Consider the following 72089-nt stretch of genomic DNA (forward strand, 5'->3'; position numbering starts at 1 on the left):
AAATAAATTTTTTTTAGTTGAACGGAAACGAAGCCCGATACAAAATAAATAAAATTACAAACTAAATAGACGGAATATGAAGGTCCCAACAATATTTCCAAATAAAAGTGCTCCCAACTAATTATTATGTTCATCGTTAATTTTATGAGGATTAAATTCCAACTAATTATATCCGAATTGGGACCAAATATTACATGTGATACAATATCAAGTTAGACGAAAAAAAGGAGAAAAAAAAAAGGTTGTGCAGGCGAACTTTTGAGATGATTAATGGAGATTAGTACTGTTTCATCTTTTATTTTTTATTCATCAACTTATTATAAGAAATGACTAAAATAGGCTGCGTACTTCAATGGGAAAGAAGATCAAATACTTTTACATCGGCAAAAATGAGCAAGAAGTGCAGCAGCTTTCAAGTTTCTCTTTTGTCGGCAGTCGTTATGGGCATATAATAAAGTAAACTGTAGACTGAAGTGGGCTTTGCCTTCTGGAAAGATGCATTGCTGGCAGTAGCAGAGTTTTGGCCCCTTTTGGCCTGTTCAGCTGTGATTTAACGTCGTTTAACTTCATTTTAAATTCTTTCTCAATTTAATGATACGAACATTATTTTTTATAATTTTTAATTTAATAATAAATTCTTTTATATATTTTTATATATTATTATAATTAATTTTTTAATATTAAATTCTCCAAATAATTTATTATTTTTCATTCAGTTCAACAATATAATCATCACTTTTTTATTTTATTTTTCAATTATAATAATAAAATTTTTCAATTATTTTTATCCTCATGTGAAATCGAACTAAATCAAATCAAATTAAATTAAATTCTACTACGTTATCAAATGTAACATTTATATTTCCATTTTCTTTTTCTAGTTTGGAAAAAAGATGCTTTTTATAGTCCAACTTTTACCCTTTTTGCAATTTTTGCCCTTTGTACCATCAATCTTTCACGTTTTTACCTTAATTTAGCCATCTATTTTTCCGTTAAAAAACAAGCTTCGAGGAGGGGAACAGTGGGACCTTGCCAATGTGACCTCCCCATATCGAGGTTGACAGCTACCACCGGGAGTGCCAAAGAATCGATTTGAGGGTGGTGGCTATCAAGGGGCCACTGTCCCTCTCGTATCAAGATCCACTAGGATCCAGATTTAGGAGGGGTGGTGGACTCGTCAACGGCTAGCAGTCCTCCAGTTGAAGTCTTCGTTGACCCATATTGGGGGTGTGGTGGTTGCTAGTGAGGCTCCCACCATTCCCTTCCCACCTCCTCCTCTCATTTTTTTTTCTTTTCAAATCCTTTAATTTGGGTAGTGGTGGGGCCCTATTGTGACCACCATCGCCTCATTGGGGTAGCGGAGAACTAGGGAGATCGTTAGTGAACCTAATTAGGAAAGGGACATGGCCGCCATAAAGGCCCCCTATCGTCCCCTCCCTTTTCCCTGTTCTAATGTTCCCATTTCCACTTTTTCTAAAAAAATTTATAACCTTTTAGGGTGTGTTTGTTTTCCCAACAATGTTCAACTCAACTCCACTTATCTTCAACTCAACTACACTTATCTTCAATTCAACATCACAATCATTACTTTTTTTATTTTTAAATTTTTTTAACCATTCAATTCAATTTTTAATATTAAATTCTCTCAACTATTCATTACTTTTTCACAATTCAACAACACAATCATTAGTTAATCATTATTTTCTCTCAATTATTTATTACTTTTTCACACTTTTTCTCATAATTCAACAATACAATCATTACAAACCAATTAAAACCAAAACTCAACTCAACTCAACTCTCTAAAAATTGGAAGATTATTTGTTTTTAAAAATATAGTTTTTAGCGAAAATGTTGAGAACGAGAACAATAGAAAAATAAAAGCGCCAAGTTGAGGGCCAAAAAGACATTTTCTCTTATATTTTTTTTATAATGCTCTCTTTTGAGTAAATTATCAGTTTCTTCCACGAAATTTGACTCAACCATCAACATCATCCCTGAAATTTCGAAGCCATTAAAATCGTCCCTACAAATTGGTTTCATCCATCAATTTAGTTCATCAATCCATTAGCTCTTAAATAAGACTTAACAGCATTCAAAAAGTTTAATTAAAAAAAAGTTTCTATAGAAGGAACAGGAGATCTGTAGTTAGGATCTAACGCAAGGTCGTCGAAGGGACTAAGGCCCTTAGCCGACCTCCCTCGAGGACAGGCGGCTATCTGTGATGAGGGCCCCTCGCCGGCTACCTTTCCCGTGGGTGAGGTCAATGAAAAGTGTGGATGACTCTAAGGCCTTGTTCGGTTTTTAAGTTATATATAGTGAAATTCAATGTGACGAAACTATTTTTTCACTTATGTTAATTTAGGTTGGTGTTCTTATACTTGAAATTCAAGCAATGAAAGTCCGAATTAATTTCACCATTTTTTCAAGTTTATTTTAAGGATTGAGAGTTCATTAATGACTAAAAGACGGATTCCCGATAGGAACCCGTTAACTTAGTGAGAAGGGTTTGAAAATTTTTATTCAACTGTTTAAGGGGTTTGGGAGTATTTGGAGATTAACTGCTTCAAATGGGTTTGAATATGGGAAGGAGCCTGCCATTCCAAACATGTCCCATAATCATCCCTAACTCAGCAGGCAATTGATGGAAAGACATAATTAAGAGAAAACTATCAAATTAATACACCATGTTATCCATAACCCTTAATTTGGTACATGAAAATTTTTTTCCATCAATTTTATACACAACATGCGATTTTGTTTATCAAAATGCCCAAAATGACGTAGTTTTCAATCTATATTTTTTTAAAACAAATATCAGTATGATGTCATTTCGAGCATTTTGATAGATGGAATCGAACGATGTGAATGAAATTGATGAAAACTTTTTTTCATGTACCAAATTGAGGGTTGCGGACAACATGTAATATCAATTTGATAGTTTTCTCCAGAATTAATGCACAAAATCAATCTTTATAGACAATTTTGATGGTTCTGAAACTTTAGGGATGAAGTCGATGGCTAACTCAAACTTTGGGAATGGAAATGATAGTCCAATCCTCTATATTGCGTACTTATTTCTCTTTATGCAGTGATGACAAATTGATAGGACCTTATCTATATCTATATCTATATCTATACATCTATATAAAATATAAAGCAGAGCCATTAAATTTTTCTCAAAATGCTCGATTGCTTAATCAAATTTTCTAAGTATATTAAATTTTTAAAATAAAATTAGAAATTTAAAAATATATAAATATAGATTTGTGGAATTTTTTGGAGGTTTCTTTTAAAAAAAATTCCAATTTTGTTTGTAATTTTTTTTAAAAAATATATAAATATATTGTGGCACCGATTGTTGTTTTCTTAATTTTTTGAGCATTTTTAGTAAATGAACTTTTAGTTTTTTATTTTTAAATTTTTTAAAAACATATACATATAAATCTATGGGACTGATTGTTATTTTCCTAGGTTTTCTTAAAATTTTATAGAAAAAAATTTCTTAATGTTTTTTAAAACATAGGAATATAGATTTATAGCACAGGTAATTATTTTTTATTTTTTGAATATGTTAAAATAATGAATATTTTATAAAAGGGACATTGAGCCCTATATTTCAGCAAAATACCAACTTCCCCCGCTTGACGTATTTGATTAACAGGGATGTTAAGAGACTAACGTTCTACTCTTTCTAACCATCTATGGTCACACTAAGGTAATAATAATTCAATATATACCAAAAAAATGATTCAATGGACAAATTTAAAAAATATATACAAATTGTTCCATCTGAAATGGGTAGCAGACCAATCTTCGGCACATGTGCGTGGCAAGGTTAGAGAGCTTACATGTACAGCGCTAGGGTGCAATCTCAAGAAACGACGAAAAACTACCAGCCGTCCTCACCGGCTTATAGCTTGGCACCACGACCTTTGGGGTTCGTAGGTTTAAGTGGCAGTTGAGTTTCGGTTTGATTGTAAACTAAATGTGGTTGTATGCTTGTTGGAGGTGTTCAGACCATGAAGTGGTCGTGAGGGTTAGACTATCGAAGTTCTCCCAACGTGCATGCGATATATGCTTGAAATACGAGGGAAATGAGTGGCCAAGTAGCTGGCGTCAGATGTTGCAGCTTAGCTGCTAGAAGAAGCGGAAGGTATGGATTGCTCAGCTGAAGCAGTTGACAGGTAGAAGCTTAGCCCGGAAGTTGATATGAGTGTAAGTAAAGGAATCAGCCCTAAAGCTGAAATCGAAGTGCAAACTAATCCTACTTGGAAGCGAGGGATGGTAGAAGGAAATTAAGGAAGCCGAGGACTCTGGTAGCAATTATAAAGTCCGGGTAGGTAAGGTATGCAGATGCGGGTGCATATAATGTGGAGATGCCCGTAATGTAGATGTGAAAGGGTGTGCGAGCGGAAATGATAGTGCTGAAAAGGTAGTGCTGTGTACTGAAGATGTAGGTAATGTAAAGATAAGAGGCATTCAGCCGGTTTGCGTGTTTTGCGGAGAGCGTTACAATGTATGGCCTCATCTTCTCTTATAGGGCCAAACATAGGAGACCCCAAGCAGAGCAAGTTTCAGCCTTATTAGAACAAAATAAAGACAATAAGCAACAATCTAAGAGTTGCCCAACATAATAGTTAAAACTATGAAACTATATCTTACTAGGTAAAGGATAAGGAAATTGCTCTAAACGACTAATTCTCTTGCCAAACCTTAAAGCAAATCCCGAGAATGGAATATCTAACCAAGGAAACGTCCTTGACTGCAGATTCAAGGCACAAGTTGTGCCTTCTTGCTTCACACGCACATATCAGCACAATTTCTTTGTGTGAGCATCTTCCCTTGTGTGTCTGGCTATTCTCATGTTTGATTTGTTTCGTCAAGGAAATACTCACCAGCAGCAATGTAAAAATGCTTGCAATCCCACATGTATGTCCAGGTTCGTGTATTAATCTCGTCTTGGCAAGAACCGGGGTCCTTTCCTTATGAGAGCTGTTTAGCTAAATTTCTCAACTAATTCGAATATTTTAGCCCAGCTAGAAGTTATTATAATCTCTTTCTCGAATAACCAACCCACCAACGGCTGTTCGGATAGAGTAATGCCACGAATTCTCAAGTTGAGTCATCAAGTGCTCGATCATGAGCCGCCTCTTTACACAGGCCCCTTTTTGCGTCGAACCTGTCATGTCGTGGACCTCTAATTCAACCCAAATTCAACAAATTAAGCTCGATCTTAAGTCAAATACCTCTCGGACTCCGTAATTACTGTTATGTACGAAAAATGGGCGTAAACAATATCCCCCACATGTCTAGTTGCGTGAGAAAGGAGTCGAACATGACTTGACATGTGATTATGAGTTTTTTTGCACCGACTCTTGAAATGAGGTGAGGATGAACCCCTAGTTGTAGGATGTAAGACTCATGACTTAAATAGCCATTATATCCTTTCCCTTTAATGAGCTATCTATCCAGGAGCTAGAGTGGGAGAAAATCACACCCACTAATGATACCCTTGATGATTTCAACCAACTTCTTTCAATGTCTGAAGCAATAGTTGAGGAAGTACTACTTGAGGTTCTCGCTGATTGGGAGCCAGTTGAGGTTCCAACTGGTATTCCAACTGATTGGGAGCCAGTTGCTGTGAAGAAGCAACATCCTTGATGACCTCGACCCTTTCCTTAGTTGCTTTCTTCTAGAGGTCTATACGTGAGGGTAGTGCGGAAGCAGATTTTGTCGTGGAGCGGAAGAAGACTGGCTAGCTGTATACGTTTTTAGGATACAACGGCAATCTAGTACAACGTAACCAATCAGCCGTTGCATCAAAAAATTTCCCAAGAATATCTATTGCTTTATACAAAAGCAAATTCCATATCATAAACATTTTTCAGTCAAAATAGAGGTTTATGAGTTTAGTACAATAAAATAAAAATTATAATTTTTAGTAAAGTAACACGAATAATCCCACCACGAATATCGAACTTGCAATATCTTGATCGATAGGCAAGAATGTGTGCTAATGCGCTACTATCCTCTTTGAGAAATCATGAACCATTTGGTTTGCAGAGAAGAGGTGCAAATATTTATGCGGAATTTCCCGTTGGAAGTTTTACTTTCTTTGCCTACCACATGACCGAGCCTCACCCTGATGCTAATCATTTTGGCTTAATGTACTTTTCTCAGCTGCTGATTAAATTATATATATCACAAACGGGGGGCACGTTTCTGTAAATTATCGGAGTTATTATTAGCCTTCAGTATGTAATTTATTTTTCATTTGCCTAGCAAGGGTTATATAAAAAATTAGGTCAGCCTGTCAATGAAGAATCATATTGCGGAACTCCAATAACCATTCTTAATTTTCTTTTTTTTTAAAAAAAATTCTTTTTTGATAGCAACTGAAGTGATTCTCTGGACAGAGAAGTCTCTAGCTCAGTCAGGAGTCTCTAGGGAAGATTTGAATTACATAAATGCCCATGCTACGTCCTCTCCTCTGGGAGATCTTAAGGAGTACCAAACTCTCATCCACTGTTTCGGCTATAACAGTGAGGTACTTTGTTACTTTCAATTTCCATATTGTGCCTTTTATTTCCGTTTCTCTGCCTTCTTTACTATCACTCCTGGTACTTGACAAGGTTGTCTGAAATTGCAGTTAAAGAGCGAGTGAACTCTACCAAATCGATGATTGGTCACCCCTTGGAGCGGCTGGCGGTGTACAAGTTGTTTTAGTAATTCAGGTGATTGAAAATTTTCGTACTTTAAATTGTTACCTATTCTGGCAGAATTCTGCAGCTTTTATGGTGCAAGCTGCTTGCCTTTTTATTTATGAGAAAGACCCCATTTAGAATGCGGAAGGTCGAACCCTATAACCAAAGTTACGTGGCACCCACACCTCATAAAATTGTAAATTTTTAGCTCGGCTGACCACGACATCGTTTAGGACTACTCCAGGGCCTTTAACTTAGTTTTTCCTATGCATGATTGGACGATAGGTCACTGCATATGCCTCAAGAACTGGATGGGTCCCTTGAGAGAGACTAGCAAAAACAAGAAGTAACAGGTCATGAAGTAGGACAAAGAAATGTGATGAAACTTTAATATATGATATATGTGGGTTTAGTAAGTGGTAGAAAGAGCAGAGGCAAAACTTGGTGGCTGATATGGTTTGGTGAAGAAGCCCAAATTATACCCCATTCATTGTTGTGGAGTGTGCATGCACCGTGTCTAAGAACATCATCAAGGCTGTGTCTTTTTTGATGCCTCATTCTGTTTCACTATGCTTTTTTGAATTAATGAAACATCGTCGGTATTTGTGCAAGCGATAAGGACCGGGTGGATTCATCCGAAGAAAACCCAGATGGAAGTGTGGTATGCTGCCCCCAGTCACCGTACAAATTTTCTTAAAAACATGGATAGGAAAAGGGGTAAAATGGCATATTAATTGTACATTACCTATACGATTTAACCATGGCCCATTGATCATCAGGATGCAACAGTGCTGGCGGTCCCGAAGAAGGAGAGATTGAAGGTTAAGGTCGGTTTTCTAATTCATTCGGGTTTTGTGGGGACAACTCGTCTATAGTCTTTCCTCCCTACAATTAGGACATTTGTAATGGAACTCTCCTTGCTCTTCTGAAGCCGAAGGTACGTTGCTTACTCCTTATCTGCTCTAGCTGCTGGAAATAGGAAAGAAGACTTGGAAGAAAGCATTTGCAATCAAACTGCCAAACAAAGTATCTAAAAGAAATTTAAAGAGAAGAAAAGGATTAAAATTCAAGTATGGGCCACTGACCTGAAATTTTATCTAAAATAATATAATACAGTGCGTGGATCTTTTTGTTAGAAAACTTACAATCCTAAATCCCAACGATCTCTCATGCAAAATCGTCAAATCAAGTTAGTAATTGGAAACGTATCTGAATCTTTTGCGTTAATCAAGAGTCGGGTAGGTGGTCTTCCAAGTCAATATGTTCGACTACCCCAAGCCTCGAACCTTATGGCCAAGAGTTTCTCAAGTCTCAAGTGATGGGTGCAAGAGTTAATATATAACTACAACTTGGGACCATAACACCTCAATTGCATTTAAGCTCCTGAGGTTAGTGTAATCATAAATTACCTTTTGATATCTGCATAATAGTTCCCATACTCTACCGAGATGTCATTAAGGTCCATAACTTAAAATTTGAGTAGATCACTTTATCAGGCCAACAAATAAGATAACACATAATACATAACCAATCAACATAGATGTTGGACCATATTGTTGAATAAAATCCAACACTTTTATCTTCCTTAGGATGAGGATATGTTCCGTCTTGACTTTGGGGCGAATAGAAAATGTTTTCTAGCACATATTTTCCTCGTAGCTATGACCGAAAACTCTGTAAACACCACATTGAAAATAATGATTGGAGAAATCAGTGTGTTTGGTTTTAGAGTTGAGTTGAGTTGAGTTTTGATTTTAATTGGTTTGTAATGATTGTGATGTTGAATTATAAGAAAAAGTGTGAAAAAGTAATGAATAGTTGAAAAAAAAGTAATGATTTATATTGTTGAATTGTAGAAAAAGTAATGAATAATCGATAGAATTTATTATTAAAAATTGAATTGAATTGTTAAAAAAATTAAAGAACAATGAAAAAAGTAATAATTGTGTTGTTGACTTTTGTTGTGTAGCGAATAAAGTTAAAGTTAGAGTTAAAATCTTAAAATCAGATTGTGAAATCAAACAGGTCATTAGATGTCCTTTGTTCTCAAGAATTGCAGCTTCTGAAAGTTGTAGAAGAGAAAGAAATGGCAGGAAATTAACTTTAGACAAGCTGCGAGCAAACTTTTCCTTTGGGGAACAATTGGTAAAGCCTTCTCTAGTTGTGGGGGGATTTGTTTCTTCTGCTCTCAAGGTCATCCATGGAGAGTTCTATCACATGCAAAGTTGAGGTGGTTTCCGACAAACTAATTGGAACCTGGTTACATTTCTGCACTTTGAGAGAACTGCAACACGTTATACGAATGAATTTTGTGTTGGGAAGTATATTCGAACTGTGATTAAATTTAATACTCATGGCGTTACAGAAGATACTCCCCGCTAGTATTGTTGTAAGAGCCCAATATTTTTCCTCTTTTTTGCCCTCATTAAGATAGTTGTGTAACTTTCAAGCTTTTAATCGAGCCGCGGAACAAAACAAAACAAACTCGGTACTGCCATTGTTCGCCTTGGTTCATTTTTTTTTTTCGTTTTTTGTCTTGTGGGTTGCAATTGTAAATCTAGATGACTGGTTTAGATTTGGTTGGCTATCAAATTGTAATGTATATTTTGACAACCCCAGCAAATTGGGCAATATTTCCGTGCCTTTCGTTCTGCTTTGATGATGGAGGCACAAGTCCTAATATAACGAAAGAGAAATGCTAAATAACTAATAAATAGACACTGATAGGCTCACTAAATATGAATCTACGACCTCTAGATCAACGGGCGAGGAGTGTGTCACTGCGCTATATCCTCTTTTTGATTGCATGGCTATTTAATGATCGATATTCATCCGCAATTTTGTTTCCGTCCTGCTTTAGGCTGATCATCATCATACAGGTTGGTTGAAAAGAATTAGATTATTTATGGAAAGGATGAGTCTCGCAAGTTTAATGTGAGTACGTTGCCGAGCGTCGACATTTCGATGTTGAAGTTAATGGTAAAGCAATTAACATCAATCCGCGCAAGGAATTAAATCACCGTCGCGGCTCTCATGAAGGTCGCTGAAGTGCTTGTCGCGGTAGTGGATGTCGCGGTATTATGCAACAGAACCGCAACCGTCGCCGACTAATTTTTCCGGACGGGTAGAGAAAAAAACTCTAATTCATACAGAAAATAAAACTCTAATGCATGGAGAACATACTATAAATGACCAATGAGATTAGATAGCAAATAAAAATAGTAAGCGCAACCTATATAAATTATTATATAATGGCTCAAGTTAAAATAATAATAATAATAATAATAATAATAATAATATATTAAATCATTTTTACCTTAAAATTATTAATAACACATTAGAAAAATGGGCTTTGACCCAAGTAAGCCCACAACCCATTTATTATATTATATTATATTATATTATATACTGTTGCCCCTTCTTCTTCTTAGCCGCGGCTGGGGCTGGGCGAGTCCTGAGACAGAGAGAGACAGAGTGACTTCGGCCATTAATCAGCAAAATTTACTTCAAGGCTGTCTCTTTCTTTTCCCCTTCCCCTTCCTCCCTGTAAAACCCTCAAATCGGCGTTAACGGCCGCTAATAGCAGTGCTACAGCAGAGAAAAAATAACTCGCCGCGATATTGGCCTGTAACGGTAAATGAAAGTCAACATCACTTGCAGTGTGTGGGCTCCGCCTCGTCACATATCAGCCGGGCAGTGACCAAAGGAAAAATGGGATCGGTCCCTTTAAGCAGGGACCAGTCCCATTTTGAGTGATTGCCCCAAGAGAGGAATTCGAAATGAGACATCCCAAGTGGCGGGCCCTGCCCGAAGTGGGGACTCCCATGGGCCTGGGCGCCCCTGAGAGCGTCTTGAATCTGTGTTTCTATCAAAAGTTAAAAGAGGGCGTTGCGAAGGAGGGAAATATGAAAACTTGTATTCTCGTCAAGTAGGATAACATTACATACTTCTCCTGTTCTATTAAAAAAAATCAAAAAAAGGAAAGATGATATAGTATAGTGTTGCACGCTCTCGAATGATAATCAAGAAATTTCATGTTCGATTATCGTGATATGACTATATGTGTCTCTTAACTATTATAATTTATGTTATATTATACTAAATCTATCAACCTTCTTCGTAAGGGAAAAAAAAAAAAAGAGTCCAAAACCAGTGTGCCACTAGCAACAGCCAAAATATATTCGGTTTTTTGAAAGCGGAGTTTATGGTGGCTGGCCTGGTGCTTGATATCAAAATGTTTAAATTGTTGAACAGCACTTTTCTTCGAGTTTTTTTAAATTTTTTTATAGATATAATTTTTTAGTTTTCATTTTGTCAAAAGATTCAAATAAAACATTTTTTTTTAATTTTTTTAAGGTTTGGTTAGTCACGGAAATATTTGACAATGAATTTTTGAGTTTTTTTATTTAATAATTTTTAATAAAAATCTAATTCTTTAATTTTTTAAATAGTTTATGATAAGATTCACCTAGAACAAAATCTTTGATTTTCTTATGAGGAATTATTAATTATGGAATCATTTTAGAAAAAATACACGTTTTTTATTATTATTTCACGAGGTATAATACAAACTGATTCAATTTGACTATACTGTGACCAACTTATTGAGAACTCCATTCTTTTTACTTAGACCTCCAATTAAGATATTCAGCATCTACGAAAAATTGGTATGAAGTACCGTACTCTAGGGAAAAAAAAAGTTCGATAAGAAAATAAATGACATAAAAAAAGTTTTGATCGAAACGGTTTTTATCTCAGGGTAGAAATTTTGAATAATAATATTTATTAAGCTGTTCAATGAAATTGAGTGTTGTAATGTGACTTTCTTACGGCTGACTAACCACTGGTACAAGAGGAATCATTTTACCGGCAAATGGAGGTTTCGACAAGTGATCAGATCGAAGTGTAGTTGAACTTGTAAGAAATAATTTACCAGTAATAAGTAACAAAATTGAACGACAATTCGAATAACAAGTTGTATGCTATAAAATTAAATGAATATCACTAGTATAAGAATTTAGAAAATCAAACCGACACAAGGACGAAGCAAGAAGATTGGAAGACGCGAGAAAGCCGAGTCCAGTGTATCATACAAACCCCTTGAAACAGATTCGTCCCCTCAGTGCATGCTTGAGGTCACGTGGGCGTCTGTTTCCTAAGATAAAAAGGCGTTCAGTGCAGCTAGCAGCACGAGCTATCCGCACCCCAGCGAACCAGAAAATGAAGCTGAACACTCTCACTTAACTATTCAATTCTCTTATTTTTGTTTTTCTTGTCTTCAGGAAATGAGGGGAATGTCCAATTTATAGACAATCGAAGATGGTGTCCTTTCAATTCGCACCCGTTCAATTCATAACAATTGATGGTGCCTTTTCCCAAACTCCACGAACCACCATTCAATACATTCATTTCATAAATTTCTCATTCACGAACCACTATCCAGTACATTTATTTCATTAATTTCTCATTCACGAACCACCATTAATTTCATTATTTTTCCAACAATCCTTTACATGAATGAGAATTGTTTGTATTTTCGCTTACTGGGAGTGTTCAATAGTTGACCCCTGTATATGATAGGTAGGTGTCACCACCCTTGAACCCTCCCTTGAGAAATACATGTACTTTACTAGCTGTCCAGTAGACATGATGTCCTTGAACTGTCCTGCTATTTTGTGTAAAGATGACACACACCTCACATAGGAATTAACTAACTTCATTTCGGTTCTCATTGTTGTGTCCATTTTGGCCATGGAACACCATCCTGGTTCTGCGAGAGTTTCTGAAGAATTAAGTCCATAGAAATTCTCCTCTGAAGCGGCCCCACTTCTCTCTCACATAGGTGATTTCACATATCACTAAAGCAATTTAGATTGCTAGCCTTATCCGTTTATCACTGTTTCATCGAGGAATGGTCTAGGGATTTTCTCCCCTACAATGCTTTAATTCGGTTCTATAACTTGGTTGTCCCATTGAACCTAGATCTTGGGATCTCCAGTCAACTAGGTTGGGTGTTTGCTATAAAATCTTTCCTTTAATGAACTTCAGACCCATCCCCTTTGACAACTTCTCAAACTGCTCTTTATTTAACCCTTTGGTTAGCGGATCCGCTATATTATCCTTTGACCGCACGTAGTCAATATAGATAATTCCAGTTGAGATCAATTGTCTAATGGTATTATGTCTACGACGCATATGTCTAGACTTACCATTATACATATTACTCTGTACCCTTCCAATTGCCGTTTGATTGTCACAGTAGATACAAATTGGTGGCACAAGTTTTTCCCATTTAGGAATGTCTTCTAGAAAATGGCGCAACCATTCAACTTCTTCTCCATATTTATCCAGAACAATAAACTCAGATTCCATTGTGGACCTAGCCATAACAATTTGTTTCAAGGACTTCCATGAAACTGCTGCACCTACTAGTTTGAACACATATCTACTAGTGGATTTTGAATTCGTTATATCAGATATCTAGTTTGCATCACTGTACCCCTCTAAGATAGCTAGATATCTAGTATAGTGCAGCCCGTAATCTCGAGTGTATCTAAGGTATCTGAGTACTCTGACAATTGCCTTCCAATGGTCCCTACTCGGATTACTCGTATATCTGCTGAGTTTACTAACTGAGTATGCAATATCCGTCCTAGTACAACTCATCAGATACATTAGACTTCTAATGACCCGCAAGTATTCTAATTGAGAAATACTCGCTCCGCTATTCTTTGATAGATAAAGATTATTGTCTATTGGAGTCTTCGAAATTCCAGAATAATTTTTGGTAAATTTTTTCAGAATTTTATCTATGTAGTGTGACTGACTCAAAATTAGTCCATCTGATGTTCTCATGATTTTAATTCCTAAAATCACATCAGCGAGTCCTATATCTTTCATGTCAAATCTCGAATTCAGCATATTCTTTGTAGATTTGATCATTCTGTCATCACTCCCAACAATGAGTATGTCATCCACGTAGAGACATAAAATGACATAACCATTTTCTGTCTCCTTAATGTATACACATTTATCACACTCATTGATCTTAAATCCTTTGGAAATCATTGTATTATCGAATTTTTCGCGCCACTGTTTTGGTGCTTGTTTCAACCCATGCAATGATTTGATCAATTTACAGACTTTCCTTTCTTTTCCTGGAGCCATGAACCCCTCGGGTCGGTCCATATAGATTTCTTCATCTAAATCTCCATTTAGGAAGGTTGTCTTCACATCCATTTGATGAACTTCCAAATTATGTAGTGCCGCAATTACAAGTATCATCCTAATGAAATTTATTCTCGTCACAGGAGAATAAGTATCAAAATAGTTCAAGCCTTCCTTTTGTCTATATCCCTTAATTACAAGCCTGGCCTTGTACTTAACAATGGATCCATCTGCTTTCATTTTCCTCTTAAAGATCCATTTGGATCCTAGGATGCAGTCACTTCGTGTATAATTCCGTGTTGTGCACAAAATTCCCTGAAAGCCTTTACGTATTCGCCTCCTCTATCACTCCTCAATCTCTTGATTTTCTTGTTGAGTTGATTCTCAACTTCATTTTTATAGAGAATAAATTTCTCTATAGCCTCATCTTTGCTTTTCAACAAATATACATAACAGTATTTTGTACTATCATCGATAAAGGTAATAAAATAATTATTACCACCTCTTGTTGTTGCAACCTTTAAATCGCATACATCACTATGAATTAGATCAAGTGGCTCGGTGTTCCTTTCAATCGTTTGAAAGGGTGACCTTGTTAATTTTGCCTCAACACAAATTTTACATTTGTGCTATGAATCAATTTGGAATGTAGGTATGTGATTCAAGTTAATTATTCTACGCAAAATATTATAATTAACATGACCTAGTCTTCCATGCTACAAATTAGGAGACTCAGTCAAATACGCAGAAGAACCAAAATTCTTATTGATTATGATCATTACATTAAGCTTAAAAAGCCCATCACACACATATCCCTTTCCCACGTACATTCCAGACTTGGACAAAATAACTTTATCTGACTAAAAAAGCATTATGAACCCATGCTTGTTCAGCAATGACCCGGAGACTAAATTCTTCCGAATCTCAGGTACATACAATACGTTGTTCAGAGTCAGCTCATTTCCTGAGGTCATCTTCAAGATTACCTTGCCTTGACCTTCAATAGCAGAATGGGCAGAGTTTTCCATATAGATCCTCTCCCCAGTGACCGGTTCGAGCATAGTGAACATGTCTCTATTTGAGCACACATGTCTAGTGGCACCGATATTGAGCCACCATTCCTTCGGGTTGGACCCAATGAGGTTCACCTATGAAACCACAGCAGATAGGTTGATGCCTGCCACATCTCGAGCCATCTCATTAATCATGTTTGCTTCATGGTCCTTTTTCCTCTTTGGGAGCTTACAATCAGCAGATCTGTGACATTTCTTGTCACAGTTGAAGCATTTCCCTTGAAACTTAGGCTTGGAGATTCTTCCATTCGTACCCAAATTCTTCTTGCCTTTTTTGTTCTTGGAGCTTTGCCTTTGCTCCATGACATTTACCTTAGCAGCAGCAGGAAGGATGAGATTCTCTCCGAAGTTCTTATTGTCCTCTTCAATTCGAAGCTTGACAACAAGATCCTCCATTGTCATCTCCTTTCGCTTATGCTTCAGATAATTCTTGAAATCCTTCCAACCAAGAGGCAACTTTTCAATGACAACAGCCACTTGGAAGGATTCACTTAGAGCCATCCCCTCAGCCTGAATCTCATGCATGAGCACTTGAAATTCCTGCACTTGACTCATTACGGTCCTCGAATCCACCATTTTAAAATCGAGGAACCGTCCGACGAGAAATTTCTTCGCACCGACATCCTCTGATTTATATTTACGGTCCAAGGATTCTCATAGCTCTTTTGCCGTCTTAAACCCCTGATAGACACTATACAGGGAATCATGAAGACTGTTCATGATATAATTCCGGCAAAGATAGTCGGAGTGCTTCCAAGCGTCAACCGCACTGAGAGCCTGCACATTTGACTCCCCTACAGATAGGGTTGGAGCATTTTCAATCAAGAACCTTGCAAGGTTCAGAGTTGTGAGGTAGAATAACATCTTTTGCTGCCACCTCTTGAAGTTCAACCCATTGAACTTCTCGGGCTTCTCGACATGATTCACAAGAACCATCGAGGGAGCAGCCACGTTTTGGCTAACCAAATGGTTAGGAAACATAGGAGCAGGGTCGGAGCCAGGAGTCTGGCTTCCGTTGGTCGTATCCCCTTCGTTTCCCGACACCATTCGAATCGTTCAAAATAGTAAAGTTCTGTTTCAAGATTGTAAGAAAATAAATTTACCCATAATAAGTAACAAAATTGAACAACAATTCGAATAGCAAGTTGTATGCTATAAAATTAAATGAATATCTCTAGTATAAGAACTTAGAAAATCAAACCGACACAAGGACGAAGCAGGAAGATTGGAAGACGCGAGAAAGCCGAGTCCAGTGTATCATACAAACCCCTTGAAACAGATTTGTCCCCTCAGTGCGTGCTTGAGGTCACGTGGGCGTCTGTTTCCTAAAATAAAAAAGGCGTTCAGTGCAGCTAGCAGCACGAGCTATCCGCACCCCAGCGAACCAGAAAATGAAGCTGAACACTCTCACTTAACTATTCAATTCTCTTATTTTTGTTTTTCTTGTCTTCAGGAAATGAGGGGAATGTCCAATTTATAGACAATCGAAGATGGTATCCTCTCAATTCGCACCCGTTCAATTCATAACAATTGATGGTGCATTTTCCCAAATTCCATGAACCACCATTTAATACATTCATTTCATAAATTTCTCATTCACGAACCACCATTCAATACATTTATTTCATAAATTTCTCATTCACGAACACCATCCAGTACATTCATTTCATTAATTTCTCATTCACGAACCACCATTAATTTCATTGTTTTTCCAACATAACTTTTTCATGGAAAGGCCAAGTTGAACTTCTGGGGGGAGGGGATGGGCTTTATAGCCGAGCTTTAGGGCTGGATACGGCAAGATTGATCAAATGCCTCCTCAATATCTTCCCTGCCGGAGATTTCGGGATGTTATTGACAAAAGCCACTTGCCTTATCTTCTTATACGGAGCAAGCTGCAAAGAGAAGTACGGCTTACAGTTTGTGGCCCAAGCACGTGAATTCAAGATACATGGCACAGAAAGGCTAAATGATAAGTTGCTCAATACAAAAGCAATACAAATGCAGCTGCACCATGCCCCCAGCAAATCTAGCAATGTACCTGTTTGGCGATGAAATCAATGACTTGAGACTCGGTAATGTTGCTTCTAGGTTTTCTTACCACGAATGCCATCGGGATCTGCCCTGCTTCCTCATCAGGATATCTGCTTCCACATGATTACAATGGCGGAGAAGTCTTCAGTTAGATCAATAAGAATGCCTAAATGTGTAAATGAGCAATCTTTACAGCATTGCAATGAAGAATGGCTGGATCAGATTAATGGCGATGTGAGAACAGGTGTTTTACTCGCGGAATAACGGCAGCATCTGCTATTTTAGGATTCGATTGCAGTACATGCTCCAGTTCAGCGGGGGGTACCTCGACGTACGGTAAGAGTCATGACAAGAACAAGGAAAAACTCGAAAAATAGGAGACTGAGAAATTAGTTGGCATATTTATACGTAGAGAGAGATCCATATTGAAGTAATTACCTGTCATGCCTTATATTTTATCAATTCTTTTAACCTATCGACACTGAAGAACTGATGCAAACCCCGTCGAACCCGTCGTGGAACCCAGTAACAATAATATGGAATCAAATTCGGATCGTCCAAGATAGAGATTTCGAAGGGTGGAATATTGACCCCGTAGCTACGTAGAGCTAGAAACCAATATTATACGAAGTTTAAGAACTACAAGTAATTGACTTGCAACCCTTGAAGTATAAGTTCAACAAGAATAATTTAGAGAATATCTCTCACACAAGATAGAAAATGGCAGAAAGTTGTGAAAAAAATAACCTAAGGAAGAGCTTATAAGACAACTAAGGAAAGCACAAGTTCCTAGCATATTTTAGAAGGCATATTCCAATCAGATTTGGTGGCCATCTTCTAGAAGGCATATTCCAACCAGATTCTAACCAGATTCGGTGGCCATCTTCTAGAAGGTATATCTCAACCAGATTTGAGGTAGTTGTGGTCATCTTTTAATGCCCCGATGTGTACTGATGAGGTCCAGCACTCTTGATGACCAAAATCAGCCCCGAGTCGACTTGTTCATCTCTCGAACTGCGTGCCTCTTCCCAAATATGCGTCCATAAATTCTGCAAGGCTTGCTCCAATTTCTTAGCACGTGCTTTGGTGACCGGTCCGGTAGAAATATGCAACTTGTCCTTATGCTCGGAGTCCGGCTCAACCCTATCTTTCCCCCTTCTTCAAAAGGATTCGTCTTCGAATCTGCGCCCACATCAAAGGGAGAAAGATTAGAAACATTAAATGTAGAACTCACTTGATACTCTCCCGGCAAATCGAGCTTGTATGCATTGTCATTAATCTTTTCTAAGACTTGGAATGGTCCATCTCCTCGTGGATTCAACTTTGATTTCCTCTAGCTTGGAAACCTCTCATTCTTGAAATGAACCCAAACCCAATCTCCCGGTTCGAAAGTGGCATCCTTTCTTCCCTTGTTGGCTCGAGTGGTAGCTTGCTCGTTCTTGTGCAAGATGTGGTTCCTTGCTTCTTCATGGATTTTTTTCACCAATTCTGCCTTTTGCTTTCCATCAAGGCTAACAATCTCACCAATAGGCAATGGAGTTAAATCCAATGGGGTTAGTGGAGTAAAGCCATAAACAACCTCAAAGGGAGAAAACTTAGTAGAAGAATGCATGGCCCGATTATATGCAAACTCAATGAATGGAATGCAATCTTCCCAACTTTTCAAGTTCCTTTTAATAACAGCTCGCAGTAAAGTACCTAAGGTTCGATTTACAACCTCTATCTACCCATCAGTTTGTGGGTGGCAAGTGGTAGAAAACAATAGCTTTGTTCCCAATTTACTCCACAAAACACGCCAAAAGTGACTTAGGAACTTAACATCACGATCACTTACAATGGTTCAGGGAATGCCATGCAAACACACTATTTCCCTAAAGAAAAGGTCTGCCACATGAGTAGCATCATCCGTCTTCTTACAAGGAATAAAATGAGCCATCTTTGAAAAATGATCCACTACTACAAAGATAAAATCCTTACCATTCTTAGTCATAGGCAAACCCAAAACAAAATCCATTGATACATCAGTCCATGGATGACTAGGAACGGGCAAAGGCATGTAAAGTCCATGAGGTTGAATCTTAGACTTAGCTTTCTTACATGTGACACACCTAAGACAGATCCTTTCAACGTCTTGCTTCATATGTGGCCAAAAGAAATGCTCTCTCAAAACATCTAAGGTCTTAGCCACACCAAAATGCCCCATTATACCTCCCCCATGAGCTTCCCTAACAAGCAACTCTCGCATGGAACTTTGAGGAATACATAGCTTGTTCTCACGAAACAAATACCCCTCATGCTTATAAAACTTGTCAAATGCCCCCTTTTTACATTCAGAAAAGACTTCCTTAAAATCATGATCGTGCAAGTATAACTCTTTGATATATTCAAATCTCAAAAGCTTGGCATCAAGAGTTGATATAAGAGTATACCTGCGGGATAAGGCATCAGCCACTACATTTTCCTTACCTTTCTTGTATTGGATTACATAGGGAAACATCTCGATGAACTTGATCCAACGTGTGTGCCTTCGGTTCAGCTTGCTTTGACCCTTTAAATGCTTCAAGGACTCATGGTCGGTGTGAATGATGAACTCCTTGGACCACAAGTAATGCTGTCATGTCTCCAAAGCCCTCACCAAAGCATAGAGCTCCTTGTCGTATGTGGAGTAGTTCAACGCAGCCCCGTTGAGCTTCTCACTGAAGTAAGCAATAGGCCTCTTCTCTTGCATAAGGACGGCTCCTATACCAATACCGGAAGCATCACATTCGATTTCAAAAGGTTTAGAAAAGTCCGGTAAAATCAGTAAATGAGCAGAACTTAGCTTTTCTTTCAAGGTATCGAATGCCTTCTCTTACTCCTTGCCCCATCTAAAGCCAACTTCCTTCTTGATGATCTCGGTCAAAGGAGCAGCTATGGTGCTAAAATTGCGCACAAACCTTCGATAGAATCCAGCAAGGCCATGGAAGCTTCAGACCTCAGCAATGGTAGTGGGTGTAGGCCATTCCCGGATTGCTTTCACCTTCTCTTCATCCATTTCCACACCCCTGAAACTTACAACTAAACCAAGAAAAACAACACTTTCCAAGAAAAATTCACACTTCTTAATGTTAGCATACAACTTCTCATGCCTCAGCACCTCAAGAACACATCTCAAATGATCCATATGATCATGCTCAGTCTTGCTATAAGTCAGAATATCATCAAAGTAAACAACAACAAATTTTTCAATGTAAGCACGCAAAACATGATTCATAAGGCGCATAAATGTGCTGGGTGCATTAGTCAATCCAAATGGCATCACTAACCACTCATACAATCCACTCTTGGTTTTAAATGCTGTTTTCAACTCATCTCCTTCTTTCATGCGAATTTGATGGTACCCACTCTTCAAATCAATCTTAGAAAATATAGTGGAACCATGCAATTCATCAAGCATATCATTCAATCGAGGAATAGGATAGCGATACTTTACCGTTATCTTATTCACAGCTCGACAATCCACACACATCCTCCATGTGCCATCTTTCTTGGGAACAAGCAATACGGGCACAGAGCACGGACTCATGCTTTCTCGAACATAGCCCTTGGTCAGCAGCTCATTAACTTGCTTTTGGAGTTCCTTTGCTTCTTCGGGACCACCGATATGCTGGCCGGTTTGGAATGAGTGCTCCTGGGATGAAATCAATTTGATGTTCGATCCCACGGATTGGTGGCAATCCCGGTGGCATCCCCTCAAGAAACACATCGTCAAACTCCTGCAAAAGAGAAACCACAACACTAGGCAAAGATGAGTTAAAATTAGTAGATAAGTAGGCCTCTTTGTACAAGAACAATATCATTGGCCTTTCATCCTTACTAACACTCTCTAATTCTCTTTCTTTTGTGAAGAAACTCATTTTCTTCTCCTCTTTTCTTTTCATGGCTAAACTCTCACATTTTTCTTTCTTTTCACTCTCTTTCTCACTTTTCTCTCGAATTTCTTTCTTCTCACTTTTACTCTCTTTTTCTTTTGGTTCAGCCACTCTCTTACTTTCTTTTGAACTTTCAGCACTGGACTTCTTGATTTGGAGTTGCTCTTCGAACACTTGATGTGGTGGCAGCGGGGCAAGTGTCATGCTTCGACTATCCTTGATGAAGCTATATCGATTATTGTACCCGTCATGTGTAGTCCTTCGATCAAATTGCCATGGCCTCCCGAGTAACAAATGGCTGGCTATCATAGGAACTACATCAAACAAAACTTCATCATGGTACTTCCCAATAGAAAATGAGATTAACACTTGTTTTGTCACCTTCAATTCACCACTCTCATTCAGCCACTGAAGCCTATATGGCCTCGGATGTTTTTGAGTGCTCAAACCAAGCTTCTCCACCATCAGCTTGCTTGCCACATTCACAGTGCTTCCTCCATCAATAATCAGTCCACATACTCGATCCTTCACGTGGCATCGAGTGTAGAAAATGTTCTCTCTTTGTAGCTCATCACCATCTTCTTTGGCTTGTAGATGTAGAGCTCTCAAAACAACAAGAGTTTAACCCGATACAGCATGCTCCACATCATCGGCATCTTCAAGTGATGGTATAGAGTCCGCGTCACTCTCATGCTCATCCGCACTTTCAATCTCCCCATTATCTAACATAATCATGGCTCTTTTGTTCGGGCATTGAGAAGCATAATGATCAGAATCCAAACAACGAAAGCACTTTATATCACAGTTTCTTTGAGGTTGGGAAGAAGAGTTACCCCTCTCCATAGATTCAGATGATGGCTTGACTGCGGGCTTGTCTCCCTTGGCCTTCTCCTCTTGCTTCGAACCAGCCCATTTAGGTCCAGCCCCTTCAAACTTGGAAGTCCACTTCGAATTCGAATTAAAGGATTCGAATCTGGATGACGATCGTCCCCCCTTCTTGAGTTGCCTCTCAACCTTCATAGCCATGTGTACCAATTTTTCAAGCTCCACATAATGGTGTAGCTCCACAATATTGGCAATCTCCCGATTAAGTTCACTAATGAACCGAGCCATGGTTGCCTCTCGGTCCTCCTCAACATTGGCGCGAATCATGGCAATCTCCATCTCCTTGTGGTACTCCTCCACGGTCTTAGACCCTTGCTTAAGATTTTGCAGCTTCAAGTGTAAATCCCGGTAGTAATGGGATGGGACAAACCTCCTCCGCATGACAGCTTTCATGTCCTCCCAATTGTCAATAGGTCGCTCCCCATTTCGGCATCTACTCACCGTTAATTGATCCCGCCAAACTATGGCATAGTCGGTGAATGCCATAGCTGCAAGCTTCACCTTCTTCTCCTCGGAATAATTGTGACAATAAAAAACCAGCTCAACCTTCCTTTCCCATTCGGTGTAAACATCGGGATCGCTCTTGCCTTGGAACGGAGGAATGGTCAGCTTGATGGACCCCATATTACGATCAACGGTGTCTCTTTCTTGGCGCCTCCCACGTCCGCGCCATGGCCTCTCAGCCCTTGCTCCTCGAGCTCGTCTCATTGTGGCAATGGAAGACCCATCATCCTCATCATCATAGGATCCCTCCTCGTGGTCATCAAATGGATCAATAGTAGGTGCCGGCTATCGGTTATTGTTCCTCCTTGGTTGCTGATTGGGAGCTTATCGCAACTAGTCAATCCGCTCATCATGTCTCTCCAATCGGTCATTGATCGTATTGAGCACCATGTTCATTCGCTCAAATTGTTGTTGCATAGCCCGAATGATTGTGCTCTGATCATGCCCTCCACTGCTTTGTTCAAGTCCCCCGCTATTTTCTTATGACATGTTGAAATCTGCAAAGAAATCTTAGAGTAAAAGGACCTCACAATCACACCTTCACGTGTTTACTCTCAAATCGATGTCACACAAACTCTCGTATTTCACTCGATACAATGGCTTTTACCCTTTGATGATCTCACTCGCTCTTGCCTTTTTCCTCTCGTAGATTTCTCCACAAAGTTCTGGAGAAACTAAGCAATCTAATTACAAGTCCTTGAGGAAATTACTTGTTCGCTCAAGCCACTTATAATATCAGTTCCAAGTAGCAAAGAAGCAAAGAGATATGGATGGACAAGATGTATGTGAAAGGAATGAGCCCGGACGAATCAAAGATGGAATGGACACAAATACGATCGGCGAAAAACCGAATTGGAGCAACTATGACAGATCAACTTAAGACCAGTGTAATCAGTGAAACAATCAATCACTCTAACTCACCACAGACCAATTACAACACAAAGACAGCAAATTGTTCAATAAATTCTTCGTCCACTTCATATCCTTTTCTCTCTTTTTTTTTCTTTTTTTACTTTGATCCTTTTTCTCTTTTTTTTTTCTAATTCTTTTTTTTGGACGATTTTTTTTTGAATAGCTATGAACAGATCAGTCAAGACTAAATGGAAAGGATAGAAATGGAAGATAGATCTAAAAATTCCAGAATGATGAACAAGGAAAGAACAAGGATAGATGAAACCTCAATTTGGAGCCTAAGCTCTGATACCAACATGATGCAAACCCCGTCGAACTCGTCGCGAAACCCAGCAATAATAATATGGAATCAAATTCGGATCGTCCAAGATAGAGATTTCGAAGGGTGGAACATTGACCCCGTAGCTATGTAGAGCTAGAAACCAATATTATACGAAGCTTAAGAACTACAAGTAATCGACTTGCAACCCTTGAAGCATAAGTTTAACAAGAACAATTTGGAGAATATCTCTCACACAAGATAGAAAATGGCAGAAAGTTGTGAAAAAAAATAACTTAAGGAAGAGCTTATAAGACAACTAAGGAAAGCACAAGTTCCTAGCATATTCTAGAAGGCATATTCCAATCAGATTTGGTAGCTATCTTCTAGAAGGCAGATCTTTGGTGGTTATCTTCTAGAAGGCATATCCCAACCAGATTTGAGGTAGTTGTGGTCATCTTTTAATGCCCCAATGTGTACTGATGAGGTCCAGCACTCTTGATGACCAAAATCAGCCCCGAGTCGACTTGTTCGTCTCTCGAACTGCGTGCCTCTTCCCGAATATGCGTCTATAAGTTCTGCAAGGCTTGCTCCAATTTCTTGGCACGTGCTCTGGTGACCGGTCCGGTAGAAATATGCAACTTGTCCTCATGCTCGGAGTCCGGCTCAACCCTATCAAGAACCCTTCAGAGTCAAAGTAACAAAGATCACCGGTTTTAAGCCAGCATCTGAATCGATGGTTTCGGCGGTTGCCTTGTCATCTCCTAGGTAACCTTCATAAGCAATACAACCAAATAATCAGCGATGTACATTGATGAAGAGCTGCCGAATATCATGTGTTCTGAAGCATCAACATAGCTAGACCTGAAACATTATATTGTTGGCTCTAGCATGAGCTGAATATTCCGAAGGAAAATATATCCTAACATGTATGCCGGAGAAAGTCCCATTCATATGAATCAATCTCTTGTCAATCACATTTATCTGTCCTCATCTTTGCATATGCTCAATACTCAAAATCATGAAGAGGGAAGATCAATGACTCCACATATACTAATTCAGGATTCAGGAAAGCAACGTACCGACAGCCCGATCCGGCACTTGGAAATGAAATGAGTTTTGAAATTGCCAACTCTTTAGAAGTTCCATAAATACAGAATTAACTGGGAAGATGAATTCGATGGTGAGAAAAGCAAGTATGTATATGCAAGTATAATTGCATCTCAAGCAAAGATGCGCCTGTTCTCAAAGGTTGTCTGCCAAGTGAAGCATCGATTCAAGAATATAGTGAGATCGGCGCAATATATAAAAGGAACCACGGACAGGAGAAGCCCATATATATGAAGAAAAATGTACTTTTGCTCACTTGATGTGTCGGGGCTACTTTTGCCGGCAAAAATTCTGACACTCTGCAAGATGATAGAGACATTCTACATGGCGCGAATCTAAAGAAAACGATTGAGCTCTTATACATAACATGGAGCATTGTATCGATGCATTTCGCTATGCAACTTTCATGACACAAGGCCCTCGAAGCCAAAGTTCTCCCTTCCAACCCGGGTCAGAGCGTCTCCCCTTACAGAGTCAACTATCTTTGCTTCCATATTCTCAGAGAGGCGGCCCACCGAACCGTAGCCTACTCTCGTAAGGACCCATGTTCTACTCCCTGCTAAGCTCTCGGTCATGGCATATCCCTACGATGCATCAAAAGAGCAAAAGCTTACAAGCCTGCTCCGGCAGGATTTACATACATGCCTCGGAGAGCTCAAGCACGATCCGATTTGATTTATGCATCATCAATACCAACTGCTGAACATGGTTATCGCAAGTTATATACTATGTCCCGTATACGCAATTGAAATTGGATCCCTGATCTAACCCCTTTCTTTTTCTTTTGTATTTGGATTTCTCCTTCTTTTCCGTTCTTGCTCCCGATACCCAGGTTCAAATACCCATGGATTCGCTGCTTGCTTACTGGCCTCATATAAGTCTCAAAACACTAGTTTTCTTGAAGCCTCTTGCTCAAATCTCTCATCACAAGGTGCTATTCGATAATGTCTATCTAAGATATCCCCTACTAAACCGAGCGAGCAAGGATTTGATTCTTTTTATGAACTCGATGTCGATAAATTTGCGAATTTGGAAATTCCTTTTAGACAATTGAATCAGTAGATTCCAGTCCTATTTTTTTTTTTCATAGTGAGACACCTAGTTCTCACTGTTCATGTATTATGATATGAATATACCACACCAATTCGTTTTGGATTATTTTCGAGTGGTTTTCAAGCTCTTATTTTTGCAACCTTAGCCGCGGCTAATATAGACGAATCCATGGAAGACCATCATTGACGAGTTTTCCAAATGGTCGGTCATTTTTTAGCTAAGGCCAAGATAATCTATGCGTGACTCAAGATAATCGACTCAGGGAATATAAAAGTACGATATATATGATCCACAGTAATAGGAAAAAAGATTACGGTATTCCCCATGAATAGGATCAAACCTTATTGCATGGTATTTACATGAGATTCCTCTTTCTTAAACAAGTCCCGAGATGGCTTAGTTGATCAATCATTTATGTTTCATCTTTCGTTTCTTTAAAAACAAAGAAAAAATAAAATCAAATAGTCTTCTTCACAATATACATACTGATTAGGAATGCGGTACAAATAATTTTGTCCTTCACAATAAAAACAGGGGGAGGTTTTTAAAAAATAAGATAAATCTTTTGTTTTATAACTTCTATTCAAGCAGTTTATGTACTTGGGGACGATTTGACTAACCCTGCTCCTGCCACAACATTTGCACATTTAGATGCTACTACCATACTATCAAGAGGATTGGCTGCAAAAGGGATCTATCCAGCAGTCGATCCTTTATATTTCGCTCAATACATTAAGAAGAATCTAGCTTAATTCAATCGAATTCTCAGTAATCTCATTTGGTGGATTAGGATTTACCTTCTCTTAATTTCTTTTACCCTGAAAAGGTATGCTAGATATGGTTACCCAGCGATTCGGCCATGTTTGATGGATTAAGAATAATTAGGATTCCGAGGAGTCGATTTGATGGCTAATTAATTTGGGTGATTGCATTCGTTCTTGTTGATTGATTTCATTCTCGTAGGGTATAAAGTTTGATGAGACTGACATAGACGAGTTTTTGTTGACCCACTGATTCTGCCTAATCCAGAAGGTGGTTAAGGAGAGGAAACTCCTAGTGAGATTGCTCAATTTGATCATGGTTTCGGTAAGTCTCAATTGGCAGTTCCATGTTAAGTTTGGTTAATCCACGTGGCACGTTCAGGTATATTGTCAATATCCAGTGTAATCTTAATATGTTTACGGTATTTATGGGGTTGAAATTTTATTGGATCGTTATCAATTATGCCCTCATACTATGAATAATAAATCAAATATCGAAATATTTTACAAAATGATTGTAGTTAATGGTTCGCCAAAAAAACTCTCACGTGAACCATCTGCCCACAAGATTATTCATCAATTATGCCATAATTTATCCTTTTGCGCACATAGACCAATAAACTAAACTTTACACATTAGACCCTCCTAGAATGTGATTATACAATGTATCTATAATATTATTATATATAGTAAAATGAACTAAGTTTAGCATTAAATGAGGTAATATTTAATGGGGTTAAAATAATCAATCCATATGTAAATATACATTTAAATTAACTACAAATATAATTAATGCCCATAGTAAATATTATCATTATTTTTAAGATAATCTATATATCATAATCGATCATGTAAAATCATCTAATATATTGCAATATTGGAATTAGAAAATATATATAATGTATACGAGTTGAAATTATTAGCTGGAAATAATTATTGAACCATCTAAAAATTAGTTTCATATAATAAAAAATCATTATTGTTTGAAATTCTTGAAATTAATAGTGTAAAACTTGTATAGTTCTTGATAAGCAATTTTTATTTAAAACATGAATAAAGAGCAATTTCTATTCAAAGTATGAATATATACCATAACTTTAAGAAAACAAATGGGTGCAATTGTAAAGGACAAACACTATAAGAAATAATTAGTTTATTATATATAACTTTTTTAAAAATTATTTTTAAAAAATTATCATAAATCGCTAATTTATGGACTTAAGTCAGGTAAAATATAAAAAAAAATAAAAACGTATCACAAGCCAGTGAATCTTTAAACTTACAATATAAAAAATATTAACATTGAAAATAAGAATATCTACGGTAAGAAAAAAAGGGGCCAAACAAATTTATAAATTGATCTTCTATGATAATCTTTGTAATTAATTGATGAGTGAATATAAGAAATATTGGAAAGATAATTAGTTGCAAGATTACTTTTAGGAATTGAATTAATTATCACTTCACATTTTGAATTTAAGAAAAATTTATCTTTTTTTGGGCAAAAAAAAAATGAACTACGTTTAGCATATAATATTTAAAAAATTATCGTAAATCGCTACTTTATGAACTTAAGGTCATGTAGAAAAATAAAAAGGTATCATAAGCATGGTTTTCAGAATCATGATTCGAATCATAAAATCAATTATTATAGAGAATTTTTTGTATATGAAAATTAATATGCTATCATAAAATTAAAAGTTTATATGATAAAAAAATCAATTCTCTATTAGTAAAACTTTTTCGCATGAGAAAATCAACATGTTATTAATAAAATAGTAGCAATTATAAGAAACGAATCTCATCTAATAACTAAAATTATGAAGAGGAAGTTCATAATTACAGTGACCATCTTTGTTACAAACTAATTTGGTTTCTTTTAATGATTAATTTATATGGATATGAACAAAAAATAATAAGCTTAGTTGCTTAAGTTTATACTTGCTTATATATTTTGATCTGTTTTATAGAAAGATAGTGTGTAACCAAATTAATCGTAAAATGATATTGTTGGGGAAGCGTGTCATTTTGAGGAATTTAGACCAATAAGAGAGAAGAAATAACACTAGGATATATGTGGTAAAAAGGCGAGGGAAATATCCATGGAAAAAGTAGGAGATTCCACTAGATTGATAAAACCGGAGATTACAATCTCGAAATCACACTCGTATTTCCCAGTATCCGTTACAAAATCCAACCCGAGAAGAATCTTACAATCCTCTCAATTCTCACTACTTTTACTCTACAAATCCCAGAGACTCCAAGAGAGTAATCCCAAGAATTACCAAAAAGATTACCTGTGATTCCCGCCGTACGAACCCGAATGTGGACTCTTGTCGAGGCCCGCATGCGCGCTTTTGGATCACTCAGCTTGGGAGTGTCCACCTTTCAGGGGATGTGTGACGGACACGCGTGAAAAGGAGTCGCCACTTATCATTTTACGACCTGAAGGTCGAGGGCCAATAAGTTATCCGGGTCTAGGAGTAATGGTACACCTAGTTTTGCTAAGGCATTGGTCTGTACGAAACCGGAAAGTCCATGTTCGGGGGTTCACGTTACGTGCAGGCCTATATCCCGCATGCCCTTTCGGTACTTTGGTTTGCTAAGCTTGCAATTTTATTTCATTTATCGCGTGAATTAAGCTACGCTCGACTTACATGTTTTGACACCGGAAATTTGGTGAACTAAACGATGTCGATTAGGAAGTCGAGAGAGAAGTAGGACTGACGTGGTCGAGCTCAATCTTTCAAACTGTTATCTGTTTTTGGTGGAACGTTACATGATGGTGCAAACTCTTTTGAAGTTATAACTTAATAGTATAAAATGTTTTATAGAAGTTACATAATGGTGCAACATGTTTCTTTAAGTAACTTAAGGGTTCACAGTGAGATCAAATTAGACATAAACTGTGACAGCTGAGGACAGAAGAGAGTGAGAAAGGGAAAGAGAATAGGTAGAAGAGGAGACTGAGCTCGTGAACTCGAGATGTAGGGGAGGTGGGGCAATGACGAGATGCATGCTTGAGCTCGGGTTGGTTCCAGACCATAGGGAAGCCCAGGAACCTGCAGAGGCAAAGGAGCGGAAACTCACGGCAGTGCTCTGGTCTTGAGCTTGGGTTCCAGGTGGAGAGAGTTGAGATAGAGGAGGTCGGGGCAATAGATCTAATCTCGTGCGAGGGCCAGCAAGTACAAGAGATAGGAATTAAGAGGTATCGGTGCGGTGATGGGGTGGCGATGAATTGCTCGCCGGCAGGAGCCGGTTCGATAGTGGTAGCTGGGACGAAGGTAACGCCATTGCCTTCTCTTCTCCTTCCTCGATCTTTCTTCCTCATTCCTCACGGGCTGTAGGTATGGAGAGAAAAGAGAGAGTGGTGGAGAGATCTGGGTGGGGAAAGGAGAGTAAGAGACGAGAGAGTGAGAGAGAGAAGAGAGAGAGTGGACAGACATATGAGAGAGAGTATTTTTTTAATTGAGAGAGAAAGAGAGAGAGAACAGTGATCCGTAATAAGCCACGTCATTATCGAACTAACGACGTCAAGCAAGAGATGACAGAATGCACTGCATCGAAACGATTTTGAAACTTAATGTACCAACAAGTTACTAGAAAAACTTTTTGGACTAACGTGTAACCTTTATGAAACTTTTTGGACAATTTGTGCAATTAACCCTTTTTACAAATAAATGAAAAGCTGCGACTTCAATTTTATGAAGAAATGGCAAAAGCTAGTTAAAAGTTCCGGCCGTTCGATATTATATAGATTTTTTGGTGAACAATGCAAAATTTTGAAATTCTGATAGTTGTATTTACTTGATTGCCTTTTATTTTTCCTTTCTTTTCACTTTTGACCGAGTTTTTCAATATTGGTATTCTTTTTAACCAATTTTGAAAAACAAAATAAAAGTTGAAAAAAAAAGTTACATTAATTTGAGACAGGGGGCGATGGTTAGGCTGCCAACGACCTCGTAATGGGGCGATGGTGTCCAAGAGCTGAGCCCTCACCGTCTCTAATCATCCAACTCTCTCTAATTAAGGTCACGGTGATAGAGGCGATCTCGTAGTTCTTGGTCTGTGAAGATAAGTTGTTACGTGGCCCATTTTATTTTCCCATTGAGGCCGAACCTAAACCTGTGCTCGAGAGATAGTTGTCTATACACTGATAAGGGATGTATGGATTCTCAAGAAGAGAGGAGCCGTGGTGGTCCCCCTCAAACCGTCCAAATCCCAAGAGTGAATAGAAAGTTGGATCTACATTGGATCTCACCCGAATCGCCCCATCTATCCTCTTGAGGAGATGTTTGGTTTCAAACCCGATTCGAACAAGAGAAGTACGCCATGCTAATGTGCATTGGATGATCCACATCTCCTGGGTCAGGCGCTGATAAGCATATTGAACTATCCATGTGGATGAGAGCCCTCATGACCTAGGCACAACGACGCACTTATCAAGGGCGTGCTCTACCACTGAGCTAATAGCCAGTCGTGCGGGCCTCTCTCTACCTTTCTCTCTCTCTCGCCCATCTTTGTTGAACAATAGCATCAATTTGCAATTACTGAAAACTATAGGGCCACCGCGACAAATTTTAGAAAGTAGCTGAGTGCATAAGTAAAAAAATAAGTGGTTTTCAATTACTTAAACATTAAATAAAAAATGATACGGGATTGGTGAGGAATATAATAGATAGGGATATGAATAAGTAGAGAATTAGATTGCGACAATGCAAATTTTTTGTTAGAGAGAAATGCGAAAAATCAAGATTGTTTTAATTGGATGATTGAATTAATAAAGAAAGGATTAAAAAGAATAAGAGAAAGACGAAAATGCCCCCCAAGAAAAAAAAAAGAGGCGTTGTGCAAAAACCACCCAGTAGGTTGGTCTTAGATAGACCATCTCCGGCGAACCCTAACCTCCTGAGCTCTCCATGGCTTGCAATCCAGCAATTGCTCTGTGAGTCGTCGAGGTACCGAGGCCACATCTAATTTTGCTAGTTTGAGGACAACCAATGAACATTCTGACTTGGTTCTGATGTAGGCGGAAGTTCAATGGCGACGACCCAGGGGGGTGTGAGGAAACAATGGCGAAGGGGTCGGCGGCAAGCGAGAGGGACAACGGAGGAGTGACAATGGTTTGTAAGTTTGATAAATAGTTGGGGGTACACTTGAGTAAATGCTATGGTGGCATTTGGTAATGAAGTGGAGTTTAACTTCACTACATTTCAAATATTAATATATATATTTAAGTGAGGTTGTAATGATGATTAGAAAAAAATATGTATGATAAATTATTATTAAATATGAAAAAAAGATAAAAAAAAAACATAATGATTATGCTGTTGAATTGATGGAAAAATAGAGTGGAGTAGGGTCAGAGAATTTATTATTAAATAATAGATTGTAATAGTGATTAGGAATAATATGTGTGAAAATTTATTATTAAATAGGAGAAAAAAATAAAATAGTAATAATTATATTATTGAATTTGAAAAAAAAATGGAATGAACTGGAGTTTTAATGGAGTTAAAACTCCAGCTTCAAATCCTTTTACATGCAGTTAATGCCGGTTATGTACAATGGGTTACTATTATTCAGTCCCCAGTATGATATCAATCAGGTTCATAATTCAAAAAAAAAAAAAAAAGCAATCATGTATGAAACAAATCCGTAATGGTAATCATCCTATTATGGCGACTCAAACACAAGTAATTTTGTGACCTACTCTATTACGTCAAGTCAACTTTTTGTATTTAGCATACAAAATTAATCATATTGAGTGCTAAAAATTTAATTGAACCACTTATTTTTGTAATCATGCACCTACATATATGTTGTAGATATAATTCTCCATGGCCAGTTGTATAACCAGTCTCAATTCCCCAACGGTCATGTAGTACCAAGCTGAACCAAGCAGCTGCGGCTAGTTCCAATCAAACGCACTCTTCCGTCGCATTTCATAACTAAACCAATATAAAATAGTTTACATTGTATAACTTAATCCTTAGGAACTCACCACCCAACCCAAGACGAAAGGTAAATAAATCATTTCGAAATAAATTCTTTCGTTCCTCTAAATCCCTCCCCCAACTTAAGAATTGCACGTCCATACCATCTCCAGACGCCAGAAAAATTCATAACCTATACATGAAATCGCACCGCAAACTACTAAGCCAAAGACTCTTCAAAATTGTTTCTGTATAAAGCTACATTTCCCGTACATTGTCATGTACCCCATAATCTCTCATCTAGCAACAATCCACTGTTTACCTCATTTTGCTTTCTTTTGGCTACCTTTCCTTGAACTCTTCTTCATCTTTGTCCGGCCCTTGAGTGCAAGAACACTCGAGGCACTCTTTCCCTCAAGCATTTTCGTCATCCTCACCACACTCGCTATCCCCTTCCTGGCTGCTGCCCGATGCTCGGGCCTCCGGCTCATCATCTTCCGGTCAAGCGGCCAGTAGGCATAAGGCTCGAGCTTGTCCTTCCTCTTCACGTCTCCCTTGGCCTTCTTGCTCACATACTCGCTACCGGTGTAGGCCCAACCCGACTCTGATGTCTTCCTTCTCTTCTGCTGGCCCTTCTTCGATGAGCCAGTCGAGAGGTGGCTAAAGGCAGCTTCGCTGTTTGTGTCAGAGGCAGGTTCAGAAGGTGATGAGGCTCTTCTCCTCGACCTCTCTCCTCCCTCTCGAATGACCAGCCGGCCTTCGGAGTCTATTTCCATTTCATCATCCGATTCTGCCTTCCGTTTGAGTTGATTTGTGGATTTGAGGGCCGACCTTGTTCTCTGACGATCAAGCAGGTCAAGTGGCTCTTCCTCTAGCTGGTCTAGCAAGTCTTCTGGCAGGCTCTTCACGCCTCGCAATCTCTTTGACCTACATAAACATTAGCATTTTAGTGAAGTCAGACTTGCCAGTACAATCAGTAATTACAACCTTTCCTGTTTCCTGAGTTCTCCCCGTATAATCCGTAAATAGGATATACACGTCCCATATACGTCTCGCTATATTGGGTGACTCAGCATTATATATTTAGACATGAAGACACAACAGCCAGGGTCAGCGGGAAAGGAATAGGATGAACTAGATAATGCTGGATTGTGCTTTCAACAGAATTTATATTACTAGGCAAATCATAGATTTTGACTCAATTCCTTTGATCTTATAACTTGATAATTTCGAAAAGAAGTATTGTTACTTATCCAGTATAAAAGAGAAAAAAAGAAAAGAACATTGTAGAATTAAGGAACTCTCATACAAATTGAAGAAGAAGATTATTCTTCCGTGAGGGAGGTTTGGTTTTGAAACACTTACCTTGACGAAGCAGCAGCTTTTGACTTCAAAGGCAGAGAAGAAGCCTTGCTCTGTCTGCTTGTAACAGCCTCAGCGTCCATGTAGTCGGTGTCATTATCTTCAGTTTCTTCATCACCAGAATCAGAGAATATCTTGGAATGATTCCATCTGCTTAGCCTGGAATCAAGAAAAAATCATATTTTTAAGTAGAGAGACAAACTTTATACCATTTCCCCAAATTATTCAGAAAAAAACAAAGAATAAATTTACAAGTATTTGCTGGTACAACTCGTTCTCTCACTTAAATATACCAATGCGGGAGGGGGCAGAGAGAGGAGGGAAGAGAGTGACCTAGAAGTGGTTGCTTTAGAATGTTGAGATCTGCTTTCTTCAGAATTAGTGGATCGCTTCCTCTCTTTCCGCTCCTTGATCTACAAGGCGACGAACCAGTTAGCATTGCGACTTATCATATAGTTATTAATATATTTTCACTTGCCAATCTGAAGGTACTACTTATTTTCCCTTTTGTGGTGCTCATAACTTGGAAGATATAGTAGTTGGACAATAGAAAGTGCATCACACCTTTCTAACATAAGTAAGCAGCTTAATGTGTTCATTGGGCATCACAGCCTTCACAGCATCAAGACCACATTTCTTGATGAGCATCTCCAGCAGGACTTTGATCTACACAGAATCCAAATTAATGGTAAGTATGAATTTTTGATGTTTTTAGAAAATTAAAATACTTCAAGTAATGAATATAGGGCAAGTCCTCAACATAAAATGGAGATCTGGGCAACATAGATTCTATCATGGTTCGCAGAAGACGCAAAGCAATGCCTAATAAAACTAGATCATGACATCAGTTCCCTTCCATAAAATTGAGAAATACAAACCTTTGATTTGAAATGGTTTTTGTTGTCATCCTGCCACTTAAGCAGGCCTGCCACCATACTTTCCAAGTTCATTTGCAACCCATCAGGTTGAGATTTTGCAACAAGTACTTTCAGTAGACCGAAATTTGCCTGCAATAAATAGCACATTCTAATCGCCATTTAAGAGAGAAAAAAGATCTACTTCTAACAGGCAACCAAGTGAAGAATACTAAATGCATACTTTAATTATCTCTTTGTTCTTCTCTACTTGAATGAGGTGAAGTGTGCTTGGGAGGACAGTGAACGCCGATGAAATGAGATCAGAGAATTCATAAGTTAAGCGGGCCAAGCCTTTCACAGCAGCACTGATCATATGCGGAATTCCACTGGTCAAATTTGCCGCTATCTGCCCCACAAAAAGATAAGATACATCATCAATGAACTCACAAACTAGCCAGATGATACATTCATCTGCACCAAAACAAGTCGTTCAAAATGCAAGAATTAGCAGACCTCATTAAAGAGTTGAAGCAAATTCTCCTTTCTGCCGCCTCTCTCTTCATCCCCACATGCATGACCGATTTCAACAAGTATATCATAGGCTCTATTTCTTGTTTTCTTATTGGCCTTTGACAATAAAATAGATTGAGTCAATTAACATATTAAGTGGAAGGGTAAGCATAATAACTTTGATCAGAGGTAAAAACCGATCATGCCACTTGACAAAATTTCCAAATAACAAGACATACATCTTTCAGTGCCACTATTATATCAGCCAACAAGAAGCCAATTGTTTCCCATCTTCTGTTCTCAGAAACATCCTGTCACATTTCCACAATTAGAAAGGTGAATCAAACAAACTTCTATCATGACTGGTAATAAAAAGAAATGTATAGAGAATTTATGAAAGTATTGATTTCACATTCTGATCCTAACCTTAGAGGAACCGACAATTAGAAAGTATAAGCATTCAAGCCTGTGACGCCTCGCTGAAAAATGACATTCAGTCCTCACTTCGACCATGAAGTCTAGTAACTCCTTGAGCTTTGAGAGTAGAATTCCTTCACAATTCTATGAAGTAGATACAGAGATTTAACAGACTTATCAGAACACCAATATAAAACACTAGGAATTGAGAATCCTGCTGGAACGGTGTAGTCTATACTTCAAGTAATTGTACAATACAATATACACTTGTAATATATGACTCTGATGACAAACCGCTTAATCAGCATTAATTGTGCTATAGAGCAAAAGGTGGATGCTATTAGTGGTAGAGCTTAAAAGTATAATCAGACAGTAGCAGCCTCAAAAAAGTAGTAGTAGTTAAAGATACAGATATCCTATGCATAAGGTTCTCTACGGACTTTAAGAGTACCTTCAGAATGATCCAAAGAGCCTTGTATGCTTTCTTTTGGATTAGACCTTCATCCTTATCCTGCAATCAAGTCTCACTCATTATAAAATCTTTGATTTCTTGCTCAGCCATCTAAAGCAAACTGAAATTTTTACTTTTAGTAACTAACCTTCAATACAGACTGTAGAGCCTTAAGCAGAAGACTAATCTCCCCTTCATTCAAACCTGGCAAAAGAGAAACCGCCAGGTCAATAAGCTTCGCCCTGCAGGAAGGAACAACTAACTGTGAGTGAATTTGTCAGAAACATATATGTATTTCCAAAAATATTCTGTCCGATTAAATTGTGGGACTGTTAGTATTAGGAAATTCAGAATCGCAAAGAGTACAATATGACGTGCCTTGCAAAAGATGGTGAACTTTCTTTTGATGAATCCTTAGTGTCCATAGCACTTGCATTGCCTGAGCTGCGCCTTTTTACAGATCCTTCAGTGATTTTTAATGACTTCTTCATTGTACTAATAAATAACCTTGACACTACTCCTTTATCTGCTATGGAAGAAAATGCCCCAATTGTAGACTGCAAAAATGCAAGTCCATTTCAGTAAATAACATCACAGACTCAGCAATACTAAACCAGCAGAACAAATTCCATTGGCGCAATTAAAATACAATGTGTAGATCTAAAATTGCATGTGTTAAGAGTCTCTACAGAATGATTTTATTTAAGCAAATTAACAAAGTAAACTGCCAGACCACATAATCATATCATTTATATGTACCTGCAAGCAACCCCCATCATCTTTTGAAGACTTCAGAAATACACGAGACATGATGGGGAAAAAATCACAGGCAGATGACCTCAGTACATCCAAATTATCAGTAGTGACCTGCATATTGTAACGAGACATAGCCCTCGCTCTGGAAAGGCCAATCTCAGCAGACAGAGGTTCATGCCCTTCCAGAACACTCTTATTTTGCTCTATGAGAAGCTGTAAGCTGGAACATATTATACCACGAACATCGGGTTCTTCATCCAGAGCAATACAAAGTGGCGTCTTCAGCTCATTAAAAGTTTCAGCAGTATCCACTGCATAGTTGCAAAATGATGGCAGCAATGACCATAGAGAATATACAAGGGCATCTGCAATCCTCGATAAAAATATATGCCCTTGTTTTTCAAGCTGCAAAAGCAGGATGTCATAAGTGACTAATAGAGCTTTAATCAAGAAGGAATGCATAAAAATAATTTAACATACCTTTTGAGCTTTCTGCCTTATTAGACGCACTGAACCCAGAACTGATTCTGTGAAGTAGCTCAAATGGGCACCAATTGTGTGCTGTTTCAGAATGGGAAACAGCCAGACATTTACCTCAGATAGGTCATCAGCTTCCAAGTTGAGGGGTAGAAGGCTTAGAAAAGTTTCAGGTCCCATAGCAACAAGGGCTGATCCAACACATTCGTGCAGCTGTATTTAGGAAGGGGAAAAAAAAAGAAGATATCAGCATATCAGTGACTTTTTGATGGTTCAAAGTAAAAACTTTTACAAGGCATCACAAGTACTAACACGTTTTTTCTGTTAGGCTTAATATTTGGAGAATGCTGGATCTGTGCAATTCCCGTCACACAAATAAAATAAGGGGGGAAAAAAAGATCTACAATTCCATTTCGAAACTTTCCTCCTGTCTAATGTCTACTGCATGTGAGAATAGAAGAGGTAATGCAACTATAACAGGCAAAACTAAGGAAAATTACACAGGATTTGCAATGATGGCATCTATCATAAGTATCAAGTAAAGATACATGCAAAACCTTATGTCAATTTACGGCAAAAAAGATTTGGTTAGATTGGGAGGATTTGCACTAAAAAGTAATCCAGCACCATAAAATAAGGTTCTAAAGCAATTGCATATATTCCACGAAAAATTTACCACTCTTCGTACGACAGTAGGCAATTATCTCCTAAATGTGAAAATTGTAATAATAGGAAAACAGATGAAGCCATTCATGCATGTCAATTAAAAGACATAAATTTGTCCAAGGACCAGTCATCAAAGAGACAACACCTGCTTTCTGTATGGAAAATCTTCGTCAGGCAGCTTCTGCAGATCAGCAAAGCTCTTAAGGGTACCTCTCATTAAATAAGCAGAATGACTCCCTGCATCATGGCGACACATCACAGTTACTATTCATTTCACTTAAAATTTGTGGTTGCAAGAACAAAGCATTAAAAGCCATCTTAGTGACAAGGGAAAACTGAGCACATTATGAAAAAAGGAGTATAAAAACACATAGTGAAAAAATAGAACTCAAAGAAAAGATATCTTTCCACTAAATTTAGTATATTTTCAAAGAGATGGTATATAAAATTATCATTTGTTTATCACCTACAAAAGAATCATCTGCTGAACAGCTAAGAGAAATTCCTAGTAATCATGATTTAAATGGGACAAGCCACATAACTAGGGCGTTGCACAAAATTGACAAAAGAAGGGCTGCGGCAAAACCTTATTCATCCTCAGAGGTGGCTTGACTTTATATTTAATATATGACATATAAACACATTTTTAGGAGTTCCTCAAGAGCATTTCACGCAAATTGGCATCTAATAGACATCATCTTGGAGGAACAGAGGAGATTTCCACTTGTCTGTGAAGCTGAAGAGGATAGTAGGGCGAGAGTAACCTAGTTTGTCAAAAGTAGTGGAGACAACTTGAAAGGCCATGTCCCAGATGGCACTGAATTGATAGTCCAGCAAACTCTCAACAGTAGCACAAATCCTCTCGACGATAGTTGGTCCAGACCTCCTCCCTCCATCGTCCATATTCACCCTTATCTGATCAACTCCCTGCCTGACCAGATTATCATCTATGCAGGCATTAATGAGATTCTTGAATGCTTCGGTGGCAGCAAATATGGCCTCCTCATGCTCAGATCCAAGAATATCTGCCAAAGCAAGAGATATTAGCTCATATCACCACGATTTCAACTCTCTTTCGAAAAGTAAAATAATAGAATCATTCCAATAAAGAAGAACGTCATTTTTTTCCACTCATAGAAATGCTCCTCAAGTAACCATTTGGGTAGGTAAAGAGGAGAGGGAGACACACCCCGAAGAGTATTGACCATTGTGGGAAGCTTGACGACACATACTTGTCTATTCAGAGAATATACTTTCTTCATCCCTGAATCGAGTAATCTAGCTGTGAAAGTCAGTGCATCCACAGATGTTTCCCCTGAGGACACTGAATGAGCTAAAGAACATAACAAATCTAGTAGTCCTTCAGGGGACACTTCGGAAGCTGGGTAGAGACAAAGAACGCTCAAACTGTCAGTGATGCGCCTTGTTATGAGGGGTTTGTGAAGTTCTAAGAGAGTCTTGAAGTACTTGAGCATTGCATTTGTGTACTTCAACGACATATAGGGGAGACACTCCTTAAGTGCATCGAGAACATAAAGGACCTCCTGAGCTCCTTTTGGTTCTTCCGTAGCATCTGACTTAGACCCGCCTGCCAGGAGAAGAAATCTCTCGAACGTGTTTGTGATTCCTTCACTTGCAGGAACCACAGATGATGTTCTATGGAGATTTTGCAGAACATCACGAAGGCTTGAGTGTGACTGCCTTCTCACCTGCAAATAGACCACACCGTGCATGATTCTAGTGAGCAGTCTTCTTCGGCCACCCAATACAACCAATATTTTAAATTATAAAATAACTCAAGTTGGATCCCAGTCAACCAACAATGTGAAGCAACTGATTTGAAAGCGGGAGAGGAGATACGTCCACTGAATTACTAAAGAAGCTATGAGAAACAGCATAACAGCCAAGAGCAACAGAATATCATTGGTGATTGAAGATATTTGAGTCAGCTGCAATTGCCGCATAACGAATGACAAACCAATTCGCTACAACAATCTAGCAAGACAGCCAGCTACATACTGGGTCCGTTTGAAGGTTTAAACATGCTGAATGCACTCCAGGTTCGAGATAGATAATGTCGCTGCTATCCTAGAACCTCACAAATCTCCAAGATCACCAATATACTAATAAGCAGCATAAAAATATCACCTTTGGGCTCGAATCCGTCATACACCGGAGCAAAACTCCGTACAATTGAGATACCTCGGACCAATTCCCATCGCCTCCGGCAACGATTAAGTGGGAAACGCATTTCAACCCGAAGGAAATGGCCGCAGGGGATAAAGAATCGCATTGAAGAGCCTTCATGAGAGTTCCCGACAGGAACACTCTCTTCTTTTTAAGGATAGCAGCTGAAACACTGGGCAAGAGCATGGACAATAGAGTGAGGAGCGAGGAGACGACGTGCGGCTCGGGAAGGGAGGCGGAAAGGAGGCGGTCGAGGGAGGAGCAGGTGGCGCCGAAGTAGGCGACCGGGGTGCGCGGGAGGTTCTGGTCCCTGAGTTCCTGCGACATGGCGCCGATCACGGCGCAGAGGCGCTGGTGGTCCTCCTGACGCGAATTCCCGAAACGGGCGAGGACTGAGTCGCAGAAATCGGGAGCATCTCCGGTGAGGTCGTAGGTAGGAGGTAGAGCGTCGAACTCAACGCCCTCCATGGCTGTGGAAAGAGAGAGAGAGCTGAGACGGTGCAGTGATGGAGCCGAGGAGATGTGTAGAGTTGAGCAGTAGGGTTTATGCAGCCATTAGAGCAGCCGAAGTTTTCGCCTGGAGGAAGAGGAAGAAGAAGAGGAAGGGCGGTCGGTCGGGTTGGGCCATGGGCCCAATTTATAGTCCAACCCGAATTACAGCCCAAAGAAGGATGTGGGCTTTCCTGGTGGCCCGTCAGTTTGCGCGAAAGGGAAGAGGAATAAAAAATGGCAAAAGGATACATTTCTAGCCTTCAATCTTTGGCCTCTTTAGTCCTCACTGGCAACCACTCACGCCACCTTGTTGGGTCGCTGATGACCAGGAAGTCACCGACCCTGATTGAGGGATTGATGGCTCCCGTTGAGGCCTCCACTCCGTCTAGTAATATTACCATAAATTTGTTACATATGTTAATTTTATGACCTTAAATTGCGATAGATTCTTTTAACAAAACAACTAGAATACGAATTTATCAAAAAGTAAATGTTTTAATTATAGTATTCATCAATGAAAAATATTTTGAATAAAATAAATAGATAAAAAATTATCCATCGCTCGGTAGTATAGTTTGTTGTTGTTGTTGAATATAGTAAAAATTGACAACCATTTGTTATAAATTGCTTTTGATAATGCAACAATTATATTTTAGTTTTGGTAAAAAAATAAATGATTTAATAAGCAAATATAAAAATAAATACTAGAATAATTTACTAAAAAATTACACTACAACGCAAATAGCCTATAAGGACAGAAAATTATAGTCAATTTAGCCTTTTTATTTCTAATTCTCCACTTTTAGAAACCAATGGAATATATATCCCCATAGTTTTTATCTACCTCTAAATTTTAACTTCTAGATTCTAATTATTAATTAGTCTCTCTATCGTACGCTATCTGCCTATATTGTATTTAATAAAAATGTGAAGAAGATATGATTAAATGTTTGACATATAGAAGCTAATTTATGTCTCTAAAAACCTCTTAACATATAAGACCATATAAAGAGATGCTAAAAATCAGGTAGACATATATATATATATAATATAATATATGTATATGAGTACATATATAAGATATAGCCGGGTGATTAATTATTAATACTTAAAAAAATCAAAAACGTATTACCAAAACCATAGTAAAATCCTAAATGAGGCGTTTGATTTCAGAGTTAAAGTAACTTTGATTTTGATTGTGGAAAATGATAAATGTTGCGTAGTGTGTTGAGTTAAAGTTAAAGTTAAAATTTTTGACTTGAAAAATGTGTATTTTTATTGTGTAGTGGGTTGAGTTAAAGTTAAAGTTAAAATTTTTGTGATTTTAACCCTGAAAACAAACGAGCTTTGCTTCAAGTATTTTTCATTTCTATGTGCAACTTTCAGTAATCTCATCAACGTTGCCCTCACTTCTCCCACCGCCACCGATTTCACATTCGACTCACGTTGAACAAATTGCTACTCCCGTTGTTGTCGCGATTACTTCTCCTATCATTGTCATGATTGCTGCCATTGTCATCACTGCCACAAGCTTCTTGCCATGGGTTCTTCTCAGTGCCAATGCCCAGCCTTATTGACTCGTTGTTTTCTAGGTTTTTTCGCTCTCTCACATTCTAGCTCTATGTTTCTATCCAATTGTTATCTCTATATGATTAGACAAGGATTTTATGTCTTAGCTTTAGTGAATGGACAAAATTTTTATACTATTCTTCGAAGCTATGATTTCCATGTCCTTCGTTATTCCCTTAGTTCTCTTCTTCATATTCTGGATGGCTAAAATTTGTATGTTTTCTTTATTAGCCTAGTGTATGAATGGCTTTGGGTTTCTTTGGAATTCAACTCTGCACCTTTATTTATAATTTGGGAATTCTCATCCATCTACACTCCATTAACTTTTGGTCGTATATAAGTGGTATGTGTAAAAGTAAAATTTTTGGCATAATTTGGATTACTACAATTATTTTTTTGCTTTTTTTTAAATTATATTACGTAGTTCATTGAATAAGATTTTTCATAGACATCAAGATCATTAGAGGCCGAGAACCAGCTCTTCAAAGTTGTTCTACCGATTGAACAAATCGATTTTTCTTTGTGTAACAGCCAATTTGGTTGCATTATTTGGATCACAATAGTTATTTTTCATGCTTGATTCTTGATTATCATGTAGTTCATCGAGTAATATACACCAAGATCATCAAAAATATAGTTTTGCAGATCGAGATCCGACTCTTTAAAGTTCACCTCCTAATTTGAACGACTTCGTTTTTCACTACGTAATAGCAAAGTAGGTTTCATGATTTGGATTGTTATAATTATTTTCTTTTCTTAATTGTAAATTCTATCCTGTAGTTCAATGAACAAGCTTTTCGTAGACATCGATATCATTAAAAGTAGAGTTTCATAGATCGAGAACTGACTCTTTAAATTGGACTTCCTGATTTGAACGAATTCGTTTTTCTCTATGAAACAACTGAATTTATTGCGTGATTTGGATTGTGTTCACATTTGATTTTCACACCTCACGTAAATTACGAAGCTCGAGAAACATGTGACCGATAAGACATATTTTATGAACTCATCTGGCCTCATTAGGGCAGCCTGTGATTTATCGGAATGAGCAAGAGCGGGAACTAGGGATGGCAATGGTGTTGAAAAAAACCACATCCGCTGATGACCACATCACTTTTCGCACCGCATAACCTCACCAAACGGTTATAGTGCAATTATGATTTTTTTATTTTAAAAATTGTCGCGGTACAGTGTGTTATGGTTCTTACAAACACCGCGGATAAAAACCGCACCCCACTCTACATATATATTCATTAACATAGGCACAATAATTTACAGTGGATTATTAAGCCCATTTCCCAATCTAGCCTCCCACGCAACAAGCCCATCATTCTTTACCTTTATGAGATTAAATAAATTTAAAATGATGTAAAATCTGATCTAATACACGAGATTGTTCATTCTTCTTCGACAAACACTAAAATTAGAAATCGCCATCTCTGACAAACAACACAACACATACTATTCCTTCTTCTTCATTCTTCGCATCTCCAACTACTCAACAAACACTTGTTCGAAGTTCTTGACTCTCTGCCTCCGAAACGCCGCCACCCTGAAGTTCATAGCAATTCCAACATAACCGCGAGTATAGAGGTGGGGATGTGACTCAACACTCGAGCTTATACAAGCACCGCCATTTCCGAGCTAAGATACTTTGCTTGTTTCATATCGAATTGCTTGTTGTCCGAGCTGGTCTAGGATAGATCTCTTGTTTTCTTCACTAACTTGAGAGTCTTGAAGCATTTACGAGTTTCATGTCCTCCTTTGGTTTCACTGTGTCGTCATTTGTTTTAATTTTAATTTATTTTCGTTGTGCGGTACGGTGCGGTTAACCCCGGTCTTTTGGTAGTGCAGATATTGTTGGCTTTTTTGAACACCGTCACGGATATGATGCAGTCACGGTATGCGGACCGCGGTGCAATTATGGTTTTCATAGTAACTGCACCATAATCGCACCGTTGCAATCCCCTTCGGTAACCAAGTAAGGAGGCTAGCCCTCAACCGAAATCCATGAAGCTATTCGACCCAAGAGCTGCAGCATTATCCGACATGGATTGCCGTGAGTGGGTCGGTGGCTTGCGAATGGAAATTGTAGATTGTTTCCTTAGCTAAGGAGGCATGGATGAACTTGTGCATATTCTTTGATTGGCAATGATCCCTCATTATAGGACCATTTCATTTAATTCCTCCAATGCAAGAATTGCTAAGAAAGAGAAGATATGTGTCTTATATGGAAGCTATGCACGTGGAACAAAGATCTTGTTATTTATAGGAACTTCCATACATGAAATTTTCTACAAAGGAATTGATAAATTATTGAAGTTGCAAGTTTTGCAAAAATGGAAGCATACTAAGGGACAAGATAGTTGACTCACATTCCTACGCGAAGGAGATTTCATGTCAGCAAAGGCAAGATCATGGCATATTCCAATTAAAGCTCTCAAGATGCATATGGACGAATTCCTAAGGCATGGTTCATGAAGAGATGGCCATGAAGTAGCCTTCTGTTTGTGCTTGGATATCATTCTCCCTTATTACTTTTAATTAGGATAGCTAGGATGGCAAATAAGTGGATTTTTCCATAATTCTAGAATTTCCTTCACAACGGTTTGTTACTTATTTTGTTAGATATTTTCCAATCTCAGTGTCTTGTGCTTCATCTTAGGTCAAGGCCTATGTATATATCGGATTGGAAGAACATTGTAAGCTCTCCACGACAAACACAACAGAACGACCTATGTCAATCTATCTATTTACTTTACCTTTCGGTACTTTTCATTGCATGTCATCTAAATTCTAGAACTTCAATATTACACTGTTCACTACTATGCACCTTTAATTCTTGCACAAAGCCGATCCATCGATATCCTTTATCTTTCCCGCACTTTTTACTCTTCATGCAATAGCTTTCTAAGGCACCCGCCGACTCGTCGGCTTTATCTTTTCTACACTATTCGACGCTTTTAGGCCAAGAATGATTCCCATCGAGTTAACAGTTTCACCCTAAGGCTCATTCTTTCCGACTGCACTAGCAAAGACCTGGTACTTTCACGGACCTTCCGGGGATCGTGAGCCTACTACCCGAGTCGAGGCTTCCAAGCCAAAGCACTCTATTTTCGATTGCCCCTGGCCGAGACCCACTTTCACGGACTTTCCCAAGGTCGTGACCACCTCTAGTCCGGCTTCCAAGCCATATGGACACCACATAAACCGGCTTTTGGGCCGTCTCCATACAAGAATTAGGCAATACATGACGCACATCTGGAAGAATCTAAACGGCTTGACCCTCAAAACCATGACATCGTTTACAACATCTCTAGCATCTCTCGATCGACATCCTCACATCCGAAGCCCAATTGCCATCTAAGTCCTACAGACTTCAAGAACCATGGTGCAACGCATTAGCTCAATGAGGATGGCTGGTGGTTTCACCTTCACTCACATCTTAGGATAGTACCCTGGTACACCTGATAAACTAACCTCAACATGGCAGCTGGAGAGTGGATAGCAAATTCTAAGCAAAACGAATTTCCATAGTTATTTGTTGTACTTGATTCCTGATTCTAGATTCTATCATATATTTTGTTGTATAAGCTTTTCATGATACCAAGATCATCGAAAATAGGGCTTTGTAGACTGAGAACCGATTCTTTAAATTGCACCGCATGATTTGAACAACTCTATTTTTTTTTGGGTAACGACAATCTTGGTTGCATGAGTTGGACTTTTAGAGTTATTTGTTTTGCTTAATTTTTCATTATATCATGTAGTTCATTGAACAAGCTTTTCTAGACACCAAGATCATCAAAAATAGAGCTTTGTAGATCGAGAGCTGACTCTTTAAAATTCATATCCTGATTTGAACGACTATTTTTCACTAAGTAACAGCAAAATAGGTTGCATGATTTGGATTGCTTTGGACAATGGCCCGGCGTTCATAACACTACCGGGCCATTGTCCAATTTTCTCCCTGACATTACCCTAACTGTCGGGACTTACAAACGGGAATACCTTAGGACTCCCCCCGGGTTCCTATGAACGGTGAATGTGTAGGGTCCATTAGAGCGACTGGGTGGACATTAGAGCCTCTTACATTACTTCTTATGCTAGCATCAGTTCATTGTGGTACTGGATCTAGACACTTAGAGAATCCTACGCTATGGCTGCCTAATTACTATGTTTACCAGCTTCAGTTCATTGTATAGATACGTACCTTGCCACACCTGAAGAGGAACACTATATGAGTTTCTACCAGCCATGAAGGCGGTCCTAGATGATATGACCTATGAGTATCTACGAGATATGAGAATCAAAACGGAATATACATCCTATCCCCACTTATGGCTCTGATATCATTTACACCCAAGATCTATCGTAAGGGATAACCATAGAATACTGAAAGAACAAGAATCTGATATGCATGGAATATCAACATAAATATAATATCAACATGGAAGATTTATTCAGAAACTTAGCCCATGATGGGCCGAATGGAGTACATGATGTTCAAGAAAACAAAACAAGACATGAGAGAAGAAAAGAAAAAGGGAAGAGTCTGAAAGAACTCAACCCAGGCTTACATTGGAACTTACACACAGAATGGGGGTTGGAAGATCCGGGTCATGGGAGCTGGATGTTTACATATGAGAAGAAGAGTAAGAAAGAAAGAGAATGTTGTGGTGGATGAGTGGTAATTCAAAAGCCTAGCATCCCTAAGCATTAGGAGTACTGAGGTATCTAAGCCTTCTCTAGTTAGGGGTTTTATGCCCACTTGGACGAGCCCTATATGGATGAAGTTATACTTATCATTATGTTTTTTCAATGACTCTTGGTTTAAGAGTTTTATGGTTTGTGAAGAGTTTTTTAGGGGAATGTCCCGCTCTTTAGTGGTTATGGTGTAATCGGTTTTTGAAAATATTTGTTGGAATTTTGAGTTTTTATAAATTTGTTTTAAAGCGATTCTTGGGATTTCCCAATCATCGATAGATTTATCAAAACATTCCAAATTGACCTCTTCTCTGTTGAGAACAGAATCATTATCGAAATTATTTTCAGAAGAGCATGTACTCGAAGAACTTGCTTTAAACCAATCCATATATAAAAACAATAAACCTTCCAGTCTCTCAAATATTTATCAAGATATTCAAACAACATATCAGTTCCTTACCTTTTTAGTATTCCAATCTATGCCTAGACGAAAGCTCTAGAGATCTATAGAACCAATAGCCTAGTGTTTTGAAGATGCTAAACCATATCTAATTCTCCTACCCAGCTTCTCTCAAGATCAAGATCTAAGACGTACCTGGACGAACGGAAGAAGCCTCACACTGTGTTTCCCTACAAGATCTAGCACATACCTTACCCAACTGCTGTACCTGGATTTAACAATAATAGTAGGCGGACAAATTCAGTACGACTCTCTTCGGATCTAAACCCTACCCCAACTGCTGTACCTAGGCGAACGATAATGCACGAGGATAACTCTACTCCAGCCGATAACCTCCATCTACTTAGACGGTGTTCATAACACTACCGGGCCATTGTCCAATTTTCTCCCTGACACTGCCCTAACCGTCGGGACTTACAAACGGGAATACCTTAGGACTCCCCCCGAGTTCCTATGAACGGTGAATGTGTAGAGTCCATTATATATATATATATATATATATATATATTTTTTTTTTTGGACATGATTTTGCATTTTATCATGTAGTTCATCAAATAAACTTTCCATAGACACCAATATCATTGAAAATAGAGCTTTGTAGATCGAGAATCGGCTCTTCAAATTTGACCTCCTAATTTAAACAACTATGTTTTTCTCTATGTAACAGTAAAATTGATTGCATGATTAGCACTGCTATAATAATAATAATTTTTTTTGCTTGATTCTTCATTATACCATGTAGTTCGTCAAATAAGCTTTTTATAGACACCAAGATCATCAAAAATAGAGCTTTGTAGACCGAGAGTCGACTCTTGAAAGTTCACCACCTGATTTGGACGACTCCACTTATCTACGTGTAACAACATAATTGGTTGCATGATTTGAATTGCTATAGTTGTTTTTTTTTACTTGTTTCTTGATTTACAGAGATAATATCATTAAAAATAGAGCTTTGTAGACCGAGAATCGACTCTTTAAAGTTTACCTCCTGCTTTGAACATTTTTGTTTCCCTCTTTGTAATGGCAGCTTTCCTTGCATGATTGGGGCTTCCACAGTCGATTTCTTTCTTGACTGTTGATTCTATAATCTGTTTTCTTCGTACTAATTCAATTATTACTGTTGTTTGTTCTTTTTTAAATTCTTGATGCCATCAAAAAAGGTATTTTCTTATTTGTGATTTTATTTATAAGATGATAAAGGAAAACAGTTGGATGCATCGATCAAGAGCTACCTATATTTTAAGGGAGTCATTTAGTTTCTTGATTTTGCCTTTGCTAAAGTAACCAAAATAATAAAATTCTTTATCCATGTGAGAAATGTGCTAATTTTTATTAAATAGATCCGGATAAAGTCTATGATCATTTGATGTACCATGAATTTATACAAAGGTGCACAAATTGGGTTCTACATGGGGGAGGGTGCATCTTATTCAAGTCCTTCACCAAATGCTAACATTCAAGAAAATAATGGCACCTGAAGTGACATGCAAGAGTTGTTAAATGACATAACGATGGGTAATCACTTCAATGACCCAACTAATGAAATTGATGATCAAACAATAGAGCCCAACTTAGAAACCTTGAAATTTCATAAGTTGATTGAGGATGGTCAAAAGGTGGATAGGGTTGGCAAAGTCATTCGAAGCTTTCCTTCATTATCTAGTTATTCCTGATTAAATGTATTTGAAAGTGGTCTAATAAATCATCTACAATGTTGCTTGAGTTACTCAAACAAATACTTCTAGTAAGGTGAAACATTGCTTAATTCTTACTATGAAACCAAGAGGTATATTAGAAAGTTGGGCCTTAGCTATGAGAAAATTGGTGCTTGTCTTAATGATTGTATGTTATATTGGAAAGATTATGCTGATGACTTTGACTGTCACATTTGTGGTGAATCGAGATGGAAAAGGAAGTTGGATGGTCAAAAGAAGACATCAAAGTCCAAATCTCAAAATGTGCCACAAAAAGTCTTGCGATATATTCCACTCAAACAACAACTTCAACGATTATTTAATGTCATCTAAAACGGCGTCCTTCATGAGGTGGCATGAGGAGTCTCACACTAAAGATACATTTCTAAGGCATTCAGCAAACTCTCCGGCTTGGGTGAATGTCGATATTCTACATAGTCATTTTGTGTCAAATCCTCGTAACGTCAAGCTTAACTTAGCTGCTCATGGATTTAATCCATTCAGGACATTAGTTGTTGCACATAATATATGGCTAGTTGTCTTAATATAATCTACTACCATGGATGTGCACGAAACAACCTTGTATGCTTCTGACATTGCTAATTTATGGACCTTCATCCATAGGAAATGACATTAACATCTATCTCTAACCACTGATTGAGGAATTGAAAGATCTTTGGGAGAATGATGTGGAAACTAATTATGTGCCTAAAAAGGAGAATTTTAATATGCGAGCTGCAATTTTATGAATTATAAGTGATAGTTCTGGCTATACTAATTTGTTAGGATGGAGTATTAAAGACCAATTTGCATGTCCTTCTTGCCATGAAAGATGGCATAAAATTTTGTGATATGGGTCATAGGTGTTTCTTACTGCGTGACCATTTGTGTGGCTATTAGAAAAGATCTTTTGATAATAATCAAGACTTATGGGTTACGCTAAGACCATTTTCTGGGTCAGAAAGTTTTGGATGAATTAGAATGACATGATATTATTACATATAGCAAAAAGTCTAGAAATTTGTTGTTGTCACATTACTGGAAGAAAAGAAGCACTTTATTTGAATTGCCATACTATAAAGATAATTTTTTGTATCACAATCTTGATGTTATGCACGTTGAAAAGAATGTTTGAAATAACCTACTTGGGACCTTAATAAATATTGCCCCGAAGTCAATGATAATGTTAAGGATCGTCGAGGCCTGGAACTAGAGCTTCCTCCAATAGAGCAAGGCTATCGTAGGGCTTATATCCCCCAATAAGGTTCACATCAGATAAGAATCAAAAGAAAATTATCATCAATATTTTAAAAAGGGTCATGGTGCCAGATGGCTATGTTGCTAACATATCAAGATGTGTAGATTTGAATCAACTGGAAGTCTCAGGCTTGAAAAGTCACCATTGTCATATTTTGATGCATTAGCTGATCCCTTTTGCTATTAGAAAATTGTTGTTGAAGGAAATCAATATTTCGATATTGAGTTAAATTCATTCTTCAAACAATTGTCGTCAAAAGTTTGATGGGCACAAGACCACGATCAATTAGAAAGAAGAGTTGCATTAACACTCTGCTAGTTGGAACAAAATTTCCCCCAACCTTTTTTGACATGATGCTTCATTTGGTTATACATTTAGTAGCAGAGGTGAAAATGGGTGGACCATCTAATATCGTTGGATGTATTTTACTAAAAGGAACCTATAAGTTTCTTGATTTTATTTTATAGACCAAATTAGTCCTCACTTTTAATATGAAATAATTAAAATAAATTTGTAGGTTCTTACTTGCTTTGAAGAGCTATGTGTGAAATAAAAGTCAACCGAAGGGTCTATAGCTGAGAGGCACATAGTTGAAGAGTGCACAACATTTTGCTTAAGATACTTTGATACTATTTAGATAAAATTTAATCGTCGAGCGAGGAATGATGATGAATGTGGGGTTGACCCAGAGGTGGCTTCTAGTATTTTTCAAAAAAGTGGTTAGGCACTAGATGAAGGGGATTTATTCATAATTGATAATGATATGCTATTAAAGGCACATTTATATATACTAAATAACTGTGATGAGGTGAAGCCTTACATCGAGTAAGTTCTAATACAATATCTAGTGCTATAAAGTTCATTTATAGAGTGAATCATTTCTGTTAAAAACAAGTAAAATAGATACATTTAGTACCTTTTGTTGATAATTTATAATGGTCCACCCCAATCATTCTTTGATGTTCATGACCTCCTTTAGATGTTGCACAAACCATCTCCATGAAACTCATTCTCCCCTTCTACAACAACTTAAGCAAAATGGATCATTTGTTTATTCCCATCACAACCAGCAGCACTCAAAAGTTGTCATCTCAAATGGGTCTTCAAAAAACACTCATCTAATCCTATTACAAGTCTGTAGCCTTGTAACAATCCATTTCTTAACCCCTAAAAATAACAATATAACCTTTTAAAATTAGGTTTTGAATCAGGCTTGTCTTTGTTAACGATAAGATCAAAGCTGTTGTCCTTATTGACCCTCTTCAACTCAGTAAGGTATGAGGGTAACAACTTGTAATGGTCTTCTAATGTTCCCAATGTTAACTTTCGAGCATGGGTCCTTGCTTTATAGCAAGTGTTTTTGCTAACTCTAATTGCAAAATCTTGATTATTTTGTTTAATCATCTCCTGAGTATTCCAATTCATATTCCTTTTGAATCTCTCCAAATAATGAGTTGCTATCCAATCATAGGAAGCTTGACTGTTCTCTGATGGCCTGGAGCATTTGTGCTCGTTACTCAAAACCTTAATAGCAAATGCTTCCTTATCCTACAACCAACTAGCATGAATCTTCTATTGGCAACCTATGGCACATGAAGTCTCCAACCTCTTTTCACCACTTTTCTTCCATTTTATATCAAACCCTTTAAAATTTGCATAATTCTTTACAACTTATTTGAACTGTCTAAGAGACTCAAATTTCGAGCCTTTAATGAATTGAATATTAGTCATATCACACTTGGGATTAAACACTTTAAACCTAACCCTTCCACTGTTACTACCATCATCTTCGGAGTTGACAGGTGTAACTAAGGGTGATCGGGTCCGGATACTCTTTTTTTTTTCACGACACCCGGACCCTACCTTATAAAGAACAAGTTCTAAGATTTTGGAATCGGACCCTACCATGTTGAGTCCTGAAACCAGAACCTACCCGGAACTCGTATTATACCACAGGTTTCGAGCATTCTGTTGAAACTTGTAAATTTTTTTGTCTCGCTAAATAAAATCGAAATGTCTTATTCATAATAAGTAATCACACAAAACAGAATATCGATATAGATTTAGATTAATCTACAATACATCTACAACAAAGAGTAATATGTCTCATCAATCCACCACAAAACTAAACATCCTTAATACAATCAGGCCTCACCGAGGACACATCGAGGTCGTCAAACCAAAGCTACCGACGATAAAGAATGCGAGGCTTTCATTGAGAGAGAGAGAGAGAAAGGGGAAGAGGGTAAAGTAAAAGGGAGAAATATATCTGAATATAACTAGAGAAAATTATTATCGAGTCCGAATACCGGTTCCGATTCCGGCTCTATGTAGTTTATATGCAAGAACCGAAATCGAAACCTGTTTTCACCAGTTCCTTAGTTTAATATCCGGGCCCCACCCCATTTTCAATATGAGCTATCGGGACCCTACCCTAACGGGTAGATTCCGACTGGTTCTGAGTATACCCGGTATCAGTGCACACCCCTAGGGGTGATAACTTCATCATCTGACTAAATATCACTAACATGTTCGAAGCTAGCAAGGACATGTTCCCTAACAGTTCCACCTTGTGATTCACCTTGGCTTATTGTCTTATCACTAAGCCATTGTCTCCTAAATGCTCTTCTTTTCAACCTTCCAATTATGTATTCATTGGTCTTCCTCACTCTCTACTTCTCCATCACTTGAATCATCATCATCAGTGTCTTCATTAGGCATATGATCAACATTATCATCATTAGAATCATCATGCCTTGCTTCATGCTCATCTATATGCCTTGCTTCATGCTCATCTATATGCCATGTTTTATCTTTCTTTTCAACCTCAACATAAACATTTATAATCTCATATTCAACCCTAACTCAACCATATCACGTACTTCACGATTTGTGTTCATCTCACACAATTCAATCTTTAAAGTACGCTTTGGAATAACATACCACATACAATTAGGGGGCTTGTAGCCTATCTCATCAACCAAAGTCCCAAACTCTACCCAACTTATTTTGTCAGGGCCCTCCGTCGAAATGGTGACTTTACCTCCCACATATTTTGTTTCAAGTCTGACCATCATATGTCCCCCATGATGCAATCTCAAATCAAATTCTGCTCCCTTTCGTTTTGTCATTCTACAGTAGTAAGAGTATGTCAATCAATAATATAGAAAGAATCCAAAATATCGAAAAAAACAACAATATAAAACTCTATATGTTTAAGAACTAACATTTCTGTTCGATTCTAACACTTTGGGACCGATTGAGTACTCTGACAGCCAGGGTCCACAAAGCAATCTTAAAACCCCAAACGTAACCATAAAGCAGCACTTGAACTGACCGAACTCTTCTCAAACTCCTAAACCGTCCTCAAACAACCAGTCTGAGTTGATCAACTTCTCTCAATATGCAATATAACTTGCGAATTTGTTGATTGACCAAACCCTAAAACGTCAAACGAGCAAACCCCAATTTTCTCTCCACTGAAATCCTGACTTTCTGATCATATATTTGTTGGGTCTGGTTTGGAGGAGACAAGGACAAACAGGGAAGGGGAACAGGTTTTGGAGAGAAAAGGAAAACAGGGGAAAAGGGCCTCCGGCCAGTCTAATATAATACATGTGGAAGATAACGGCTAGTTGGACCAAATGTAACGGTCACATAGGCATTTCGTGGGGAAGAATGGACGGAATGAGACGACATGCTAGATAAGGGAATATTTTGAAACTTTATGTTTTTATAGATAATTTTTAAGTTCGTGCTAGATTAGCGAATTTTTGAATAATACGTGCTTTTTTAAGTTAAAATACAAAATAAATGTTAAAACTACATTATGAAAAAGAGAGGATTTTTTTTAAGCGAAAGTAAAAATATAGAAGATTTTTTAAACGTCTAATAGTTTTTGAAAATTTTGACTACTGATCATTGAAAAAAGAATTTATATCTATATATATTAATTCAGGCTAGTGCGACAATATTGTCCAATTTGCTTAACGAAAGGCTTTCACATAAGTTTCTTTGGCAATCTTTCAACTCATGATTGCTCGTCCTTGGGAGTCCCTGCGTTAGCAAATTTTCATTTTTTCTAAATATTTTTTACACAGTTTTTCTGAATATATTCCCTCATTAATGCCTAAATTGCAAAGATTCTATTAATTAAATATATACCATATAAATTGTCAAGGTGTCTTCAGAATTCATCTTGGCCCTGCACGCAGTTTGTATCTAATTTAGATATACTTGCACAGGAAGAACTATTTAGATATTAACCATACCTTTAGAGAAATGTGATTCCTATATTGATTACGATGTGACTTTCGGTTCTGCTTGTGCCCTCCATCTTTCAACATTCGACATGAGTGGCATATCATCTCTAATTTTCTACCAATATACATATCATATGATATAAACATATTGAATTTTTTCATACTATCTTAAAGTTTAATAACGAATTGAAATTATTAAATTAAGAGTAAGTACATATCAGCTCGAAAATGCATTGATATTTTTTAGAAATTTTTTTGTTTTGCAATTCCCATGTTTACAATAATATATGTACAATTTTAAGAATCTCATTATTAGAAGAAAAATATTTAGAGATAAATAATCAACTAAAATTATAAGATAATATCGAGAAAAACTCTAATAATCAAACCTTTCAGTAGATAACTCATGAAATTTTCTCATTTGGATAGCATACATTAATTTGATCAAAAAATTACCTAGAAAGAAAAATCAAGCAAAGATATTGAAAAATTAGAGGGAAAAAAAATGCTTTGCAAGAATTTAGAAATAATAATATAAATACAGGCTTTGTAATAATATATATATATATATATATATGTATGCATGCTAAAAAACCACAGATGCATGAGATCAAAGACTAATTAAATTATCGACCCTAAAGGACTAAGTGAACTTAATAAATATGTTAAAATATACATGGATATACTATTTCTGTAAATGAAGTATTTTATTAGAGCTAACTTAATGGAACGAAGGGAACATTTTCTGCTCATAATTGATTTGTAAATTATCATAGAGTAAATTCTAAAATATAAATTAATTAATATTTTTTTTAGAATCGAGTTAATTATAAAAATATACTATTTTCTTAATAAATAAAATAATTTTGTGCCACGCGGGTGTAATGATTAGTATTTAATAGTTTCAGGCATATTTGCACATTTTTTGAGTTTCAGAGCGTCTCCGTAATCATAAGTATATCGAGGGTTTCATGTGACTTCCAATCCTTTAGCATGTTTGCAATTTTTGTAGTTCAAGGTTTACTATTCAATTCATAGTTAGTCAACAATTCATATGTAATTGTATGACTCGTCAAATGATATGAGAAAGTACCAATCATATTGTGATAAATAACGAATTGAGTATTAATCACTTGAGTAACAACCAAAGACATTCTTAAATAAATTATTTTTATCGATTCTTCCTTACTACATCATTATGAGGTAAGATCATGTGAGATTTTCTCGTAAGGGTAAATATTCAAGAAAAAAACGTACATTTTCACGTTTTCTATTTTTTTTTGTTACAAGAGAGGTCCAAGAAATATAAATATTAATATCAATATATGGGTAAGAATAATCTCATTGAGTATCGAACCTGCAACCTCTAAGTTATTAGGCGAGAAAGTGCGCTACACCCCTTGATACGTTTTTCAAATTTTCATTTTCCTTTCCATTCAATCAAAAAGTTTAAGCTTTCACGGAATTGCCAATACTTTCACATTATGCTGACTGTGAGAAAGAAGCAAAAAATTATTATCCAAAATATTATATAGTTAAAAAAAAAATTGGGTAGGAGAAATGCAATCAGCTTAACTTGTGGGTTAATGGGTGGTTTGTGTTGGTAAGAAGTTCGATAAGTGAGAGACGTATATGTCCTTCCAAGATCCCAATTAATTTATGTATAGAATTTTTTATTGCCCCATCATACTTCTATTCACTGTATCTAATAAATAAGATCATAGGTATTCTCAATTTCATTTTTTAAAAATAATTTTGTCTGTATATTGACACGATATTTTAGTTGTTGGATATATAAAAGGGAAATGAGAAGACATTAAATTAGTTTTTGTTTATCATGATTATACCTTGAATTGCACATAACATTGCATCCTCGAAATATTTCACTTCGCATGCAACATATAGTCCATACAAACATGTGAAGCCTATTTTAAGCGCTGCGTTTCTCATGCGATAACAATAATTGAATGGTATCGATGATGTGGGTTCGATCAGCTTAAACGTTACACACGAAAAAGTTCGAATCACATCTTCAAATTAAAGTTGTGATTTGAATTTCCATTAATCAGCTCTTTGAGCCCTACTTATTTATGTACAATTTGATATGGCATTGAACCTACAGTTGCAAAGAACACTCCCTCTATTCTAACACTACAACAATGACCTTTCCGATTGTTCGGACAGGTCAATCAAAGTCGATGATTGATGAGGTCCATCACTTACAACAAGCATGGATGCCACAACAATCAACCGCTGCAATTGAAATCTACCCTGCAAAGCCAACACCTTGAGCTCGGACACACCTCCCTCCTCCTATCGGACGACCGCCGTCCCACAGCCTAACAACGCTGCCATCTATGGCCCTCAAATCCTGATACCCGTACCACTCCGCCTCCCCGCTCCTCGTTCTCACCATCTTCTCCCATTTCGCCCACCACAACTCTCTACCTCTGCAACCGCCATCGCAGCCGCTGCTGCATCCCAAACATTCTGTCATCGCCGCCCTGTCATCGTCTTCCGCCACCAGGCAATCATCCTCATAGTAGACAATAAACTTCCCCTTAGTCACAGCAGATGCACCAGAGTCGAATGCGGACGCCAAACCCGACCTCACACGAGTGACCGCAGGCGCGCCATTGCATTCTATCGTACAACGAGAAACGTAACAAACTGGCGGCTCTTCGGTCGACTTGGACCCGCCTGATGAGCTGGAGTCGTGATTTGTGATCCGGGGTTCGTCGGATACACGGTGGCTGATGGTCGCCGGCGTGGCGGAGGCGCGGACTCTCCAGAGGCTGATGCCGGCAGCGGCTCCGGCGGCCACCCAGGTCCACAGGTTGTTCACAACGGTAAGCAACCCGAACCCGGCGAAGTGGAGGACGAGCGATTCGAAAGAATCAGAGTGCAGAGCCTTCATGTTGGTCTGGAGTAGATTCTCCGAGGTAATTGCCGATTGAGGAGGATGAGGTTGTTTGATGGGGGTGGGCGCGATGGGAGATTAGTTATATATTCGGGGGAAGGAATGTGGGCCGTCGGATGGAGCAAGTGGAGGAGAGGTGTGCTGGTGAAATGGATCAGTGGGAGATGCTGGGAATCGCGGAGGGAAGATGCTCACTTGTAAAAGGTAGATCCGATATTTTATACCCAAGAAAATTATATATATATATATGACAACAAAAGACTTTTGCAGGGATTCACAAATTTTCGGATATTAGTAGGATGTAGTCCGGACATTCTGGTAATCTAGGTCAGCAAAACAAGAAAAACACAAAAGACTTCAAATTATCAAAATACCTTGTGAGGTTTGGGATTTTCCTGTTTGAGGGCGTAATATTTATTTGTAAATGAGGCTATGGAGTTTTGAAAATTTTTCAAATAAGGCCGCTACCTATTTTTAATATTATTTCAGTTTAAGAAATTAAGTAAATGAAAAAATTAGTAGAAAAACGCACGCTGCTGCACATAAGGAGGGTCTAGCGGCGACCCACTCCACCCCGTTTTATCTTTTCCAATACCAAAGAGAGAGAGAGGAGGGGGAGAGGAAGGGGTGGTGGGTCGCCTCAAAGATCCTCATACCTGGCTAATTAGGTCTTTGATAGCCCTGAATGCCTCCGGGGACCTCACCAATAAAGGTGGTGGCCAGCGGTGGTCAATCATTGCCCCCTCTCCCTGCTTTATCTCCTCGGGCTGGTGACTAATGTTTTGTGTTTTTTTTCCTAATTTTTCAATTTTCTTTAAGCTAGTTAAATTTAAAAACTATTAGAAAAGTGAAGACCAATGTCGATTGGTTCAAGCGGTGTCATGCTTATACCCTCAACTAAGGTCTCGGGTTTAAGCTTTATGGATTGAGAAAATTCACTCTGTGAGAGTTTTATCATTTAATGAGTTGATCCGGCTCGACTAAATTAATCGGGGTCCATTAAGCTTTAAAATACCAAAGTTCAAAAAAAAAAGTGAAGCACTTATTGAAAAAGAGAAAAATTCCTAAAGATGGTAGCACATTTTGGTAAATTTTTCTCCTATAATAGAGTGATAAAAAATTTGACCCTTTTTAAACAAATTTTAAAAATAATAAATCATAACTAACAAAGTGTTGGTTGAATAGTAAATAACTCCAACTTCTGTAAGGAAGAGAGCACAAGTTCAAATTTCGAAAAGCATACTTGTTGGGATGAGGAATAATCTTTAATGTTAGATTCCCAGAATTGCGTCTCCCTTAATTTTTCTGTCGAAAAAATAATAATAAACCATAAAGACTTGACTTAGCATGAAATTAAGTTTTTACTAGACGAAATTTTAATTATAACTAAGTCTTTTAAGCCTACAAGTTGCGCGGCCTTTGCATTTACATAATTTAATTAATTTTTTGAAAAATATATTTTAGAATATACAATGTACAGATGACTTGTACTATTTATAGTTGTCTTGTTTTGGCAATTATATGAACAATTTTATAACTAAAAATCGGTGGGCAAAGTATAAAATATGAAAGAGCTAATTTATCACTACTCAAAGAATGTCCGTGACGACTACATGAAGGGCTCTCTTTGATGAATGGAGGCCCTTCATGGTCATTTGAATTTAATAATTTGTAACTAGAAGAGAGTTGATGAAAATGACATATATATATATATATACATATTATAGTCTAAAGGACGCGAAGAAAAGTAAAATTAAAGAAGTGGTCTCAAAATAATCGGAAAAGAAAATGGATAAAGATGGAGCAAATTAATTAGATGTTAGCAACAATTAAGCGTTGGAGATATGAAGAGTGTTCTTAGTGAGAAAAAAGAGATATGATAAATATGAGAAAATTTAAATTTGCTAATGCAAATGGTTCAAAGGGATGTTGTATCCCAAAGCTAGGGGTTTATTATTGGAAAGGCATACGTGGAAGGCTCTCGATTAAAAACGGGAGCACTTTCGTGAGAATGGTGTAAATTATTATTAGCTAATAGGCTGAGAATATCTTTGATCTCAATAAAAGGGGTAAATTATATCAAAAACACAAGTTTTTCACTCTTATCCCAATTTTGGCATGAGTTTTCATTTTTGACATAAAAAATCTCAAAGTTTCTATTATGTCTCTAATATGGCACGCAGTCCGTCCGTCTTGACAGATTATGTTTAATTGCTGATGTGAAGCATAGTGGTGTCAAATGGGCCCTACCACCAATGAAAATCAGACACATATATAATTTTCTTTTCTATATTTTTTATTTTTACAAATATGTACCACCTCTGTCCTCCCTCATCAACCTATCCTCTCTTTTTTCGGCAACTATCTCACTCTCTTTCCTCCTTCTTCCTCCTCCATCAACCTCCATCCATTGCCACAAGTCCTATGCACATTCTAGATCTCAAATTGCCATACGTGTGAATTTACAATGTCAAAATTGATTTCTGTTCTCCAGTTAAGTTCTTTCCTGTGTGGTCTAGTTTTGATTTGCAGGATGATCAAATCCATCATCAAATGATGATAGGGTTTGATCGATTGACAAACTTAATTAGACTTGCTTGAACATTATCATTGGTTGTGGTTTGTTTTATAATTGTTTCACCTCTATCGTATCCAAATTTTTGGTCTTGGCGTTTCTGAAAGGAGAACCCAATTTATTATTCCAAGGGGGTTTTTTTTCCACTTTGTTATGGCTTTCTTAGTCTTATTCCTTAGCTTTCTCATGCTTTCTACTAAGGGTTTCTTTGAAAGTTGAATTTGGAGGGAGGTGTACGGACCCGAATGTGCTCTCGTCGGGGCCCACATGCTTGCAATTGAATCGCGCAGCTTTGGAGTGTCCACCTTCCCAGGGGACGCATGACGGACACGTGTGAGAAGGAGTTGCCACTATTTGTTTATGACCCGAAGATCGAGGGGCGGTGAGTTGCTCGGGTCTAGGGGGTAAAGGATACACCTCGTTTTGCTAAGGTATTGGTCTATGCGGAATCGGAGAGTCTGAATTCGGGGGTTCACGTTACGTCCGGGCCTATATCCCGCACGCCCTTTCGGTACTCTAACTTGCTAGGCTTGCAATTTTATTTCATTTACTGCGTAAATTAAGTTGCACTCGACTTACACGTTTTGACACCGAAAATTCGGTGAACTAAATGATGTTAGTTGAGTAACTGAGAGAGAAGTAAGCTCGTATATCGGGGACTCGGCTCACTATCTTGCATTACAGTTCATCAAACCATGATGGTTGAATTTCAATGTGAACCGAAACTGCGAGATCTTGGGATTACTCTTGTCTGGGCAAGCATTAGACCGATTCGATTAGTTTGACTCTCAGATCGTTCGCTTACCGACTGTGATTCTTACATAAATAAATGTACAAAGTAAAATCCTTACAATGCTCTAAAAAACAATAAATACAAATTAAAAATAGTTGAATCCTAGTCGATTCGCGTTCGGTTATTATTCAACTCCGACTCACCATGAGTTCAAGAAAAAATTGAAAACTGAAATTCAAATGCGCTCTTAGTAAATAGGGCGTTGAGCCCCGTGATTGATGGTTAGGGCGTTGAACCCCAAGTGTAATGCGTCCTATGGGTCGGGCTCGACTCGTATGGACAAACAAGAGCAGAAAAGTAACAAACAACACGCAGTAAGCAGGTAAGGTGTGCGTATTGCCGAGTGTACGTGGATTAACAAATTATTAACTCATGAGTGTTTTTGCAAGCAAATGCCCTATGCTAAAAAGGCAAATGTGTATAAAGCATTTTGCATTCGGCTTTGTTTCAAGGACCTGACAGACATGGTATCTGTAGTCATGTCCTTTGTGTGTGGATTGTTTTTAAAGTTGTTCTATATTGTGACATTGAAATTCCACTGAATTCACAAAACTCGTATTTTGACTCTAGATTTGGAACCGAGAGTTCTACCTAACCATTGTCTAACGTTTGGTTAAGTCGAGTGAATGATTAATCAGGATTTTACATGTTTTGTGACAGAGATAACCGTTCTAGTTACCCAAGTTTACGATAGGATGATAGAAACTCATCAATTGGATAAGAAAAGGCTTAGCAGATGAACCTGTACCTGAACAGGTGGCTTATTCTTATCCTGATATCGTAGTGTTTCTGTCAAGCTAACCCTAAGGGTATCGCTAATTTGTGAAAAGAAAATTTTGCCCTTGACTTGAAAATTATTTTCAGAAAAGGGAAATAATGCAGTGCAGGTCACCTCGGCCTGTAACCGGTGTCGACCAATTCCCTGGATCTTCCAGGATAGTGCAAGAATCCCGAAAAAGCCAAAGAACCGGTCGATCTGTCCGGAAGTGATCTAGAAAGATCTTATGTATCCTAACCTGAGTTACCTGAAATAAGGTAAAAACTCAAGTTGAGACACACAAGTCCTTTCTAGATATCCGTGCTACATCGGATCGTGCGTTTCGGGATTTTGGAAATGCGAATTTTGAAAAGGGCATTAACGAAGAAAGAGTCGGAGAAGGAAGAGTCGGAGAAGGATTGGAGAGTCGGGTGACTCGGCTGGAATTATTGACCGGTGCTTGGGTGCACGGGCATGGGAGTTCAGGTGCGCTAGAGCACGACTAGGCGTATGGACGGGCGTGAGGGAGCATGGGCTGGTGCGCAGGCGCGTGAGAGAGCGGGCGGGCGCATGAGCAGAGCGCGGGCGAGCTCCTAGACGGGTGACCGAGCACTTGGAGCGCTCGACTAGTCACGGGATCAACCTGAAACAATGAGACAGAAGTCTCAAAATAAAAATATGGGTTTGGAAATGAACTCAAAGGGTCCAAAATATGTGAAATATGAATTTTGGTTGAGTTTGGATTTGAGTCGGAATAGTGACCGCCATGGTTTCCGACTTAAGTTTGAGGGTTTTGGCTTGGTTTTCTAATGGCTATGGCTGTTCAAGGGCTGCGGTTTCTTGAAGGAGTTGAGAGCATTTATTGAGTGAGAAAGCTAGAGAGATGGCAAGCAAAGAGAAGTGATTAGCTTAATGAACTTTATGCAATATATAGGCAAAGCTTAAATACAATTAAGGAAAGCAAAGTGCAATTAAGGGCATCATTAGCAAAAGTCAATTAGCTTAATGAAGATGATGATGAATGTCATCCATGCAATCTTGTTGACGAAGAGCCAAAATGCATTAATGCCATGGATTTGAAGTTGGAGTGTTGAAGTGAAAGACCAAGGATATTTTGCATGCAACTTGGCTAGCTTTGTCTTGAGCAAGGGGAAGGAGATGCCGTGGGTCCCGCTTGGGTTGGAGGTGAGTCGGGAAAGCTCGGGTCTCGATTGGTCGCACGTTCGAAGGCCGTGGTTCAAATTGAACGTCGAATCGGCGATATGCGTGATAAAACGGTTCAAATGATCCCAAGATTGCCATTTTCATGAGACAATGCCTCTGGTGGTCACGAGGCTCGAAAGCCGGCTTTGCCCGTTTCAAGCGATCATAGCGAAGTTAACCGTTTCTGAATACATATCTTGCATTTGTGTTCAATGTTGGTCACTTTGATATGCATTGTTAGTCGGAACAATAGTTAACCCACTTCCGGATATGGATTTCCGTTGAAAACGGTCATTTCTGCTCCTCGGAGGTCACTTGGAAAACTGAAAGGGGTTATGTTGTCTAATTTGCCCAATTGCGTCTGTCCGCTGTAGTTTTTAGGGCAATACAGGGTCAACTTCGTTTGCCGATGTTCCGTCAGACCAGTCTTTGGTTATGCATTTCCGATAAAAAGTATGTTTGTTCTGTCGTTCGGGAGTCATTCGGGGAGTCTACGTGACCTCCGAGAAAAGATTTGTTGTAATGCACATGCTCTGTATGTCTGTGAGATATGGCTATGTTTGACATTGGGCAGTAACTTTTCTCTGATGAACTGACATTTTTGAACTTTCACTGAAAAGTTATCTGTATCCAAAATATTACTCTGTATAAAGCAGATGATCTGCGAAATGTGTTTGAAGACATTTTTCATCTGTTTGGCACCGCAAGGGATTTTTGGAGTCCAATATTGACTATCTTCTATTGGTCGAGTGAACCATCAAGAAATAGCACTATCGGCGATGTATTCTGAAAACACCGGTTTGAATGTTGTCTAGTCTCTTCGTTTGCTCTGTATGTTGTTGGATTATTCTGTATGTTTTTCTGTCATGTACTTGAATAATCTGCCTATCTCTGTTGACTTGAGAATGAATAACAATTTGCTACTCTATTGAGCCATCTTCTGTATTGATGCTCAAGTCGTAGTCTAATTTTCTGTTGATAAGCATTGCCGGAATTTGCGAGCCAAAATGGGGTGCTGACAGGAGGGGAGGGAGAGGATTTAGAGGGAGAATGTTCCCTTGTTTGGGAGATTTATTTGAGGGAGAGGGAAGGGAGAATGAGAGATTTTGAGGGAAACATTCTCACTCCATTATTAAGAATTCCCTAACTCTCCAAACTAGAGGAATTTGGAGAAACTCATGTGTTATTAGCTATCACTCTCTTTTCTACACCATTCTCTTTACAATAAATTTTGTGAACTTTATATTATTGTTATATATATATATATATATAGTTTTATAAATATACCTACGCTATATATACTACTGTATATATAAATATATACTGATATATATATGTACACACATATGTTATATATATATACTGCTATTTTGTTAATTAATGCACGTACAATTCATTTTGATACAGAAATTTTTTTTATGGTCCAAATGTAAAAAGGGCTTTAATATAATTAAATTATACGTAAATAATGTAACTTAAAATTAATGAAGGTATAATTATCTTATAATATACTTTTCTTTCATTAACTCTACTCTCCATTCTTCTCTCTTCCTAAAATCTCCCAAACAAGATATGCATTCCTCCATTTCCTGTCCTCTCCTCTCCCTCCCCTTCATCTCCTATCCCTTCCTCTCTTCTCTCTCCACTACAAACTCCCAAACACTGTAAGTGTCAGGTGTTGTAGTCCATGTTAGCGATCCCCTTCATCTCCTATCCCTTCCTCTCTTCTCCCTCCACTACAAACTCCCAAACACTGTAAGTGTCAGGTGTTGTAGTACATGTTAGCGATGAAGGAAGGTTGATGGGGAAGGAGGAAGAAGGGAGAGAGAGAGAGAAATAGTTGTAGAAGAGAGATGATAAGTTGAGATGGCTATATTTGTGAAAACAAAAAATATAGGATTTATATTTCATTTTAGAAAGATATTTGTACATGTGTCCGATTTTCATTGGTAGATGGAGATCCATTTGATACCGTTATGCTGCAAGTGAGCAATTAAACGGAATCCATCAAAACCAATGAACAACGTGCCATATTTGAAACAAAACAGAAGCGTTGAGATTTTTTATGTCAAAAATGAAAATTTATGCCAAAACTGTGACAAAAGTAAAAACTTATATTTTTTGTTTTTTGTTTTGTTTTGTTTTGGTTTTTTTTTATTGTAATTTACTCCAATAAAAAGGAAAAATGACGCTTTACCCACTCAAGATTCCTCTCAGTGTGACTTCACTTTTTTCGGTGGATTAAAATGGGCTCACTTTGGTACTTGACCTAATGCAAGTGTTAATTTGGACAAAAAAAACACAAACTTAATTTTCTAGAAATTGAAATATTAAACTGAAAAAAGAAGACAAATGCTAGGAGCCCGCCGAGGAGACTGACTAACAAAGACGGGTGTCCAATGCAGCAATCATATCAGATGGCAAGAGATTGTCAGGTGCACCTTCACCACCCAATGCCGAGGGCGAAGACAACACACGAACGTGGGCAAAGGATTTCTGAACAGACGAGTAGAGGAGGCGGCAGGGCTTTGAGGAGGAGGAGAATGTGGGCCCAAAGCTTCGGGGAAGAGGAGGCGACGACAATGGTTCAGGTTAAAGGAGAGGCAATAGTAGGATGAGAAATGGAAATGACAGAATAAATTAGCGGAAAATACTAACACAATACTGCCAACCGTCGGATGTTACAGTGCCTCGCAGGTTCCACGCGCATACAACATTGGGGAACTGCGTGTTATAATAATACAGTGTCACTGTAGTGGCACCATTAGTATGCAGATCAGAAAAAAGGAAAATGAACATATTTGCCATATCAAATAATGTTTTTAAATGAAAAATTAACAGATTAAACCAAATAAAACAAACCGGGAGTTTATATGGAAAAAATAATGGAGTTTAAATATAAAGGATGATTTCTGACAAATTAAACGAATATAAAGATCGTTATTTCCCCAAATTTTGTTTTAGAAAGGTTTCATTACCATAGGGAAAAAAAAAACCAACGAAGACTCAACGATTAATGTCCCATTAGGTCTTGAATCTTGTACTTGTACGTTGTTATTGCCCTTATTGTGGGCGTTGTATGATGATTAAGCAATACACTCAAAGTCCGATTTCATGACCAGTACACTCCCAGGTGAGGTTTTTGGCAGCATCTGATGCCGCCAACGATCTCAGACCGGGTGAACGGAGATTTTTCATTTTTCATAGTTGAACTTTTGAAATTTTCAATTTTATATTTCAAAATTTCATTATTATTTTTTAAAAATTAAAGACTTTGGTTGAATTTCACGTGGCGCCTCATAAGCGGCCATGTAAAACTAAACTAACAGAATGATTGTCCTATTTTTGGAACGGGAGATGCATGCGGAATTTACCAAAAAATAAATGCATCGCCAAACTTTTCCTAAGAAGATGCAGATTATGAAATTGGGCTGCGTGTTCTCCCTCAGTTGGGCCTCACTTGCTTTGGGCCTATGCTTGATTTCTTGGGCCTCGCGCCCATTGGAAATGAAATTCACTTCAAATCCATCTTAATACGAACTACGAAAACTAGTTTAAGCACAGCCCCTGTATCCTTTTTAAATTTTATGTCGTTTGATAATTTAATATATTAAATCATATATTTTAAATTTAATTATTACAAAGAAAGAAGTCTACCTATTTTGGTCAATTAAGCAATTTAAAATTTAAAAAACAGATGGATTGTTTGATTGATAAAGTATAGAAGGAAACAATATGTTCCACTACTTTTCTATTTTGTCCTTGAAACCTCTCATCACCTTCCTCATCAAAATACCCAAGTGCATAAACCGATGAATGGCCCGGGTTCCTTGCCTCATTTGTTCTGTTCTGTTCTTTTCTTTCCTTTTCCCTTTTTATGTTTTAGTAAAAATTTTGCCCTCCCATCTTAATTTATTGAGATTGCAGCCACTACTCTTCATGCGCGTTATTTTCATTCTTACAGGAACTTTATTTTAATTTTTAACATTAATTTTCATTATTAATTTGGTTGTTACTACTTCCTCAGTCGACTTTTTGTTTAATTCTGTTAATATTGTTCTACCTTTGCCATATTTACTTATTTACATCAAAAAAGGAAGATGTCGAAAACTAAATACATTTTTTTTTATAATTGGCACAAATATATTTTTTAGAATTCTCGAAAATTCCAATAGAAAAATCATTAGCGAATTTGGGAGATAATTTCTTTTTTTAAAAGATGGCCAAAATGAATGCATGGACGAACTAGCTAGTATTCTATCAATATTGCAACTAAATACCCAGTATATTATAATATAATATAACATAATATTTAATATAATATATTATGGCAGGTATAGATGTTATAAAAACAATATAATCTATATATATAATATATAATTAAAAAATGGAGAGAGGATTAATGCCGTTGCTTTAATCTTCAAATCCTCATCTCCTCACGGTTCGACCCTTCACATGCCTCATGACATTAATTAAGCACTTTCTTTGATTACATGATTGACATATACTAAACCATCACATTAATTAAACCATTACATTAATTATTCTCAAAAGAAAAAAAAAAGTAACACAATCAATTAATTCATAATATTAATTCTTTCCATGCTCATTATGATAGAGTTATTATCCGATGATTTATATATAAAATAATATAAAATGTGTCGTCGAATCATAATCCCGCTTAATGAATGAGTAAGCGGCTAGTTTATGTAATTCCAAGTGACTTATTTAGAGATTTCCATGACAGCTTGTCCGTAACTTTGGAGTCCAAAGCTTTGAAAATACTCCAGCGATTTAATTCCATTTCCCATTCATTAGGTCGACCTTGAAATTGTCAACTTATTTTAGTTGCGTCTAATCTCGTGAATATCTCTGACCAATTGGTCGTATTAACTTTGAATGCTATAAGTTATGATATATACAACTTTCTGACCAAAATGAATTAAGAAATCTCGATATATGTTATCGTAGTAAAAGGATTGGAGTATAGGAAGAGTTAGTTGAATTGGTTGGAATGTACAAGGGAAAGTACAAAGCATTGTACAAATAATAAAATAAGATGCTTGACCAATTCGCCAGAACGAGAATTATATGGTTCACCCATTTTCGCATCCATGGACGTGAATGGATTTTAACAAGTATATATCTTAAAAGACATTACTCTTTATTTTATGCATTTATTCACTTTATGCGGCCAGCTAGTGTTCGAGTCAAGTTGTGCGCATCTTCATTGATCCATCCTGCTGAATGAGTCAGAAACGGGCTATCCACGTCAATAGCTAGTAGATTCATGAGAATAATCCTGCGATATAACCCTAAGGAGCTTTTAACCTTGAGAGGATTGTTGGGACGGGGCACAAGCTCAACCCCCAAACCTAACCGATGAGCGTTGGATCTATGCCGGATTGGTAACACTTTGATGTTGAGATATAGGATTTACTGGGCTCTAAGGACAAAGGTTCTGATGTAGATTCTCTTGGACAAATTTAGCAAAATTATGATCGGGCCACTGATAATTTTAGCCCTAGGGTAAAATCAATTGGTTGGTCTGATTTAACCCCTTAATTTATCATGACAACGTTCAATACTTCAAAAGCCGGAATTGCAATCAAACCCTTGGAATTAAGACAGGTCCGGCTGAGAGCTGATTTTTACCTTTTCTTTTAGGTTATGTTTGGTATGAAAGAATGGAATATAAGGGAAAAAGTACCAACACAACTCTCTTTCCACTTTATTTCATTACTAGTCTTTTTTACCTGTGGTATTGCAGGGGTAATTTTTTTATAAGATTTCATTGAATATTTTGCATTCAAAAGTAAGATTCACACCTCAATGTTTTCGAATGTAATTATACTTCTTGGGTATCAAATAAAGAAAAGTTATGTAAATCATGGTACAAAGAATAAATTAATTAATATTTAATAATTAATATTATACGTATGGAGAATTATTTGTTTCATATAATATGGACGTTATTTTTCAGCTTAAATTTTTTTCACTAACTTAGAATAGAGATTCGTAATATTAAAGTCTAATTATATATTAATATTTTTTATTTACGAATTTCAGTTTAGTTATAGACTCTAAAGTCATATATCACTTCAAAATTAATTTTTTTTTATTGAGGAGTCATTATCAAAAATATGATTCTTATTTTAGTTTGTAACACCGTATTGCATCACATATAGAAATGTATTGTGTAGAATATGACCAAAAAAATTTTTTTTTTTTACAAGTTCGCTGCACAGGTAATTTTTTTTAATGAAATTCCATTGAATATTTTGCATTTAAAAGTAGGATTATACTCCTTAATGTTTTCGAATGTATTTTTTGGGTTGCAAATAAAGTAAATTTATGTAAATCATGGTCCAAAGAATAAATGAATATGTTATAATTAATTTTATGCGTTTGGAGAATTATTTGTTTCATATAATTTGAACATTATTTTTCACCCTAAATTTTTTCATAAACTTAGAACGGAGATTTGCACCATCAAAGTCTAATTATATATTAATATTTTTTATTTATGAATTTTAGTTCAATGATAGACTCTAAAATCATCTATCACCTCAAAATTAATTTTTTATAAATCTTTTTTTATTGAGGAGTCATTATCAAAATTATGATTCTTATTTTAATTTGTAATCCCGTGTTAAATCAGATCCAGTAAATGTACTGTGTAGAATTTGGCTAAAAAATATAGATCTTCTTTACCCATGCGTTGCACGGATAATTTTATATGAAATTTCATTGAATATTTTGCATTCAAAAGTAAAATTACAATCCTACATGTTTTCGAATGTAGGTTTCAAATAAAGTAAATTTATGTAAATCATGGTCCAAACAATAAATGAATATGTTATAATTAATTTTATGCCTTTGGAGAATTATTTTTTTTCATATAATATGAACATTATTTTTCACCCTATTTTTTTCATAAACTTAGTACAGAGATTGTACATTAAAGTCTAATTATATATTAATATTTTTTTATTTATGAATTTTAGTTCAATTATAGACTCTAAAGTCATCTACCAGTTAAAAATTATATTTTTTATAAATTGATTTTTAGTGAAGAGTCTTTATCAAAAATGTGATTCTTATTTTAATTTGTAACCCCGTGTTATATCACATACAATAAATGTATTGGTAGAATTTGACCAAAAAGTATATAGATATTAAATTACTTTTAATCTAATTAAAATTATTTCAAAAATTTAATTGAAATTTTAGATGATTTTTCACCCATATTTATTACATTGGATACATCTTTATATATATATATATATATATATAGATTTGATGACACTTGTAAAAGTCAAAATGGTCATACTATTGGGATCACCATATTTATTTAACATGATGAAATGGACATTTATTAGAAAATGTTAAGGAATGTCCATTCCACCAAGTCAGCTATTTTAAATAACAAATGATGAATATGAATATGCATATTTTATTCTTAAGATTAACTTACTAAAAAGTGTTTCCATAGTGAGCTGTTCAGATAGTTTGTTGTCTAGTCTCCTTAAATAAGATCTTGAGTTCGAGTCTTAAAAATAAAAAAATTACGATTATGAGAGTTTTACCTCTTGGTGGGCCAATTAGACTCATAATTAGGATTCACCGGACCACATTTGGCTTCCGGATATCAGGTGGTGCGCTCCAAAAAAATTAAAAAGCCACGTTTACAAATTAAAGTTATTACAAATTAAAGCAGGTGTTTATAAATTATTTTGTTTGTATTCAATCGTATGTTTTTCATTTTTCCATTAAGATTCTTGATTTTCATTTTCTTTTATGCATTTTCCCATTAGTCCTTAAAATTCTATAAAAAAATTATTTAACATTAGAAAAGAATAATAAGAAGAACATACACAATATCAAAGATAGATCGAGCATAAGCTATATAGTAGGGGCATGATGTTGTCATAACCTTACTTTTTTCAGTGTGTCACCTTGATATTTCAAATCTCAACAGGTCTTAAATAATTCAGTTCAGACTGGATCAGAAGTTCTCCTAGTGTAAAACTTTTATTGCCATTCATAAAACTCGAATTTGATACCTTAATTAAGGAAAATAAATACCGAACTGCTCCAACTAACCCACGTTTCACAAACTTACTTTTGGGGCCAACTTCGGCTTGACATTGCTCAGATTTTATCCTCTCTTTCCTTTTTAGAACAACTTGACAAATCCTTGCGGTGGCAGATTACGGATTCCGACCACCCCCTGTGGCTCTTCTTTGAGCATCTTTCTTTTTATTGATTTTGTTCTTTTCTAGTAGAAGTGAAACTTCAGCTGCATTGCAGGTGCATGTCTTAATATAATATATCTCTTATATTAATTTCAGCATAACATGCTCTAAATGATATACTCAAATTTGTACATAGTGATTTCTTTTTTGCAATTCTCAAATAATTTATTTAGCTAATTTCTAAAGTTAATATTGGATATATATATATATATAAAGGAGTTTTTACCTAAAATGACCCATGATTTACGCGTTTTGTCAAATATATCATATACTTTTTTTTGTCAGTTATATCCCATGGTTTACATTTTACTTCAAATCTATCCCGCTGTTATCCTTTCCGTTGACATCTAACGGCCGTGCTGACGTGGTGCCCACGTGGCAAGTGGAGGCCACACTATCTCTCCACGTGCCACGTCAGCACGACTGTTAGATGTCAACGGAAAAGATAACGCCGGGATATATTTTATGCAAAAAGTAAATCATGAAATATATATGACAAAAAAACATATGATAGATTTGACAAAACGGGTAAACCATGGGCCATTTGGAGTAAAAATCCCTATATATAAATTATGACGCCCTGGTACTAACTTGCAAAAAACGAAAGAACAATTCGAAAAATGTTGTGTTTGGTTTTAGAGTTAAGTAGAGTTGAGTTTTGATTTTAATTGGTTTGTAATGATTGCGTTTTTGAATTGTGAAAAAAATAATGAATAGTTGAGAAAAAGTGAAAAAGTAATGAATAATTAAGAAAAAGTAATGATTGTGTTGTCGAATTATGAAAAAAGTAATGAATAGTTGAGACAATTTAGTATTAAAAATTGAATTAAATGGTTGAAAAAATTGAAAAAAATAAAAGTAATAATTGTGTTATTGAATTGGAGTTAAGTGGAGTAGAGTTAAAAAAGAATTGTAAAACCAAATGAGCACTATTTCGCGTAGAATCAAACAATCTCACTTTCGACAGATTCGCTTAGCAGATCTATCACGAGATTAAGGTGTTGCCATGCGGTAGTCCAAGGATTGGTAACGAAACCAACAGTCGACCTCACCGTGCTAGAGCGTAGCACCACAGCTTGGAAGTCTGTAGGTCTAGCTAGCAGCTAGGTTTAGGAGAGAGAAGTCGTTGGAGTGGTTGATGATGAT

The 72089-nt window shown here is 37.3% G+C and overlaps 2 protein-coding genes and 1 pseudogene across 2 annotated transcripts; all 3 read right to left on the reverse strand.

Moving 5' to 3' along the window:
* Positions 1-16716: 16716 nt before the first annotated feature.
* Positions 16717-25137, reverse strand: LOC116193724 (annotated as a pseudogene).
* Positions 25138-32288: 7151 nt separating this feature from the next.
* Positions 32289-40567, reverse strand: LOC116195865 (RRP12-like protein). The gene is made up of 18 exons (XM_031525245.1): positions 39957-40567; positions 38998-39517; positions 38573-38833; positions 37954-38045; positions 37146-37355; positions 36669-37070; positions 36288-36466; positions 36058-36151; positions 35910-35969; positions 35468-35602; positions 35281-35352; positions 35045-35158; positions 34773-34937; positions 34553-34681; positions 34239-34340; positions 34008-34087; positions 33678-33833; positions 32289-33239 (listed from the first exon to the last, which is right to left on the reverse strand). Exons 1-18 carry the CDS (start codon positions 40461-40463, stop codon positions 32636-32638), a joined length of 3882 nt encoding a protein of 1293 aa, XP_031381105.1. The 5' UTR covers positions 40464-40567; the 3' UTR covers positions 32289-32635.
* Positions 40568-56703: 16136 nt separating this feature from the next.
* Positions 56704-57354, reverse strand: LOC116193725. Its single transcript, XM_031522469.1, has one exon. The coding sequence runs from the start codon at positions 57352-57354 to the stop codon at positions 56704-56706; it is 651 nt and encodes a 216-aa protein (XP_031378329.1).
* Positions 57355-72089: the final 14735 nt, after the last annotated feature.

The sequence above is a fragment of the Punica granatum genome, chromosome 2 (assembly GCF_007655135.1).
Source record: "Punica granatum isolate Tunisia-2019 chromosome 2, ASM765513v2, whole genome shotgun sequence".
Taxonomy (NCBI): Eukaryota; Viridiplantae; Streptophyta; class Magnoliopsida; order Myrtales; family Lythraceae; genus Punica; species Punica granatum.

Coding starts and splice junctions, on each gene's coding strand:
- LOC116195865 (XM_031525245.1), bottom strand. CDS start 40,463: ATGGAGGGCGTTGAGTTCGACGCTCTACCTCCTACCTACGACCTCACC. Junction 37,356..37,953: donor ATTTTCCATACAGAAAGCAG/GTGTTGTCTCTT, acceptor TCCTAAATACAG/CTGCACGAATGTGTTGGATC. Junction 37,071..37,145: donor TAAGGCAGAAAGCTCAAAAG/GTATGTTAAATT, acceptor CTGCTTTTGCAG/CTTGAAAAACAAGGGCATAT.
- LOC116193725 (XM_031522469.1), bottom strand. CDS start 57,354: ATGAAGGCTCTGCACTCTGATTCTTTCGAATCGCTCGTCCTCCACTTC.